At 39.6% G+C, this 57,977-nt stretch overlaps 3 protein-coding genes and 1 long non-coding RNA gene across 9 annotated transcripts; 2 read left to right on the top strand and 2 right to left on the bottom strand.

Annotated features, from left to right (window-relative positions):
- Positions 1–12,488: 12,488 nt before the first annotated feature.
- LOC113267499 (acyl-coenzyme A synthetase ACSM3, mitochondrial) lies at positions 12,489–33,935 on the top strand. Of its 2 annotated transcripts, XM_048221264.2 has the most exons (13): positions 12,489–12,758; positions 13,297–13,507; positions 18,124–18,328; positions 20,550–20,693; positions 20,809–20,965; positions 21,241–21,320; positions 22,585–22,708; positions 23,646–23,730; positions 28,447–28,547; positions 30,161–30,288; positions 30,393–30,492; positions 33,027–33,146; positions 33,536–33,935. In XM_048221264.2, exons 1-13 carry the CDS (start codon positions 12,540–12,542, stop codon positions 33,620–33,622), a joined length of 1,761 nt encoding a protein of 586 aa, XP_048077221.1. In that variant the 5' UTR covers positions 12,489–12,539; the 3' UTR covers positions 33,623–33,935. The 2 variants fall into 2 exon arrangements, with proteins under 2 accessions (XP_048077221.1, XP_048077220.1); XM_048221263.2 differs by lacking the exon at positions 28,447–28,547 and having other exon boundaries at positions 23,646–23,726.
- Positions 18,765–20,952, bottom strand: LOC130543921 (uncharacterized). The gene is made up of 2 exons (XR_008959685.1): positions 20,851–20,952; positions 18,765–20,570 (listed from the first exon to the last, which is right to left on the bottom strand). It is a non-coding gene; the product is annotated as an uncharacterized LOC130543921 (long non-coding RNA).
- LOC125282999 (ERI1 exoribonuclease 2-like) lies at positions 33,017–41,632 on the bottom strand. 2 transcript variants are annotated; one of them, XM_048221260.2, is made up of 9 exons: positions 41,405–41,632; positions 40,061–40,128; positions 39,891–39,974; positions 39,256–39,383; positions 38,503–38,659; positions 37,461–37,561; positions 37,120–37,201; positions 36,247–36,335; positions 33,017–36,041 (listed from the first exon to the last, which is right to left on the bottom strand). In XM_048221260.2, exons 1-9 carry the CDS (start codon positions 41,425–41,427, stop codon positions 34,722–34,724), a joined length of 2,052 nt encoding a protein of 683 aa, XP_048077217.1. In that variant the 5' UTR covers positions 41,428–41,632; the 3' UTR covers positions 33,017–34,721. The 2 variants fall into 2 exon arrangements, with proteins under 2 accessions (XP_048077217.1, XP_057169033.1); XM_057313050.1 differs by lacking the exon at positions 41,405–41,632 and having other exon boundaries at positions 39,891–39,969.
- On the top strand, positions 41,064–57,680 carry LOC130543920 (RNA exonuclease 5-like). Of its 4 annotated transcripts, none has more exons than XM_057313051.1 (7): positions 41,077–41,737; positions 41,918–42,100; positions 46,855–46,967; positions 48,574–48,700; positions 49,807–49,903; positions 53,554–53,697; positions 54,267–57,680. In XM_057313051.1, exons 1-7 carry the CDS (start codon positions 41,309–41,311, stop codon positions 54,305–54,307), a joined length of 1,134 nt encoding a protein of 377 aa, XP_057169034.1. In that variant the 5' UTR covers positions 41,077–41,308; the 3' UTR covers positions 54,308–57,680. The 4 variants fall into 4 exon arrangements, with proteins under 4 accessions (XP_057169037.1, XP_057169034.1, XP_057169035.1 ...); XM_057313052.1 differs by having other exon boundaries at positions 54,202–57,680; XM_057313053.1 differs by having other exon boundaries at positions 41,080–41,737; positions 41,957–42,100.
- Positions 57,681–57,977: the final 297 nt, after the last annotated feature.

Raw genomic sequence — 57,977 nt, 5'->3', positions numbered from 1 at the left:
ATTCTAAACAGGGTCGTGTGCCTGAGCTAAAAACGCTCAGTCACAGGCTGAGTGAACCCAGAGTTCAGACAGAAATCAGGGAGACTAGAGTGATTCACTGTTTTCTGTGAGGGCCCACTAAAGGGGGGTGCACAAACTTTCAGCTCTGGGGCTTGAGATCCAGGCACCGCTATTTTCATCCCCGATATTGGCTCCGGAGCTACTTGCACTGAGCCCACCCCCCTGGCAAGGTTGTTGCAATTCCGCACAGGCAAAGACACCTAAGAATCAGTGCAACAGGCCCCTTCCCCAGAATACCAGCAGGAACTTCCAGCTAATACCAAGTTTACCGATCAAATAGAACTGCAAAACTCTAGCTCTTGCAGAAAGCAGTATTAGCATTCATGCTTTTTTCTTATTATTCTTTAGTTTCTCAGTTTTATATTTTTTTTCCTTCTCAGCTATTTTCTTATTTTATCAATTCTTTTTTTAATTCTCATTTTTACATTTATGTTTTATATATGTATTTTTCATTTGTGGTTTCCAACATTGTATTCAATTTTATTTTTGTATATATATAAGTTTATCTTTCTTTCCTATTTTGGGATCTAGTTTCTTCTAACAAACACACCAAAATACACCTAGGATCTAGTTTATTGTTCTATTCTGTTCAACTTCTGTTTGATTTTTTAAAAATTTGGGGGGGGGGTTCTGTTCTCTTTTGATTTGTTTAGTGTATATTTTTCTGGTGTTGTTGCTATTTTTGTATTTTCTCTCTCTTCTATTCTTTTCTGGAAACAATGACAAGATGGAAAAACTCACCCCAAAAGAGAAAACAAGAGGCAGTACTCACTGCCATGGATTTAATCAATATGGCTATAAGTAAGATATCAGAACTAGAATTCAAATGATTATAAAGATACTAACTGGGCTTGGAAAAAGCATAAAAGACACTAGAGAATCCCTTACTGGAGAAATAAAACAACTCAAATCTAATCAGGTCAAAATCAAAAAGGTTATTACTGAGATGCAATCAAAAACAGAAGCTCTGGGTGCCTGAGTGGCTCAGTTGGTTAAGCTTCTGCCTTCAGCTCAAGTTGTGATCCCAGGGTCCTGGGATTGAGTCCCATATCAGGCTCCCTGCTACATGGGAAGCCTGTTTCTCCCTCTGTCTCTGCCTCCCTTTCTCTCTCTCTCTCTCTCTCTGTCTCTCATGAATAAATAAATAAAATCTTTAAAACAAAACAAAACAAAACAAAAAAAAAACAAAAAACAGAGGCTCTAACTGCTAGGATAAACAAGGCAGAAGACAGAGTCAGTGATACAGAAGACAAATGATGGAGAATAAGGAAGTTGAGAAAAAGAGAGATAAACAACCACTGGATTATGAAGGGAGGATCTGAGAGATCAGTGATTCCATAAATCAAAACAATATTAGAATAATAGGGGTCCAGAGGAAGAGGAAAGAGAGAGAAGGAGAAGGTTTATTTGAACAAATGATAGGTGAGATCTTCCATAATCTGGGGAAGGAAACAGGCATTCAAACCCAGGAGGCATAGATAACCCCCTTCAAAGTCAATAAAAATAGTGCAACACACCTCAACATATAATAGTGAAGCTTGCAAATTTCAGAAATAAAGAAAAATCTCGAAAGCAGCTCAGGACAAGAGGTCCTTAATCTACAAAGGTAGAAACATAAGGCTGGCAGCAGACCTGTCCACAGAGACCTAGCCGGCCAGAAAGGACTGGCATGATATATTCAAAGTCCTAAATGAGAAAAATGAGCAGCCAAGAATATTTTATCCAGCAAGGATGTCAGTCAGAATAGGAGAGATGAAGCACTTGCAGGACAAACAGAAACTAAAAGAACAGAAAGGAAGGAAGGAAGGAAGGAAGGAAGGAAGCAAACAAACTAGAAGAATTTGTGATCATTAAACCAGCCCTGCAAGAAATATTAAAGGGGATACTTTAAGCAAAGAGACAGCCCAAAAGTAACAAAGACCAGAAAGAAACAGAAACAATAAACAGAAGCAGTGACTTTACAGGTAGTACAGTGGCACTAAATTCATATCTTTCAATAATTACTCTGAATGTAAATGGGCTAAAACTCCACTCAAAAGACACAGGGTATCAGGTTGGATACAAAAACCAAGAGTCATCAATATGGTGCTTACAGGAGACTGATTTTAGACACAAAGACACCTCCAGATTGAAAGTGAGGGGATGGAGAACTATTTATCATGCTATTGGATATCAAAAGAAAGCTGGGGTAGCAATCCCTATATCAGATAAATTAGATTTCAAACCAAAGACTGTAATAAGAGATGAAGAAGGACACTATATCAAAATAAAAGTGTCTATCCAACAAGAAGATCTAACACTTGTAAAAATTTATACTCCTAACATGGGAGCAGCCAAATATATAAACCAAATAATAACAAAACTAAAGAAACATATTGATAATAATACAATAATAGTAGGGGACATTAACATTCCACTCACAGCAATGGACAGATCATCTAAGCAGAAGATCAACAAGGAAACAAGGGCTTTGAATGACACATTGGACCAAATGGACTTCACAGATATATTCAGAACATTTCATCCTACAGCAACAGAATACACATTCTTCTCAAATGCACATGGAACATTCTCCAAAACAGATCTCATACTGGGTCATAAATCAGGTTTCAACCAGTACCAAAAGACAGGGATCATTCCCTGCATATTTTTGGATCACAGTGCTTTGAAACTTGAACTCAATCACAAGAGAAAATTTGAAAGGAACACAGATACATGGAGGTTAAAGAGCATCCTAATAAAAAATGAATGGGCCAACCAGAAAATTAAAGAAGAATTTTAAAAATTCATGCAAACAAACGAAAATGGAAACACGACAGTTTAAGACCTCTGGGATGCAGCAAAGGCAGTCCTAAGAGAGAAGTATATAGCAATACAAGCCTTTCTCAAGAAACAAGAAAAGTCTCAAAACACAACCTAACCTTACACTTCAAGGAGCTGGACAAAGAACAGCAAATAGCAAATAAAGCCTGAATCCAGCAGGAGAAAAGAAATAATAAAGATTGAGCAGAAATCAATGAAATAGAAACCAGAAGATCAGTAGAATAGATCAATAAAACTAGGAGCTGATTCTTTGAAACAATTAATAAGATCAATAAACCCATAGCCAGACTTATCAGAAAGAAAAGAGAAAGGACCCAAATAAATAAAATCATAAGAAAGAGGAGCAATCACAATCAACATCAAAGAAATACAATTATAAGAACATATTATGAGCAACTATATGCCAACAAACTAGGCAATCTGGAAGAAATGGATGCATTCCTAGAGATGTCTAAATGACCAAAACTGAACCCGGAAGAAATAGAAAACCTGAACAGACCCATAACCAGCAAGGAAATTGAAGCAGTAATAAAAAATCTCCCCAAAAATAAGAATCCAGGGCCAGATGGCCTCCCAGTGCAATTCTACCAAACATTTAAAGAGGAAATAATACCTATTCTTCTGAAGGTGTTTCAAAAAATAGAAATGGAAGAAAAACTTCCAAACTCATTCTATGAAGCCAGCATTACCTTGATCCCAAAACCAGACAAAGACCCCAACAAAAAGGAGAATTACAGACCAATATCCCTGATGAACATGGATGCCAAAATTCTCACCAAGATACTAGCCAATAGGATCCAACAGCCATTAAAAGGATTATTCACCACGACCAAGTGGGATTTATCTCTGGACTACAAGGGTGGTTCAATATTCTCAAATCAATTAATGTAATACACCACATTAACAAAAGAAAGGACAAGAACCATATAATCCTCTCAATAGACGCAGTAAAAGCATTTACCAAAATACAGCATCCGTTCTTGATTAAAACTCTTCACAGTGTAGGGATAGAAAGAACATACTGCAAGATGTTAAAAGCCATATACTAAAAGCCCACAGCGAATATCATTCTGAATGGAGAAAAACTGAGAGCTTTTTCCCTAAGGTCAAAAACACGGCAGGGATGTCCACTCTCACCACTGTTGTTCACCATAGTACTAAAAGTCTTAGCCTCAGCAATCAGACAAGAAAAAGAAATAAAAGGCATCCAAATCAGCAAAGAAGTCAAACTTTCACTCTTCACAGATGACATGATACTCCATGTGGAAAACCCAAAAGACTCTACCCCAAAATTGCTAGAGCTCCTACAGGAATTCAGCAAAGTCACAGGATATAAAATCAATGCACAGAAATCAGCTGCATTTCTATGCACTAACAATGAGACAGAAGAAAGAGAAATCAATGAATCAATCCCATCTACAAATGCATCAAAAACCATAAAATACCCAGGAAAAAAACTAACCAAAATGGTAAGGATCTGTACTCCAAAAACTACAGAACACTTATGAAAGAAATTGAGGAAGACACAAAGGAATGGAAAAACAATCCATGCTCATGGATTAGGAGAACAAATATTGTTAAAATGTCTATCCTACCCAGAGCAATCTACACATCTAATGAAATCCCTATCAAAATATCATCAACATATTTCACAGGGCTGGAACAAATAATCCTAAAATTTGTATGGAACCAGAAAAGACCCTGAATAGCCAGAGGAATATTGAAGAAGAAAACCAAAGCTGGTGGCACCACAATTCTCGACTTCAAGCTGTATTGCAAAGCTGTAATCATCAAGACAGTATGGTACTGGCATAAAAACAGACACATAGATCAGTGGAACAGAATCCAGAATCCAGAAATGGACCCTCAACTCTATGGTCAACTATTCTTTGACAAAGCAGGAAAGAATATCCAATGGAAAAAAACACAGTCTCTTCAACAAATGGTTTTGGGAAAATTGGTCAGCCACATGCAGAAGAATTAAACTGGACCATTTTCTTACATCATACACAAAAATGAACTCAAAATGGATGAAAGACGATGTGACACAGGAACCCATCGAAATCCTAGAGGAGAACATAGGAAGCAATCTCTTTGACCTCAGCTGCAGCAACTCCTTGCTAGACACATCTCCAAAGGCAAGGGAAAGGAAAGCAAAAATTAACTATTGGGACTTCATCAAGATAAAATCTTTTGCACAGCAAAGGGAACAGTCGACAAATCCAAAAGACAACCAACAGAATGGGAAGCCATATTTGCAAATATCTTTTCAGATAAAGGGCTAGTATCCAAGATCTGTAAACTCAATCCAAAACTTACCAAACTCAACACCCAAAAGAACAGAAAATCCAGTCAGGAAATGAAATTTCTCCACAGAAGACATACAAATGGCCAATAAACACATGAAAAAATGCTCAACATCACTCAGCATCAGGGAAATACAAATCAAAACCACAATGAGATACCATCTCACCCCTGTCAGAATGGCTAAAATTAACAAGTCAGGAAACAACAGATGTTAGCGAGGATATGAAGAAAGGGAAACCATCTTACACTAATGGTGGGAATGCAAACTGGTACAGCAATTCTGGGAAATAGTATGGAGGTTCATCAGAAAGTAAAAAATAGAGCTACTCTATGACCCAGCAATTGCAGTACTTGATATTTACCCAAAGGATACAAACATAGTGATCTGAAGGGGCACCTGCACCCCAATGTTTATAGCAGCAATGTCCACAATAGCCAAACTATGGGAAGAGCCCAGATGTTCATTTACAGATGAATGGATAAAGAAGATGTGGTATATATACACAACGGAATATTTCTCAGCCATCAAAAAAAAAAAAAAAAATCTTACCATTTGCAATGACATGAATGGAACTAGAGGGTATTATGTTAAGCGAAATAAGTCAATTGGAGAAAGATATTTATCATATGATTTCACCCATATGTGGAATTAAAAAACAAAACAGAGTGGGAGGGAAAAATAGGACAAAATCAGAGAGAGAGACAAACCATAAGAGACTTTTAACTATGGGAAACAAACTGAGGGTTGCTGGAAGGGAGATGGATAGGGGAATGGGGTAAATGGGTGATGGGCATTAAGGAGGGCATGTGATGTAATGAGCACTGGGTGTTATATGCAACTGATGAATCACTGAGCTCTACCTCTGAAACTAATAATATGCTAGATGTTAATTAATTGAATTTAAATTAAAAAATTAAATTGTTAAAAAAAATGAAAGAAGTAAAACTGTCCCTATTTGCAGATTATGTGATTATCTACATAGAAAATCCCAAGTAATCAACAACAACCAAAAACTCACAGAACCAAAGAGACCAATATATTCCTCATTCTGTTTAAGTGACTCTAAATTGGGCTTCTGTCACATGTAATTGGAAGCGTCATTTATTTATTCATTAACCCATCAAATATTTATTGAATGCCTAAAATTTGCCAGTTACTGTTCTAGAAAGTAGTGATGCATCAGCAAACAAAACCAAGTTCTTACTCTTAAGGGTGGTGGTAAGAGATATAAAAAGTTAAAACAGATTAAAGAGAAAAATTGAGGGGTGCTATTTTAGAAAATGTAGAAAGAAAGACCTCTTTGATAGGCTGCCTCATAAAATGGGGATTTAGCCAAGGGGGTATCTAAGGTAAGTGCATTCCAGGCACTGGAAAAAATCCCAAGGCTGGAACATGCATGGTATGTTCAAGAAAAACCAAGGGTACTAATGTGGCTGCAGCAGAGTAAGGGAAGGAGGAGCAGGTGGTGGGTCAGAGAGGACCCTGTGCCAGATCACGCAGTTCCTTGTGGTCCATGTAAGGACTTGAGATTTTACCTGGAGTGAACTAGAAAGCATTGAAGGGTTTGAGCAAAGGAGCAACCTGAGTGCATTCATGTTTAGTCCTGACCAGTTCAACAGATAAACAAAGCAACTGGTTCTCTGAGACCTAGAGCAACCCAAACCTACCATTTAACTTCTTTCTTTTCCATTTCAAAACCCTTCTACGTTCTCTTCCATCCTTTTTTCTTTCTTCCTCTATCCCTTCACAGGACCAAACCCTCCTGCAGCTCCATGGGCACTTTCCTACTTTCCTTCCTGTGAATAAATCACTTTCCCAGCAACCCCCACCCCCCAGCAAAAGGTTGCAATGTATTTAAATCATTAACTATGATTGGAGGGTGGCAGGAGATTGTGTAAACTTTCAGCGTGAACTTAGCCCAGCATTCCTGCTCCTCCCTCAGAACGTCTCCACCAATCCAGGAAAGGCCCTCTGGCTATGTCTTGCTTCTTCCAATTGTCAGACTACTACTTCTCCCTCTTTTGGCTACTACCAGGACTAAGCAGAAGTGAGAGTTCAAGTTTCAGGGCTGCTCTTCTAGGACACCGGTCTACCATCACCTCCAGCTGTGTCGGAATCTGTCACTTCAGTGAGTACTTCCTTATCTGTCTTCTCTGAGAGGTTTGCTGGTTTGGCACGCAGGCTTTTGAGCAAAGATAACAAACGAGCAACCAAAACCAACAGATCAATAATGCTCTCATGGAAGTTTTAGGCAGCCCAAGTGTTTCTATCAGAACTTCTCAGCTGTTGTGTAATCCTATCTAGTTAGTGGCCAGGAGTATGTACACACAAAAAGCTACAAACATAGCAGCTAATTTTTTCATTTTAAGTCTTTTGGTACCATGTAATTTTTTAAAAACTATGTGCATGTGGTAACTTGGTAAAATGTCCTGGGAAAAAAATTGAATTCGGTCCAAGGAGCAGCTGAGTTTTGCACTGTATTGTCTACTTCGCTCTCCACCTTGCTCAGTGGCAGATTGGAATCCATCTTCTGCATCATCTGGGAAGTATGCATATATGTCTAGGGAAATTTCGGGGAATATATACATGAAAATCCAAGGAAATAATCCTGGGGTAGCCCCTCTCTCCATGAAATGGTCAAGAGAAGCTCCAAAAATCCTGTATAGAAGTTTAGGGTAGGATCTTGTTAGGGCTGGGGGGAATAGTAGGGGCTTCACCTTGCTTTGAGGCTATATATACCGAGCCAATGTTATTACTTGGATTATTTGGTGGGAGAGATGTTTATGGAGATGTAAGGAGGCTAAAACTTCCTGTGCACTGCTGTTTATATGCGTGTAGAGCTTGCATTTCAGATGAGACCTTAAATACTTTCAAGCCCCACTGACCAGCAGTGGTACTTTCTTTCTTAGAAGAGTTTTCTGTGGCTCGGTACAAACATCTGGACTCATATCTCAGCTCTTTCACCTACAAAGAATATTGGAAACCTGGGAAATAGATGTTGTGAAGTGCTAAGATTACTTAAAAAAAAAGTTTTGTTGAGGAGAAGGCAATCTTATTTTCTCTAATCAGGAGGATGCTGATATCTTCTTTTCGGTAGAACAGAATGGTTAGGCTCATTTTAAGCTCCAACTGACTGGTCAATTTTCTTTTCAATGTATATTTGAAGGATTCTAAATGTGGTAAAGGAAATAGTTTCAAAATTTCATCTTAACTGCACAATAATGGAAACAATTCAAATAACATCAATAGGGGACTGGCTTAAGAAATTATGGTGTAGTTGTTCTTTGGAATGCTGTGCGGCTCTTAAAAAAAAAAAAACATAAAATAAAAACAAAACCAAAACAAAATGATAAAGATCCTCATGTATTGACATGGAAGGACCTTCAAAAATATGTTGTAAAAAATTTTTTTTAATGGGAAGAATAGTGTGTATTCTAGGCTACCTGTTGTGTCAAAGTGGTGGAGAAATAAGAATTTATAGTCATTGGCTTAAATACATGGAAAGAAATCCTGAAAAGATCCATAGAAGTAATCATAGTTCGTGGAGGGAGTAGGTTGGGATAAAACTGGGCTGCTGTGAGATGGGGGTGGGAGGGGGCAGATGTTTTTTAGAGAGGGTGGAGGGGCAGATGGAGAGGGAGAGAGAGAACCTTAAGCAGGCTCCGTGCCCAGTGTGGAGCCCGATGTGGGGCTGGACCTCACAACCCTGAGATCATGACTTGAGCCAAAATCAAGAGTCAGGTGCTTAACAGACTGAGCCACCCAGGCAGGGGGCAATTTTTCACTGTAATTTTTATGTTTTTGGAACCATTTGAAGACACTCTCTAAAAAATTAAAAAGAAAGAGAAAAGTTACAACACTAAAAACATGTTTTAAGTACTACTTAACTTCTTCCTTCAGTTGAAGGAAACCTGATGCTAACTCCGTAATAAGGGAGATAACTGCCAAATGGGTGGGCTATAACTTGCTGGCAAACAGCAGAGAAGGGTGGTTCCCTCTCTACTCAACCCCACTGCCAAACAAGACAACAGTGAAGGCAGTGCTTTACTAATCCTGAACCCTTAAAAAAATCTTATCTGGGAAAACCTTCAGCTCAATTTTCCTGTATTTTAATGTTTCATATCGTCCAGTTCTGAGCTGTTATCAGTATAGATCAACACTGTCCACAAGAATGTTTTGCAATGATAGAAATGTTTTGTGTCTGCAGTTGCCTATATGCGGTAGCTACTAGTCACGCATGGCTGTTGAGCACCTGAAATGCAGCTAGTGTGACTAAGAACTTACTTTTAAATAGTATTTAAATTAATTTAAATTTAAATAGCCGTTTAGGAACAGTGCAGGTAGTCATATAAATCTGGTTAAGCAACAGAGGCACTTCTCAGGTCTACTATAACCCTGAGCTGTTGAAATAAACCATATACAAAGTTCTCCCTTCTGAAAACATCATTTATTCATTCAACAAATAAGCACATACTGTGGGCCAAACACTATGTTATTTCCCAGGGATAGTACCATGAACATAACAGACAAAACACCCACCCAAGTAAAACCTACACTCTAGCACCAAAGATCAGCAAAGTATAGCCCATGAGTTAAATCCAGCCCTCTATCTGTTTTTATACAGGCTGCAAACCAAGAATGGTTTTTATTTTACATTTTCAAATATTTCAAAAAGCCAAAAGAGGAATACTAATTCATGACATATGAAAATTACACATGGGGCACCTGGGTGGCACAGTCAGTTGAACGTCCAACTCTTGGTTTCGGCTCAGGTCATGATCTCAGGGTCAAGAGATAGAGCATGTGTGAGGCTCCACCCACAGTGGGGAGTATGCTTGAGATTCTCCCTCTCCCTCTCCTTTTGGCCCTCCCCCTGTGTGCTCTCTCTCTCTCTCTCTCAAATAAATCTTAAAAAAAAAAAATTACATGAAGTTCAAGTTTCAGTATCCATAAATAGGTTTTGTTTGGAACACAGCCATGCCCATTTAGTCATGTATTATCTGTCAGTGGCTGCTCTCTCAACCAGAGTTGAGGTAAGCAGTTGCCACAGAGACTATACGGCCCACAAAGCCATATTTACTATCTGGACCTTTACAGAAAAATTTTGCCAACGACACCATCATAAGCACTTTGCATGCATTATCTCATTTAATCTTCAGGACAATTCTCTGATAGAGGTTTTATTAGTCATTACATTGGTAAAATGGGAAACGAGGGTCTGAGAATGTGCATTTCTAACCAGCTTCCAGATGATGGTGATCTGCTGGCTCACAGATCCCCATCTCTGGATCAGTGATTCTCAACTTTCATTGACATTAGCATCCTCTGAGGAAATTTTTAAAAATATGATGCCCTGGCCTCCCACCCTCAGAGATTCTGATTTAATTGGTCTAAGCCCCGGGCATTGGTTTAAAAAAAAAAAAAAAAAAAACAAAAACAAAAACAAAAAACAACTTTCCTGGTAATTCAAAGGTACAGCCAGGGTTAAGAATCACTGCTCTACTGAATCGAGAACATTGAAATGGGAATCCAAAGATATGAGTTCTAGTTCTAACTCTGACATGACCTATTGAAGCGAGCTGCTTCCCTCTCTGGGGCCCTATTTTCTTTGCAGGTGAAAAATAAGGAGCTCAAACCAGATGATCTCAGAGGGCTCACACTCAGTGACTTGTCAGGTCCTCACATAAAGAGGTGGGCAGGTCAGAAGTACCGGGGTCTCCCAGTGTATTGGGTGCAGCAACACGATGCCCAAACACCAGGCCCATTTAGGATAAAACTCATGGGTGACATCCATTATTTGGCAACGCATCAATATCAATATAGAAACTCTTCCACACAGCCATGCTGCCTTACATACTACACAGAGTTGCAGTTAAAAATGATTTAATGATAGGGTGCCTGGGTGGCTCAGTCGGTTAAGTGTCCCACTCTTGATTTCGACTTAGGTCATGATCTTAGGGTTGTGAGATCGAGCCCTGCATTAGGCTCCATGTGTGGAGACTGCTTAAGATTCTCTCTCTCCCTTTCCCTCTGCCCCTTCCCCTCCCTCTATAAAAAAAAATGATTTAATGATTGTGAGAGTAGTATTTCATTGTAGGAAATTTGGAAAATTACAGAAAGTATGAAGAAGAGAACTCTATAATCTTTAGAACCATGTTTTTAACAACCTTGTTTATGAGACCTCAGCCAAGTAAATGACATCATGATCAAATGATTTCCCACAGAAGCAGGGAGGGCTTTGTGGCCTGGAGGATCCTCCCCCACAAAAGTCCCAAAGGTTAAAGCCCTATTTTGACATCTCTGGTAAATGCAGCTCCAAGTCCGGACTCGAAGGTTGTGTGGGCTCCTATTGGGAGCATGGGAACCACAGCCTATAAACTAAATGATTTTTGACAGTTCTTTCATGCCTAATTGGTACTCAGTTACTCTATTAATTCACTGTGGATTACCCACTGTGGAAATTTCTCCTTAACATGTCTGTATGACTTTTGAAATGCAGGTGAAAGAGATTAGATATCTTTGCTTTCACTGAGAGTAACTGGGTGACCCAGATCTTTACTTCTTTAGAAATGCATAGGGGAAACAACAGCATGTAGTACATAGTCAGGAAAATGGGCTGGGACCAGACAGTTCTAGGTTCAAATCCAACCAATGCCTTTGTTGTGGACTGAATGTTTGTGTCTCCCTCCAAATTTATATGTTGAAACCCTAATCCCCAAAATGTCATGGTATTTGGAGGTGGGGTCTTTGGGAGGTAATTAGGTTTAGATGAGGTCATAGTGTGAGGCCCCAATGATGAGATTAGTATTCTAATAGAAGGGGAAGAGAAACCAGGACTCCCACATGAGGACATAGAGTAGTCATCTGCAAGTCAGGAACAGAGCCCATATCGGGGAACTGAATTGGCTAGCACTTGGTCTTGGACTTCCCAGCCTCCGGAACAGTGAGAAATAAATGTCTGTTGTTGAAGCCATCCTGTCTATAGTATTTTGTTATGGTGGCTGGAGTTCACTAAGACAGTCTCTTATTAGTCATTTTCTCCTTCTGTAAACAGAGATGATAATATCCACTTCACAGAGTTACTCTGAAGATTTAGTGATAATTTGTATGTAAGTAAAGCACTGAATACAGTGTTCAAAACATATTGAGTGCTCAGAGAATGGCACTTGTATGATGATTATAAAGAATAATAATAATAATAATAATAATAATAATAATAATAATAAAACTTAGCTACTTTGGGGTCAGGCTACCTTTAGGACAGAGACAAATGTATGTCCTTTTGCTTGTCTTTTAGATGGATTGGTTTCTGTGGAAATCCTGAGTGCTAACACATCCAGCAAGACTGATGCTAGCTCTTGTCACCATGGAGACATTACTTCGTGCCAGGTGTTTTTGGCGCCTAGCAAGCCCTGGTTCTATGACAGTACTACATAAAGATTATAGAACAGTGCCCCCTCAGAACTTTTCCAACTACGAATCCATGAAACAGGAATTCAAACTGGAGATTCCAGAGTATTTTAACTTTGCTAAAGATGTCCTGGACCAATGGACCAATATGGAAAAGGTATGGAGCAAGGGCCAGTCCAACTGCAGTTTCTCAGATGGAAGTGATTTTTGCCCCCAGGGCAAATGTCTGCAAACAATTTTGGCCGGGGATGCTGCTATGTATCCTCTAATACACAGGACAGTCCCCCATAGCAAAGAATTATCTGGCTCAACATGTTAATGGTTCCATAGTTGAGAAAGCCTGGGTTATAAAAATGTATGATTATAGGTTAACTTCTTTAAAAACCCAAAAAGTAGTAGTATGAAAGTCAGAAATGGTCAAAAATGGTAGGGAATGAGGCATAGACATAGCATTGAGAGAATATAAAGGGATGCAAGAATTCTAACTCTTTGGAAAAACAATGAGGCTAAATGAGAAATGACATGGCTCCCAACAGCTAAAAAATAAAGACCCCGGAGTTATTTTCAAATATCCCATGCGTGTCCTAACTAATGACCTGTGAATTTTCTTCTGAAAAAATATTCCACTGAATTCCACTTAAAATAGAATTAAGCTGCATAATGACCTTTAAATCATCTGGTCTGTCTTTCCTCAGGCTGGAAAGAGACTTTCCAATCCAGCCTTCTGGTGGATAAATGGAAATGGAGAAGAAGTGAGATGGAGTTTTGAGGAACTGGGATCTTTGTCTAGGAAATTTGCCAATATACTTACAGAAGCCTGTTCCCTGCAAAGAGGAGATCGAGTAATTGTGATTCTGCCCAAGATCCCAGAGTGGTGGCTTGCAAATGTAGCCTGTCTGAGAACAGGTTAGTAGTATTTGCAATCTGATTACATTTAAAGTAGGCTGGATGGGAGATCTTCCAAAACATCTAAGTAATCATGAGACATTTATTTGGGTAAATTATTTGAGGAACTGCACACAATATAGTATTATTCTCAGGAACCTTAGAAATGTGTTGGAAACATGCCATATCTTTTGACCTAAACTATGAGTTGCGTTTTTCATAATGAAATAGGTTTATTAACCAAATGCCAATCAACAATTGAATACCCTCATACCTACCACTTTTCTCTTCCTATAGACCCATGGTCATCTGAAACTCAGTGCAGCCACAAACTCAAAGTTCTTATTTCACACCTTTATTTCTCTCGTGGTCAATTGCCATTCATCTGATGCCCAAAGCAAGCAGCTGCTACTCCTCCTTCCAAATCAGTTCCTCCATCCTGTAAATTTGACTTCCTACATGTCCCCAGAGTCCCTCTTCTTCTCCAATCCCATTGCCATTGCCTTACTTCACGTTTACCATCTCCTGAATGGATTTGCCCAAAAGTCTCCCTAATTCTGATCTTGTGTGGGCCCACAACTTATTCCAATCCAATTCATCCTCAATATCTAGTTTTATTTCTAGAATGCACATTTTATCCTGTCAATATGCTGCTTGACATTATTTAATAACTCTCCATTGCCTACCAGGTAAAATCTGAGCTTCTTTAGGTGTATCATGGAAGGTCTGAGCTATCCTCCCTTCCTTGTTTTCATACTCTCTGCTCCAGCTATATCAAATGGTTTCCTATAAGGTTCACGATCTTTCTCATTTCCTGGATTCTGTGCACACTGTTTCCTGTGCTTGGAAAGCATTTCCCTCACATGTAACCACCTGGACAACCTCTATTAGATTTTTAGGTCTCAACTCTAATGTCACTTCTCAGGCAACCCCACCCTGACATCCCAATTCAGGTGCTTTCTTTTTTGACCTCCTCTAGAAAACATGTATGTATTTCTATGTTAACCTGTACTATATTATCTGAGTATATTATTTTTTTAAAATTTGGCATTCCCCTAGGACTTCGTATGTTTCTAAAAGCCAATGACTATGAGATAGCCATGTCTGTACCTCCAATTATTGGCATATCGTAAATGCTCAGTAAAATATTTGTTGAATTAATATCCCTACTGTTATAATCAATCATTATGTTGAATAAACATTCTTAATTCACCATAATTACTTGCATTTGAGAGTTACATGTTCTCATATCATATGTACCTATAAATTGTATACTGGAGTAGCAGAGCCCACTTTTAGAGTTTTATTTTAACAAAACGATAGCTTTCATGAATGCTGCTTAAGCTCACTTTCTTAGTAAAGGGGCAACATGTTGGACTGCCAGGACCAGAAATCCATTCATATTAGTTCAATAAGGAAGGAGAATTATTGAACGTCTACTGAAGAATCTACAGGGGAAAAAAAAAGTGCAGACAGAGCAACTGGCTTCCTTCTCTATTTCTTTTGCTCTGAAGCCATAGGGCCTCTTGTCTCTGTCTCTCTTAAGCATCTGTTCCTTTGACTTTCTGCTGACACATGATTTCTTTGCTCCCCTTCATTTTGACTGACACATGGCTTGGTTTGCTACACAGATACCTTGGGCCCTAATTTTGTATGTCCCAATCCACTGAGTCTCTTAAATTAAATACTTGAGGCAGAATCTGACTGGCACGGCTTGGGTTAGGCTAGTCAGAAGTGGTCAGAGGCAGGTTCATTTGATAAAAAACATGGTCACTGGGGCTGCAGAAAGGAAGGCAGATTCTCTTAGATGGGAGAAAGAAAGGGAGAGAGTAAATGGTAAATCTAATATACTAACAATGCTGAAAATAAGCATTATCTACCACCTAGAGGGATGGGTGGATGGGCTAGGCTTTCAAATCCTGTTGCCAAATTGAATTATGAAAGTTACTTCTTTTGTCCACCAAACAAACTCCTGGAAAAACTTTGTCTTTTCATGTAGATCTGTTAACAGGGAGAGAAGGGGCTACTAGTGCCAGTCTTTTGACCCTTCATGCAAATGTATATGTTGGTAATATCATTTTGTACACCCTGTATTATCAACATGGTAATGAGAGGCCTCCCCCAAGATTTCAAGTAACATTTTAGAATGGAAAAAATTGACAAGGCAAGAAACAACAAATGTTGGAGAGGATGTGGAGAAAGGGGATCCCTCCTACATTGTTGGTGGGAATGCAAGTTGGTACAGCCACTCTGGAAAACAGTGTGGAGGTCCCTTAAGAAGTTAAAAATTGAGCTATCCTATGACCCAGCCATTGCACTACTGGGTATTTACCCCAAAGATACAGACGTAGTGAAGAGAAGGGCCATATGCACCCCAATGTTCATAGCAACATTGTCCACAATAGCCAAATCATGGGAGGAACCGAGATGCCCTTCAACAGATGACTGGATTAAGAAGTTGTGGTCCATATATACAATGGAATATTACTCAGCTATCAGAAAGAACGAGTTCTAAACATTTGCTGCAACATGGACGGCACTGGAGGAGATAATGCTAAGTGAAATAAGTCAAGCAGAGAAAGACAATTATCTTATGATTTCTCTCATCTATGGAACATAAGAACTAGGAAGATCGGTAGGGGAAGAAAGGGATAAAGAAAGGGGGATAATCAGAAGGGGGAATGAAGCATGAGAGACTATGGACTCTGAGAAACAAACTGAGGCCTTCAGAGGGGAGGGGGGTGGGGGAATGGGATAGACTGGTGATGGGTATTAAGGAGGGCACGTATTGCATGGAGCACTGGGAGTTATACGCAAACAATGAATCATGGAACACTACATCAAAAGCTAATGATGTACTGTATGGTGACTAACATATCATAATAATAAAAAAAAGTAACATTTTGCTACTTGGCAAGAAACTATGTAATGCTTCCCTAAATGATTAATTTGGACAGGAAGTAATTTTAATAGGTAAGACTGATCACTATTAATAGGTTCTTTTATTTTTTATTTTTATTTTTTTTTAAAGATTTTATTTATTTTTTTGACAGAGAAAGAGACAGCCAGAGAGAGAGGGAACACAGGCAGGGGGAGTGGGAGAGGAAGAAGCAGGCTCCCAGCAGAGAAGCCTGATGTGGGGCTCGATCCCAGGACTCTGGGATCACGCCCTGAGCTGAAGGCAGACGGTTAATGACTGAGCCACCCAGGCGCCTCTATTAATAGGTTCTTTTAAAGATAGGGTATGAATAATATATTAGCAGAAATTAATTATCTAAGGGTGATGTGTTTAAATAAAGTGCTTCTACTAGGCATGAAATGCTGGCAGTGGGCTTGTTCTTAGAGAGTGCCTCTAAATTATAGAAAACTGTTAAGCCATGGTAGGCTAATTACTTATTCCCAGATGGAACATCGCTAAGGAATAACCATTGGAATTAAGGACTATAAACATTGCTGCATTGCCTGATTAGAAAAGAAAGATATTCTGAAAACTTTGTGTTTTGGTCCTGGTTGTCTGTTTCTTGAAGAACTCCACTGGAGGGGGTTATCCTTCCCCAGATGGAAAGACAAGCCAGTGTCCAGGGATGACCAGGTATGTGTTCTTCAATCTTCTTTTCCTGAATTGTGAAGTGCATACCTTCCACCCTCTCTTTAGGGTCTGGACTTAACAATGGTAGAGCCCTAATGATGTACTGTATGGTGACTAATGTAACATAATAAAATTAAAAAAAAAAAAAAAAAGAGTGGTAGAGCCCGAGATATAGATATGGACACATATAACTATAGAGATACATATTCTTGAAAGTCCATTAATCCTTTGAGAAAATAATAGCTAAAATTTATTCAGCCTCTTTACACATTTTAACTCATTTACTCCTCATTAATCTTATAGAATCCCCAATATACAGATGCAGAACCTGAGACTCATGGAGATAAAGTGGCTTGTCCAAGGCCAAGCTATAAGACTGTTTGGCTCCAGGACAGACTCTTAACCATTATACTACACTTACAGTATAATTTATGGCAGGGAGAAGTAGAAGGACAGAAAAGATGCATGACTCAATTGTTCCCTTTGGAAAGAAATCATACAACATTTATGTATGTTTTAAAAGGTGCTGGACTGAAGTAGTTAAGTGTGCAGCTCTGGGGTCAGGCTACAGGGTTCAATCACTGGACTGCCACTTTCCACTCCAGTGATCTTTGGCAAATTATTCATAGATTTTATGGTTTTTTTTTTTTTGGTAGGGATTAAATAAGTTAAAACATGCAAAACACTTAAGATAGCATCTAGCATTTAGCCAATAAATATTGGCTAATATTACTCTTCAATAAAAACTCTCTTCCAAAGAAATGAAAGGAAAAAAATACCTGTCTTCAAGCTGAATGTTATGAATGGTCTCCAGATAGAAGAAAATTATCCAGCATTTAACATGCTTTCATATTTGGTCAAAAGGGCCACAGATATTGAGATGCCTTGAAAGGCAAAAGCAGAATAATGAAAGGAAGGCAAATAGACAACTAGAATAGTAAACTCATTCTGGGACATTGAGAGTACACCTGAGCTCTCTATTCTACTGTAACTAATATGATAAAGAAAATCCTTCCTTCTAGACATCGTTTCTTTTCTGCTCCTTTAGGGACAGTTTTAATTCCAGGAACCACTCAGCTGACCCAGAAAGACATTCTCTACAGACTACAATCTTCGAAAGCAAAGTGCATTATCACCAACGAAGTTTTAGCCCCAGCAGTAGATGCTGTTGCGCCTAAATGTGACAATCTGCGCTCCAAGCTAATTGTGTCTCAGAACCCCAAAGATGGGTGCGGGAACCTCAAGATGATGAAGTGAGTAGTCATAACTGTTGTAAACAGCTTTCCCAAAAGAAAGGCAACATTGAAAAGATATTCAACCCAGAAGTGATCAGAAAAATGAAAATTAAAACAAGGCAAAGGGAACAACTGGTGATTATTACTGCACTAATCACCTGCAAAGCTCTGAGGCAGGAAGGAGTTTGGAGTGGTTTTTGTATGTTAGGATTTTTTTTTTTTTTAAGATTTTATTTATTTATTCGACAGAGACAGAGACAGCCAGCGAGAGAGGGAACACAAGCAGGGGGAGTGGGAGAGGAAGAAGCAGGCTCATAGCAGAGGAGCCTGACGTGGGGCTCGATCCCATAACGCCGGGATCACGCCCTGAGCCGAAGGCAGAAGCTTAACCGCTGTGCCACCCAGGCGCCCCTGTATGTTAGGATCTTGAAGGAAGTAGGCCCTGAGATAGATATTAGTTGTGTAAGAAGTTTATTAAGGATTTGTCCTGGGGTCAACACCCGTGAAAAAAGGGGAAGGATGTGGCATTGGGCAAAAGAAGAAATTCATCTGCCATGCACTCCCAGAAAAACCTTCAGCTAATCCACTAGGACCTCTGGGGCTTGGATAGTCTTTCAAAGCTGTTCTCAGATAAAGCAAAAGGTCCTGGCCTTTATATATCCTTACTGATCCATAACTGAGTGTGGGCTTTCCCTAGAAGGAGGGGTGACCTTGAGCGAGGCAGCTCTCTTCAGCCAAAGCAATCTCCAAATACGGCTCCCAGCACCTGTGGGGAGTAAGTCCTTTGTTCCGGCAGCAGGATCTAAGAGGGGCATTCACAGCACCAACCACAGAACTGTTATCATCTCCCAGAGAAACTGATCATAATCAATTCTTATGTGTAGGCTACATCATTTCCTTGCAGATAGCAACACTTCAGGTTATAAATAAGAAGAACACTTAATGTTAATGGATGCAATTATAAAACTAAGTTACACTGATGTTCAGCCCCTGCTATGGAATGCTTCCAGGGGTCACTTAGCACTCTTGCCAGGTATTGGTTCTACCTTAGCTTTAGGTTGGCAGCCAGTTTCCTCTCTAGAATGAGCTTCCCACCTTTACTCAAGGATTTGGGAGCATATCTGCAACTACAGACTTATTCCTACCTCCTCCAAAAGAGCTAACATTTATTGAGCTCTTACCGAAAGCCAAGTACGTTCTAATTAAAAATGTTATAATTGCAACTTGGGTAACATTTATATGGCATTCGTTATGTGCCAAAAACTGTCCCAAGCATTTCACACATATTAACTCATTTACATGTCACAATAACCTAAGAAGCGGGTACTACAGTAATACAGATGAATAAGGTCAAATGCTAGGATCTGGCAGAGCTGGGTTTCAAACCCAGGGAGTCTGGCACCTGAGCTCACGCTCCTAACTGCTATGTTTACTGCCTCTGATGGTGAGAGATTGGTATGATAACCTCGCCTTAGGCTTCTATCTACAATAGAAGTGATAGGTACCCAGCTATAGGTACTATTTTTAAGGAAGAAAATTATGGAATCATACACTAAACACTTAGTCTAGCTTTATTAGACTTTTAAAACAGCTTTTCTATAATTCTTGTGGCCTGGATGTTTTGAATTCTAATGTTTCATTCTCAGCCCAATACTCCCAGATAAAATCTCTATGCTTCTTAGGCACTGTGTGTGCGGAATTCACTGCCTCTCAAGTGCCCTAATGTATGACCTATTAGCAGCCCAGTTATCCTTTGGAACTACAGCTGATTCTTAAACAATGTGGGAATTACCAACCTGCCTTATACCATTATCCATGACTTCTATTCACATATTTACTCTCTTAAAAAAAAAAATCACTTGAAAACATCCACAGTAACAGGGAAGGAGGAGTTCTCACATAGCCTTGATTCTAAGATCACAGACTCCTCATTCTGCTGACGGAATGATAAACCACTGGAGTTTTTAAAAATGCTTCAGCTCTTCTTCATCATACAATAAAAAGCTATGAAACCAACTATTATAAATGGGCTTTGATGATAAAATTTAGTGTAATTCCAGAAAGCACCTATGAAGATGGAGAAAGAGATGACTTTTACCTTGGAATTCAACCCAAGTCCCTGGGGCCTGAGCCATGAGGTGAAGATGTCCGAGTAGATGGTTTCTTGAATTCTCTTCTGGGGTAACAGTTTATGACGCCACATGCAATGGGCAGAATCATTGTAGTTCTTCCTTTGTAGACACGCCAGTGACAACCACACCTGTGTGAAGACAAAACATGATGAGATGATGGCCATTTACTTTACCAGTGGAACAAGCGGATCTCCTAAAATGACGGGACACACGCATAGCAGTTTTGGTTTAGGATTATCTGTAAATGGAAGGTAACTTCGCAGAACTCCAGCTTGACATGTCAAAACTACAAAGGGGATGATTCGTTTATTGGTCTTATAAATGTGTTTTCCTTGTACATATCATGACTATTCTTTGTTTTCCCAGGTACTGGCTGGATTTGACTCCTTCAGATGTGATGTGGAATACCTCAGACACAGGCTGGGCGAAGTCTGCATGGAGTAGCGTCTTTTCTCCATGGATCCAGGGAGCATGTGTATTTGCACATTATTTGCCACGTTTTGAGCCAACTTCCATCCTGCAAGTAAGGCAGATCACAAGAGGTCACCATTTAGGAATGCTTTAGCAGCATCCCTGATAGGACTGATGAACAAAGTAACCTGCAGAAATCAGAGTAGCCAAAGTGATTTAAGATATTTCACATCTGGAAAGTCAATTATCCTGAAAAGACATACAGAAGAAAGGTGTGAATGCATTTATGTTAGAATAAACAACGTTTAAGTTGTGCTGTGCCTACCATAAGCATTTAGGGACTTATTACAGTTGTAGGAAGACTAAGAGTTTACTTCTAAATTGCAGACCCTTTCCAAGTTTCCCATCACAGTCTTCTGTTCAGCACCAACTGCATACCGAATGCTTATACAGAATGATATGACCAGGTAAGAAAGGTTGGTAAAGAGGCACTTAGTGGGGGTAGGGGAAAGGAAGGGGAAGCCATAAAATAAAGGATCTTTCTGCCTAAAAACATAGTTCCACATTAGTAGGTATGGAATTTAACAATCTCTTGTCCCCCTTCTCCTTCTTGCTTTCATTCTTTAAGTCATAATTGTTACGTCCAGGGCAGGCTTCCCCAAGCAAGGAGAGGAAAGAGAAAGTTCAGCCATGGGTATACCCTTGAGCCCAGTGGTTATGGATAAAAAGGTGTTTAATCTTTTGGATGATGAATGTTACCTGAACTGAGGAACTACAGAAATGACCCCCTATTTGGAATCCTATCCCAGCAAATAGGAAAAAGGATATAAGTCTTTTGCTCTATTACTGATTCCATTTGAAAGAGTGCATTGGTAAATATTTTTAAATTGCTAAAACTGAAATTTTTTTGAATAGGAAATACTTCATATGACATAAAATTCAATAGGCATATAAGAATATAGAGTGAAAGGTCTTCCTCCAAGCCTTATTCTCAGTCTCTGTTCTCCTTTTCCATGAAATCTGTGCAAACACAAGCCAATATGCCAGTATTCTCACCCTTTTAAAAACATTAATGGAAACATAACATGTTCACGGTTCTGCACCTTCCTTTTTTTGCCTAACAATACATCCTGGAACTGTGTGCTATCCAATTCTATCCAATAGGGTAACCACTTGCCACATGTAATTACTTAAATTTAATTTTAATTAATTAAAAATTCAGTTCCAAAGTTGCACTAGCCATGTTTCAAGCACTCAATAGCCACACAGGGCTAGAAGATACTGCAGTGGATAGTGCAGATAATAGAACACTTTGTGGCAAAAATTTCTATTGGACAGCACTGTCTAGGAGCTCCCTTATTCTTTTTTTTTTTTTTTTTACAGCTCTATAGTATACCATTGCATAAAATTCCACAGTCAATTTAACCATATAATTGATAAATTTTTAATCACTGATTTAAAATGTTATCATGCAGCACCTTCCCTGAGGATGACATGGCTTTTTTTTTTTTTTTTGCAACAGATCACACACTCCCAAAAAATAAAAGTGGAAAAAAATGGATGTCTTGGGGGTCATTTTATGATGTTAGAATTGTTTGTTGATTTTGTATTGGAGAGGGGAGAAAGGAGGGAACTAAAACACACTCTATGTTGAATTTCATTAGAAATAACTCTGATTTTCATTCCTCCCCATTTTTTCTCCTAAATTTAACTTATCTGCTTTCTGAGAAGCTATAAGTTCAAAAGCTTAAAGCACTGTGTGAGTGCTGGCGAACCAATCAATCCTGAAGTGACTGAACAATGGAGAAAAAGGACGGGTCTGGATATCTATGAAGGATATGGACAGACTGAAACGGTATAGGACCTCATTGAAAAGACAGGGCTGGACTTGACTTAGCTGGATAAATAAAAACTGATAAATAAATGTAAATAACTGATAAATAAATTTTAAAATAAGTATTTATTATATCCTTATGATTATGTGAGGGATAGGGAAGTAGATGAGTGGTTAGAAGAATAGTCAGGAAAAAAAAAGTTGGGAGAGAAGCTAGTTGCAAAAAAGCTCTGTAACAGACAGTTATTTCACCATTCATTGAGAAAAGCCACTATAGAGCTGATCAGAGTGAGAGCATTAAAATATATTTTAAGTGAAAGAATCTATAGTGAAAGATTTCTCCTTACGTAAGAGGGAACTCTCTTAGTCAGGGCTGCCTCAAAAATGGAAAATGCTGAGTTACTTGAAATATTATAAGTTCACTAGATAACTCCTTGGCAAGAATACTCTAAAAAGGGTTATTTAAAGAGCTTGTAGAAATAAGAATAAGAAGAAATTCTAGAGGAAGTGAATAAACTACTAACAAAACTGGTTATTATGTAAGGAAAAGGAGGCATACAATAAAGCAGATAAGGGAAAGGCTGAAAGAAATTTTTCATAGTTTGCCTTTTTATAGTGCTTCTATTTATAAACCACGAGAATGTAGTACCTGGTTAAAATTAAAATTGACAGATGTATTAAATAGGAACAGCATAACAAGTATCATGCTAATATGGGTACAAATGTTTTCATAAATATGGATATTTTAGTAATTATCAATTTATTAAGTGTTATCACTTTACTATATGTATTTATTTAGTGTCTCTCTCTACATTTCACGAGAGCAGAAAATTTGTTTTATTTCGAGCCTCGGTCATCATCATAATGATGATCATCAATAAATATTTGTTTAATGAATGCATGGTAGATGAACAGAATTTTAAGCTACCTGTAATGTTACTTTCTCCTTCTGAACTAGGTGCTAATCTGTGGAAATTTTAAGGGAATGAAGATTAAGCCTGGCTCAATGGGAAAGCCGTCTCCTGCTTTTGATGTTAAGGTTTGCACATCTCCTTCTAGGAGAATATTTAACAACCCAATCTGTTTACCATTTACCCCACTGTGCCCTCCCCTACACTCCTACTTTTGGTGATGACTTCATGCTACTTCTATGATATTTTAATTTCCATGTAATGGAAATGGATTAGGGACATTAGTTTAATGGTCTCCATTTTTTTATTTTTTGCAAAGTAGTTTCTTGTGCCAAGCAGGTCTAGGCATTTTATAAATATCAATCTATTTGATTGCCAGAAAGAACCTGTGAGAGACATACCAATATAAGAACCATTTTACAATGGCTAAAGGGAAGTAGGAGACACAGGCTTCCAGTTATAGAATGAGTAAGTTGCAAAGATAAAAGATACAGCATAGGGATATAGTCAATGGTACTGTAATAGTATTGCATGGTGACAGAGGGTAGCTACACTTGTGGTGAGCATAATACATAAACTTGTTGAATCACTATGTCGTACACCTGAAACTAATATAACATTGTATGTCAACTGTACTTCAATAAAAAATTAAAGAACCATTTTATAGATGAGGCACAGAGAGGGAAAGAATTCACCAGAGGTCACACAGCTAGGAGCTACTAGTGCTGGGATTCAATCCCAAGCAATCTGGTTCCAATATCTGTACTTTTTTTTTTTTTTTTTTTAAGATTTTATTTATTTATGTGACAGAGAGACAGCCAGCGAGAGAGGGAACACAGCAGGGGGAGTGGGAGAGGAAGAAGCAGGCTCATAGCGGAAGAGCCTGATGTGGGACTCGATCCCGGATCGCCAGGATCACGCCCTGAGCCGAAGGCAGTCGCTTTAACGACTGCGCTACCCAGGCGCCCCCAATATCTGTACTCTTAACCACAACACCACATTGCCCTCTCTGATAAGGGAGGTCAAGACCTTCTAAGGGGTTCAAGTAGGCCAAAGGAAGGTACAGTTTACAGTAGCTGAAGTATTTTTTTCCTTCCCCAGCCCTTCCTGGCCATTTCCTGGCTCTCTGTAACCATGGCTGTTATTACCACCTGATCCCTAGGGAGCATCCTATTATCCCATCTGCACACTTAGTACAGGGTTAGAATTGTTCTCAGATCAGCAGACCCAAAGCTAGGTATAGTCAAAGGAACTTACACTAATACATAAGAGAAAACCACAGCATAGCAACAAAAACACAAAATGGATGAATTTACAGAATGGAGCGCTCAAAATCAAACCTAAATGAAGGGTAATTATAGATGAAATCAATGTTCCCAAGGTTTTCTGATCATAAGGATTACATGGACACTTGTTAAAAAATACTAATTTTCAGGACCCTTCTAGGTGGGACCCTGAAATCTGTGTTTTAAACAAGCATCCCAGTTCTTATGATCAGGTAAGTTTGAGAAAGTTAGAGTAAGTTTGAAATGGATTGCTGATATCAGTGTATAGAATAAGCCAGATCTGAGTTCTTTCCCTCACTTTAACTTTGCTGAGAACCTTGTCTAAAGATGGGCTGGCCTGGTGGTTCAGGTCTGGCTCTGAGCTTCATGAGCTGAGTGTCTTTGGCTGAGTGTCTTTGGGGAAGTTATTAAAGTCTCAGTTTCCTGATTTGTAAAATAGGGAATAGGGTGACCAACTTGTCTCAGTTTGCCGGGGACTTACTTGGTTTTAGCATGGAAAGTCATACATCCCAGGGACACTCTCCTGCCTCAGTCCTGGGCAAACTGATGGTTGGTTGCCCTAATAATAATGGAACTGATACCATAGGTTTCTTGTGAGGATTAAATAAGATAATATCTCTAAAGAGCATAACAAAGTGCTCAGCACATAATAAAGGTCTAAAAGACAGGTGTCATTATTATCATTCATTTCTCCCTTGCATTCCCTTCCTTTGAAAAGCTTTTCTAAGAAGAGATGGTAGGGGAGCCCTGGTTACATTCTGTAAAGAGGCTTAACAATAGTTCATTGGTTTATAGGCTGCCTTAGGTTGGAGAAAGAAAAATTAGTAATTAAGCATTATCATGTCTGCATTATAAGTAATCAAGCTGGCATTTCACAAAGCTGTGTTCCTTTCTTCCCTCTTAATGACAATTCCCAATATGCATTGCTGTGAAGGTCTCACAGGTGCAGCTGTACTCAGAGCGATCCAACAGCAGTATCTCACCACCACCCCACTAATTCAAGCCCAGTGGTTTTCTGGGGCAATTATATTTGAATGCAGAAAGGGTGTGGCCAAGAGGAGAACTGCTCTGTCATGCATTCCCAGTTAGCATTACTACCTTCATTTTTCCCCAATCTTAAATTATAATAAAATACACATAAAATGTACCATCCTGACCATGTTTACGTGCATAGTTCGGTGGTATTAAATACATTCATAATATTGTGCAACTATTACCATGATTTATCTCCATAACTCTTTTCATCTTATAAAACTGAGACTCTGTATTTATTAAATAATAACTTCCCATTCCCCAATGCCCCTAACCCTGGCAACCACCATTCTACTTTCTACCTCTGCAACTACTATTTATAAGTACCTCATATTAAGTGGAATCAGTGTGTGTTTGTCTTTTTGTGACTGGCTAATCACACCTTAGCATAATGTCCTCAAGTTTCATCCATGCAGCATGTGTCAGAATTTCCTTTCTTTTTTAAGGCCGAATAATATCCCATTGTATGGCTATAACAAATTTTGCTTTTCCATTCATTTGTCGATGGGTGCTTGGGTTCTTTCCACATTTTAGCTATTGTGAATAGTGCTGTGATCAACATGGGTACACAAATATCTCCTCAAGACCATGCTTCTAATTCTTTTGGGTATATGCTCAGAAGTAGAAATGCTGGGGCGCCTGGGTGGCACAGCGGTTAAGCGTCTGCCTTCGGCTCAGGGCGTGATCCCGGCGTTATGGGATCGAGCCCCACATCAGGCTCCTCCGCTATGAGCCTGCTTCTTCCTCTCCCACTCCCCCTGCTTGTGTTCCCTCTCTCGCTGGCTGTCTGTCAAATAAATAAATAAAATCTTTAAAAAAAAAGAAGTAGAAATGCTGGCTCATATGGTAATACTATTTTTAATTTTTTGAGGAATTGCCATACTGTTTTCCACAAAGTGGCTGTACCATTTTACATCCCACAACAGTGCACAGTGCCCAATTTCTCCACATCCTCACCAACACTTATTTTCTGTGTTTCTGATAGCAGCTATCCTAATGGGGGTGAAGTGGTATCTTCTTTTGGTTTTGATGTGCATTTCCCTAAGGTAGCTACTTTCATTTTTATCTTTTCCCCCAAGGGCTCTTATTACTGCTCTTGTTTATGTAGCTAAGAGCATCTGCAATGACAGCATGGCATCTGGGGATGTGCTCCAACCAGCTGGATATCAGATTCTTGCAACTTCAAAGCCCAAAGCCCATAATTTTCATGTTTAAAGATTTTTAAGGCCACTTGAACAATAAAGAATGAGAATCTCTCCAGAAATAGAACATTTTGCCTCTTCCCATCTATTAAAGAGTAGTCTAAGTATCTGGAACTCTGAAAACATCTCCTTTCCATCAGTAATTTCTTGATTCTGGAGCCAAATGTTCTTTAGATGACTGGGCGGGAATTTATATTTTTTTATTTACAAGAACTTTAAAGTAAGATTTTGCATTTAGAATTCCTCAGCCTTTCAAGTTTCCCTTTGGGGACACAGCCCATTTCCATTTGGAAAGTGCCAAATAAGTATTACACCCTATTTTCCACACAAGCCACATCTCAGGTTTGAAGGCTCTTGGTGGATGTATATAAAGGCAAAGTAGAGAGTTCATATGTAAAGACAGCTAAAAGTTATTTAAGGCAAAATCTGGTACATGAGTTAAGTAACCAATCTGAAAAATGTTAATCTGGGTTTTTAAAAATTGGATTGAACTCCCTGGAAAGATTCTATAGAGAAGTTTAGTGATAAAAAGGGCAGGATCTGGAGTGTGATTGCTTGAGATTTGAATTCCAGCTCAGTCATATACTGTGTTGCTTAAACTCTGCACCTCGGTTTCCTCATATGTAAAATGAGTGTAGTAATAGTGCTAACCAGATAGGGCTGTTGTAAGGACTAAAGAAAACAATACATGTGAAGTACTTAGAGCTGTAGCATTTATTACTTGGAATGCAGTCAGGGCCTATGAAATGCTAGCTGCTGGAAGGTACTTCACTGTTAGGTACTTCGGGGAACCAGGAAGACTGGGGAAAAGGTAAGAAAGCAAGGCTTCTGGCATACTCACCAGTGTCTCAACCAGAGAACATTCCCCTTTCTCTGCTTACTTATATTGGGCTCCTGAAGTAAGGTTTTATTTGTTCTACAGTTAAACAAAGTTTGAAAACCACTAATGAAATATTTACTTGAGAGTAAAAGATAACCAAGACATATTGCAAATTGTAAAAGAAGGTTGTAAAACAGTATATTATAAAGTGATCCTATTTTTTCCTATGTCTATCTATATTGTCTCAAAAGATATCACCAAAAATGCGATTATTGCTAGATAGACTTAAAGACAATTTTTATTCTTCACATTTTGCTAACTTGCATTTTATAATATATTTTACACTAAGAATTTAAATAAACACATTTTCTTGGGAATTTAAAGTATACTTAATTTTTTTTGAAGTCTGCATTCTTAAATGGCAAAATTCAAAACAAAACAAAGTAAAATTTTAACATGTACCTTTACATAAAAATCTCCTTAAATAAATTGTTCTATTTTATCCTAGATTTAGATGTAAATGGCAATGTTCTACCTCCTGGACAAGAAGGAGATATTGGCATTCAAGTTCTACCTAACCGACCGTTTGGCCTTTTTGCTCATTATATAGTAAGAGACTTATTAAATAACCTCTTATTTCCTATTTATTTCTCAAAAGTGCTTGGTAACTATCCCTATTTGCCACAAAACACACCTAGGATAGGTGCTTGGACTTTTCTTGAGAGATTCATTGTCCTGAATAGTAATGCCTCAGAGAGGAAACTGCAGAAACACCTAAATGCTTGTTCTCCCTGGGCTAGATCATTGCTCCAGGCTCATGAAGGTAAGAGAAGTGAGCCCTAGAAAGACAGCCCTTTTTGTATACACTGATCCTCTACATGATAAAACAGCACCTAATCATTTTCCTGAAATCTGATTAGTGGTCTTCCTTCTTGAGTGAAAGGTATAGAAAATGTGCAGTGAGATTAAGAAATGTTTTTCACTAGAGGCCTTCCAAATTCCCTACTGTTTGCAAACCCATTTTCACCTCTAATGGAAGTATACAAATTGTAACAAAGTTTACATTGATATAATCAAAGGTCCAGGTTCTACTCGTCAGTGAATTTTTTAAGTTTTTATTTTATTTTTTTTAAGATTTTATTTATTTGGCAGAGATAGAAAGAGTACAAGCAGGGGGAGTGGCAGGCAGAGGCAGAGGGAGAAACATGCTCCCTCCTGAGCAAGGCACCCCATGCAGGACTCAATCCCAGGACCCTAGGATCAGGACCTAAGCCAAAGGCAGACACGTAACTGACTGAGCCACCCAGGTGTCCCAACTTGTCACTGAATTTTACATAATGTAACAATACTTCCTTTTTCCTCCTGCCAAAGTTACAGAACCAGTTCTCTGTTTTTGTGTAAAACAACAAAATACAAAAACAAAGTTTATTCTTTGGTTTATTAGGTGCTGGTGCTTTCATTTAACTCTTGAGTATTCACCTCTCTCTTTCCCTACCTGTATTAAACACCTAAAAGACTTAATTAGCCCACACTCTGGATCTCTGAACTCCTGCAGTGTTTAGTGATCCATCAAAGAAAATTCTCAGGGGGTGCCTGGTGGCTTAGTTGGTTAAGCATCCAACTCTTGGTTTCCTCTTAAGTTGTGATCTCAGGATCCTGAGATTGAGCCCCGTATTGGGCTTTGCACTCCACATGGGGTCTGCTTGAGATTCTTTCCCTCTCCCTCCCTCTGCCCCTTCCCCACTCCCATTCTCCCTCAAATAAATTTTAAACATCTTTAAAAAAGAAAAGAAGGGCACCTGGGTGGCTCAGTCAGTTAAGCATCTGCCTTCAGCTCAGCTCGTGATCCCAGGGTCCTGGGATGGAGCCCCATGTCGGGCTCTCTGCTCAGTGGGGAGTCTCCTTCTCCCTCTCTGTCTGCCCCCCCCCCACCATTTGTGTTCTCCCCCTTGCTCTCTCTCAAAATGAATAAATAAAATCTTTAAAAAAGAAAAGAAAATTCTCACGATGGCAGCATGCCTAGTCTTTGTAACTGTAGTTTACCTTTCTTTGCTTGGGCTAGCTCAATGCTGGAATTTCATCCTTATTTCATTTGCTGGCTCCTCTTCATTCCAAGGTTTCTCAAAAAAACCACTTTTTTTCCCCCTTGAACATCTAAAAATCCAACCAAACAGAAGAATCACATTCACAGTAATACAAACAAAATGCTATTTGTTTCACAGGATAATCCTACAAAAACAGCTTCAACCCTACGAGGCAATTTCTACATCACTGGGGACAGGGGCTATATGGATGAAGATGGCTATTTCTGGTTTGTTGCAAGATCAGATGATATCATATTATCTTCTGGGTAATTTTTCATCTGCGTATATGTCTACATTAATTGATCGTCGTGTTCTGGAGTGGACCTGCTGCTCACTTTTATAAATTCCTGTCATATGTTTTATTTCCCAGTTACAGAATTGGACCATTTGAGGTAGAAAGTGCCCTGATTGAGCATCCTGCAGTTGTAGAGGCAGCAGTTGTCAGCAGCCCAGACCCCATCAGGGGAGAGGTAAAAAAAAAAAAAAAAAAAAAAAAGATTCATTTCCATTTTATAATTTGTTGGCAGTCTAACGCATACTTTTCAACAATTCATCGAAACAGAATTACCCAAATGATTCACTCACTAACTGCAAGCCAGAGTCATTAGTAACTATGCTAGTCAGAAAGAACTGCTAAAAATAAGACTGAAAATACGTATAAGGAATTTGAATCCTTTCCATAGAGGGATGGTGTGAATGCCAACAACCCAGGCTCACAACAGGATAGGATGCCAGATGTCAGCTAGATAGGATTAAGTTATTACCCAAGTCTGGAAACCAACATGGTCTCTACTGTAGCTGAGGAGGATAGGCTGGCATCAGATATCAGGGGTGGAAGGAAGGTCAGAGATAGGAACTGAGGTGACCAGAAGTAGGCTGGGTACGTAGACAAGTGGAAGATTCAGGAAATAAGCTGTGAATAAGACAGTCCTTAATAGCTCATTCCTTTTTTTTTTTTTTTTTTTTAAAGTAAGCTCTATCTATGCCCAATGAGGGGCTTGAACTCATGACCCCGAGATCAAGAGTCACATGCACCCTTGAAAGTTCATTCTTATTGGGGCTGATCAGAGGGTAGTTTGAGTTTAAAGTTTCCACGCTACTCTTCGGGTCCCCTTTGCCAAGCAGGGCCTCCAATATTCCAGATAGATGAGAGAGAGAATTGATTCTGTGATTACTGAAGTTTATCCTTTCACTCTGAACTCCACCGGTAGTATCACAATGTTCTTTGGAATTTGAAGACCATAAGTCACTATTGGACTTACGCAATGATGGAAATGTTCTATATCCACACCACTCGATACAATACACACGGCTATAAGGCACTTGAGATGTGGTTGGTGTGACGGAGAAAATGTTTATTTCATTTTAATTAAATTTAAATAGTTACATGTGGCTAGTGGCTACCATATTAAGTGGCACAACTGTAGACTTATAAAAATGCAGAGTTTTGCAGAGAATTTTACAGAAACTTTGAAGCCGATTTAAGGATTTTAGTTAAAAGAAAAATCTTGTACTTCTAATACTACTACTACTAATACATAATATTTCTGATGACTTATTCTGATGTTCCGGGTATTATAAGCCCTACACAGGGCCTGTATAGGCCCTATTTAATCCTTACAACCTCTCTTTTTGGAGAAGGAAACAGGCACAGAGAGGTATCCTAACATTCTACACAACGAAGTGTGATTTGAACCCAGGCCATCTGACTCTAGAGTTCATGCCCTTAATCATGTTAGCGTGCTCCATATTAATTTATGACCTTCTGTAATGGTGTATAAACATTTTTATAGGGGCACCGGGGTGGCTCAGACAGTTGAGCATCTAACTCTTGATTTCAGGTCAGGGTCATGAGATCAAGTTCTGAGTTGGGCTCTGCACTCAGTGTGGGGTCTGCTTCAGATTCTCTCCCTCTGCCCTTCCCCCGACTCCTGCGCACACATGCACTTGCGGTCTCTCTCTAAAATAAATAAATCATAAAAAAAAACTTTTATAAAGATACAGTAGACGTTATCCAAGGTGTAGAAGTCATCAATATGCAAACCAGTAAGTATAAACATTAGTTCTTAAAATAATCTGCCTCTGAATGATTCACTTATAGCAAGGTTACATTTTTTTAATTCATAAAAATGTTGATAAAGCAGAAGAGCCAGTATAAACACAAAAACATTTTATGAAATATTAAAAAATGGCTTTGATAAAATTATAGAAAGATAGTCCAAAAACTGGGCAGGGCAGGATTTCCCAAAACATTTCAAGGAATGAAAACAGGATTTGTGAGCATAAAGTAATGAAGTCCTCCCTGTCTCCTGCCAATTAGAGAGCAAGGACCACCACCATTTTCTACTCTTGCTTCTCAGGTTCAGGTAAATTGGTCAGAATAATAGCAAAGGGGCTGTTGGAATCTTCACAGCCTTATATCAACATAAGTATCTCTGAAATGAGGAGTGCACAGCATCAATGAACTGTTCCTTTCAATAAGAATATAGCAAACTCAGTGTGAATACTCTTTACAAGGGCCACACTGAGAGGTGGGGACCAAGAAACTAGGCTAGATCAGGCTAAGATGTTACCCAAGAGGCTGTGCTTAGTGCATTGTTGAATTTCTAAAAGGAATTTTTTTTTTTCTAAAAGGAAATTTTCTTGAAGGAGATGAGGCAAGAAGTCAAGAAAGTCAAAGAAAGATGAGGCAAGAAGTCAAGAGCAAAGACAGCTCAGAAACAGAAGGTCAGAAAGCAGAGTTCAAGATGTAGTTAGATGAGAAAGTTCTAGTTCATTAAGATCATTAACAAAGCAGGGTTCCCAGAAACCCTCTTGTATTACAGAACAGGAGTTATGGGACTCAACTGGCTGACTTAAGAGCACAGAGCTGGGATCAAACCCTATGAAGCCTTCTGGCCCACCCCAGCAGGCACTTAGATTCCCAGTTAGAGAAAGTAAAGAAACACACTAAAACATAAAAATATACAACTCATCTTCCTGGTGTTTCAAATATTTTTTTCAGGTGGTAAAGGCTTTTATTGTTCTGACCCCTGATTACAAGTCACATGATCAAGAACAACTAAAAAAGGAGATTCAAGAGCATGTAAAAAAAACTACAGCACCTTACAAATATCCCAGGAAGGTAGGTATTCTAATTATGATGACAATTTGCTTAGTGTTCTGACAAATTTCAGCTGTTTTTTTTTTTTAATTTTAATGAACACTCTCCTCAAACATGCTACACAAAATATTCCAAACTGAACTAATGACATGGATAAGAAGCAGAATCTTTGAGATTAAAATGGAACTCTTGACATAATTTGCTGGGTCATTTGGCTTACTGGACTTGTAGTAAATACTAAATATCAAGCAACATCTCCTCAACAATACCCCTCTCCCTTTTTGGTTGCTACCAAAACCCACCAGATGGGTGTCCTAATTCTTTCACCTAGAGATAATAAAACTGCTATATAACTGACTTTGTCTCAAGATGAAAACTTCTGGGCTAATTTTTTCCCTTGATACCAACAGGTGGAATTTGTTCAAGAGCTGCCAAAGACTATCAGTGGGAAGATAAAAAGAAATGAACTGAGGAAGAAAGAATGGGAAACAATTTAAATCCATTCTATTATTTATCACAGTATCTATAAAACTAAGACTCTGTCCAAACCACAAGAGTATAGGGAGGTGATTAAAACTGTGATAATATACTTACAAATTGTTGATTTAAAATATCTTGTGGTTGGGGCACCTGGCTGGCTCAGTCAGTAGAGCATGCACCTCTTGATCTCAGAGTTCTAAGTTTGAGCCCCATGTTGGATGTAAAGATTACGTAAAAAAATAAAATCTTTTAAAAAAGTAAAATAAAATATCTCATGGTTATAACATCAGAGGCTGAATTGTGAAATAAAATATTTAGTAAATTCCTCTGCATTAGTGTCAATATTCTTATGATTTTGGTAATATAAAAAGAATGCCATCAATTGCTGAGAAATTTTTAAACATAAAGTATCTGAACCAAATTTCTGACTTGTTGGTTTTCAAATTCTAGTTGAATAATTCTTCTGATATGTTGATATACAAATTAGAACGAATCTTCAAGTTTTGAAATAAAACTAAACAAATTATTAAAGTTTTTAGAAAAACAAAAAGTTAGAAAATGATCATAATTCTCAAAGTTAAGTATCTACCTGAAAACAGGCCAGGGATTTTTATTAGTCACATTTTTATTCAAGTAACTTAAAAATAGCTTAAATTCATTTCGAGGTCTAACTAAAAGAAGAACATCATACTACTGTTGCTTGTATCTAATCAAATGCAGTATACAAAATATTTAATTTGTGGTTCTTCAAGAAAGTTATGATAAATTTGGCAAGTGTTCATATATGAAATAAAAATAAAACAGTGTACAAGTATTATCAGAATACTCATGATGTTTGGAAATTCAAGGAACAATCAGAATTCATACATGAACAGAAGACAAATGTTGGATAACTGATGAATGAAATTAGAAGCCTGTGAAATTGATTTTTTCTCTATCTTCAGTGTGTGTGTGTGTGTGTGTGTGTGTGTGTGTGTGTTTTTAATAGCCCAATACAGTCTACAGAACTCAGATATACTAAGTCCCCATAACTTGTAGCCCTATACACTTTTTCCTGTTTATCACACAAAAAGTCATATTACAGTAAAACCACAGTTTGGATGTACAGAAAGTTTATCAATTCCTCATTGAAGGTCTGAGTCTCAATGAATTTTTAGTAGAAAAATTTACATTTCTGTCACAAATATGGCTTATTTCTGGGGAACTAAAAGTGAGTCCCCCTGGGGAATGAGACAGAACTCTGCTGTTGGCTCTCTCCTTTTGAAGTGTTTGTTCCCATTTGAAATAACCACAACATTTTCTGTTTTCTTGGTATTTCCCAACTGGGCAACAATAGAAGACTTTTCCATGGTTTGGGCCATTATTAGAAACAACAAGTCTCTTAGATCTTCGGCCACACTTGCATAAAGGCGGTGTCATTTTCCCACTCTTCCAAGGCTCTTGCGGGTTAACTGTAGAAGCTAAGATAGAGGGGAGGACCTTCTGGGAACAACTTCTCACTGGGGAGCCATCAGATGATGTAGGCTTTTCTTCATGAACAGTGAGGATCTGTTTTTTTGCTGATGGGAAAGATAGAGGACTGGACAGACTCCTTTTAGTACTCCTTTTAGTACTATCTAAAAGGAGGGGATATTTCCCCAATACTGAAGGATGGGACATAGTGGCATTAACACTGTTGAAGCTACTTGGTTTGCATTCAGGTAATTTAAAGTCAGAAACATCCGAATCTGGATCTTTGGCTTCTTTCACGTGATAAATAGTAGTATGTGGACTCTTATATACAACAGACTTAGAGGTCCCATATTTTTGAGGAGTTTCTTCTGTGCCTTCTTTTAAAACCATTAATCTTTCTATAGAATTAAATGAAGTGTCTAAGTTTGAGTCACTAATGGAAGGTACATAATCTATACTCTGCTCAGGCTGAGATGCTGGCAGTAAAGCTACATCCTCCCAATCAGCCAACATAGGTAAACAATCAAGAGCATAACTCATTTCTGTATCAGAAACATGATTAACAGATGAAATGGTAGTTGATACAAGTACCAATTCTGAACCAACTGCTGAAGACTTAGATTTGGCATTAAACGCAAGGTGTTCGTTTCTTACGTGCTTCTGCACAGGTGTACTCAAGCTGGCAGATGGCAACTGCTCCAGAGAAGTAGAGGATTTTGTATTAAAAAAAGATAAATAGCTTTTGCCATTGTGAAGACCTGCTTTTACACTGCTCTTTAGTTGGAACTGATCTTGCTGTACCTTTATAGGAGAATTCACACCAACTGACCTCATTTGAACTTTTCCATGAGAATTTTCTGTATTTTTAGGCTCCCTATCATATGTGCTCAGACCCTGAATGCTACTCTTGCAGGCTGATCTTTCTTCAACTTGATTCGTATTCAAATTTCTGGCCAAAACGCTGGAATTCTTCTTAGTGGGCACCTATGATTCCACAGACAAATCCAATAGCTTTAGAAACTATGCATTTGTAATCTTTTTAGTACACAGTATATGATTTGACAAAAAAGAAAAATGTCATCATTCATTGATTTATCAATTATTCCACACATGATATCTATATTTCAATGAACCTATGATTACTTCTGGAGTTTGAGGTGACAGAATAAAGAGGCAAGACACCACTAACCTTGTTCAAGAACCTTGTAATTTTCATTAAGCAACCATCCCTGATCATTTTCCAAGCAAGTAGGGCAGTATTCCGAGAATCATCCAACCCTGAGGAAACAGATATCAAACACGGAATTTAGTAGTACCAGTGTAAAGAAATATAGCAAAAATAAGAAATCACAATTTATATTGGAACATACTATTAGTTTTATGATCATCTACTAATTTTAATCGTGATAAATTGGATTAGCACATGCTGTTGCAACCTTACCAATGAGAGACAAGATCTCCCACATTTACAGAAGAGATAAAAATTTGTTACAGTTCTCAAAAAGGTAAGCAACATTCTGTAGGGACCATGCTTTGTGAGTAATCCAATGGCCTTGTTCAGTTTTTTCACGAATTCGCTGTGTTGTTTGGGCATTTGTTTAATCTCCATTTGATTTAGCTCATTTTTATTCTTTTTTACAACTAGAAAGCCACTAGATGGCAGTCTTTATCTTATACTACTTTACAGTAGTATAATTTGAAAGTCAGAAATCTTTGAATTGTATAGATTAGGAACTTTTTTTTTTTAAAGATTTTATTTATTTATTTGACAGAGATAGAGACAGCCAGCGAGAGAGGGAACACAAGCAGGGGGAGTGGGAGAGGAAGAAGCAGGCTCATAGCGGAGGAGCCTGATGTGGGGCTCGATCCCATAACACCGGGATCATGCCCTGAGCCAAAGGCAGATGCTTAACCGCTGTGCCACCCAGGCGCCCCAGGAATTTTTCTTAGCTTGAAAGGATAGTCCTTATTAATGACATCACCAAAACCATGAGATTCATATGAAAGACTTTATAGAAATAAGATGACTTACATAGTAAAATTATTTTCAATTTATACTAACCAGAATGTTCTCGTCCTAAGAATTGTATTCCCACTTCCTGCAGGGCACCACTAAGTCCTTTTGGTTTTCTTCCATAGAAAATCTAACCAAACGAAAGAAACATATCCAAAAAAAGGTTACTATTAGAAAGGTTATGTATTAACCATTTACTTTTCATAATTTTTTGTTCTATTAGATTTGGAATGTACTTATTTTATTGTCATTTTTCATAGTTTAAGAAATGTATTTATGTGAAAATTTAAAATAACATTCTATTTATGTAACCTATACCATGTATGGGATGAAGTTTAATCATTTTTCAACAGAAGGAAAGTGACCATGCCCCCATCTTTGACCCTTACCTTGTAAGTGACTCTGAGATCAATCCAAGAATTTAAGAACACGGGTTTTAACAGTTGTTTTCTCTTACACTCATACTCCAGGCAAACCCCCAAGTCCCAGTCTGCATTAAGGATATTAAAATAGAACAAATTCAGTGATGCCAGCAGTTTTTACTCATGCTATCGTTTATAAATAAAAGGTCGAAATATTATATAAAATAAGATTCAGAAAGACGTAATATATATAATACTATATAGTATACTATCATCACGTGCTATATACTGAAGTGTAATATGTACTATATATAGAATGTAAGCTATACTGTATTGTATATACTATAACAATATACTATATAAAACAAGACAGTAGGATTTAATTGCTGTTAATATCTAACAATTATCCACTTTACATAACTTACCATTAAGAAATTATGTTGGTAACTAAGTTTCTAAATGATTTCTTAAACACCCAATTAAACATACTGAGTATTTCAGAAAGAAGAGTACGGTCAAGTTACAAGGCCACAAGGAGAAGGTTATCTGCTTTTAACATTCTAGAAAATACTAATGTAATTGGAAACCAGACATCTTATAGAAACCTGAAACCAAAAATACGACTATCGATGGCACAGCATTGCTATCAACGACTATTAATGGCAATGCTATAACACAGGCATACAAAAGATCTACTTTAATGGCCTATTTTTCCTAGTGTGAAAGTTTAAAGCAAAGGATGTGAGTTGAATGAAGACTCTTTTTATTCAAGGTTGTAGAAAGTAGCATAAGAGTTTTCACTAAATCATCTTTGCTTGGAGTCAGAAGAACAGGGAGGAACAATCCAGAAAGATTCTTAAAGTTAAGTCTTAAAAAATTTTTAAGTATCCCAGAATGGTAAAATTTGAAAAATATGAATAAATTTACTTTCCTTGGTTAACATCTGTCAGGCACTGAGATTTCTCTTCGGGGCGTAAGAGGTTAACAAGTACAATTCTTCCTACAGATAAAGAATTACATAGTGGTAACTCTACTCATTTATGATTGATAGATATGACTTATTTTTTACCTGACCAAGTAACAAATGCACATAATTTTACTTCGGAATTAGGCAGATCTGGAATCCCAGTAGCAAAAATAATTTTCTTCTCTTGCTGAATCTTCTGAATCCATTTACAGAACTGAGATAAGCAAATCCTCAGAGGGACTCCTTCATCAACCTGAGCCTGAGTAAAGTCACAAAATCTGAATTCAACAATCGAATTCCATAATTATTGAACACATCATTAGCACATAATTAGGCACTATAGGGGGATATAAAAAAGAAGAGGTTCTGGGTGCCTGCGTGGCTCAGTTGGTTAAGCATCTGCCTTTGGCACAGATCATGAGCCCAGAGTCCTGGGATCACGTCCCGCATCCAGCTCCCCACTCAGTGGGGAGTCTGCTTCTCCCTCTGCCCCTCCCCCCACTCGTACACACGCTTTTTCTCTCGCAAAAATAAATAAAACCTTTTTTAAAAATTTACAAAAAAAATATACTAATTAAATCCTGACTGACAGAAATTTGATGTCACTTAATTTCCATGAAGTAAGTTTGACATTCATTTTTACAACACTATTTTATCTAATTTTTAAAGATTCCAACAGAGTGCTGGAGGGAACATTATTTCTAGCAGTACACAAATCTAATTCCAAATGGTATATACTTTTTATTTTCTTTTAAAAACTGATTTCTGAATTTTAATATTTGCATCATACTTTCTTGGGTTTTGTTTGGGGGGGGGCAGGGTGAGAAGAGAGGTAGGGAAAAGAGAAGGGCATACCTGTTTTATGCCTGTGAGTTCCATGCAAAATTCAGAAAGAATTGGATGTTCTTGAGGCTGAACGTAAGCATGGAACTCAGATTCAATCTCTCCAGTTGATGTGTTCAGCAATACTGCTGGAAATTCAACTACATGAAAGAATTATCAATTGACACTTAAATACAAAATTGTTAAATTAATGCTGTAATCACTCTAAACATATTTCGCCATCAGATAGCATTATTAAACAATCATTATTTCAGTAAAAGCTTATTAAAATGACCAAAGCAGTGTGATATAAGTTATAATAAAATTATGCCAAAGAATAAGCCAGAATATTAAAGTTATCAGTATTTCTACTTAAAACTCTTGAATATATTTCCATAATTAAATATGAAGACCATATGGAAGTTAAAATATACTCCTTTTTGCAAAGGTATTTTTTCAGTTCCTATGCAATCGAGATTTTGTATGGAATTCTAAGATAATTATTTTATATGATACTTTTAGATATTAGGTTTTTGTTCTTTTTTTGTCGAGTCAGGTTTTACAGTAAACTACCAATTCACAGGGCATCTTGTTTTCTTTAAACTAATTGTTGACTATTAAAGTGACTCCTCCAGGGCTGGCTTTGGCCACTAGAAGTCCAGACTTACTTATTTCTTGGCTCTGGTGGCGTTTCCCATCATTCCAACATGTGGACTCAAAATCAATGACAATTAAGTAGTCAAAGAACTGCTCTGCAAAAACAAAGGGTATCCTTATGCTTTATCAATGTTAAAAGTGCAAGGATACAAAATGTAAAGAAATGAAGCACACTACTTACTGGATTTGCTTCTTCCTAGATTTCCATTTGCTGGTGCAACTGACTTTCTTCTAATTAATCCAAGCTGCCTAAAAATGTAAAACAACCCAATATGTTCAACAAACTCAGTCACACTCCTGTTGGAATATGCTAACAAACTAATGGTATAACCCTCATTATTAATGTATTAATGTGAGTGACAGGAAATTGAACTAGGCTTTGAGAGCTGAAGACCTTGGTTCTTATATGGACTGCCACCCTCTCTTAATAGTCATTTCACCTGCCTCAAAGTTCATATTTGCAAACTTAGACTAATTCCTTCTGCTTTCCTTATTTTACAGTAAATACTGAGGAACTTGAGTGATTGCAGAGGTAAAGATGTATTGAAAAGCTTATTTTCTGCCTTTGCATTTTTCAAGCCCTTGCTACGTGCACAGCCCAGTTCTGAGGAGATACGGCTGATCCAGTCTTCCAGGAGCTCAAAATACGGCTGGGTAAAGAAACTAGACATCCATGGCAAACCACTGTAAAGTAATATATGACAAAGGATCCGCAAAGGCAATAGTTGAGTTCATAGAAAGGGATGAGCCTAATGAGGTGTTAAGTAAGACAACTATGAGGTACAGGTCCTAGAGGAACAGGTGGAGTTTAAGCAGACACTTCCTGTTGTCGTTTTTTGTTTAAAACGTGATGGGAAGTGCAAGGAGTTGGGAATAATTGCGAATATTTATTTGATTTCTTACTAAATAGCAGGCACTGAACTCTGGTGATCTCACTTAATCCTCAACACTGTACGAGATAATCACTTTTGCTACTTCTATATTATGGATGAGATAACGAATTCAGTAATTTGCGAAAGAACACAGATTTGGTATGTGAAACCCAACTCTGAAGCCAATGCTATTTACGAATACATTACAACAGTGCTTCTAGAAATCAGAAATGTGCACAGCGTGACCAGGAATCAGGGAGAAGGACACAATAAATAACATTACTAATTAAACGGATCACTAGGAAGTGGTGGCGTGTACAGCTTGACGGGTGAGGTGGGGGCTGCCTGAAACCTCGGAACGGCCTACGAGGTGCTGTCATGCCCAGTTCGTTTCCCGAGGCCTAGAACTGGCTGACAGTGGCTCAAGGCCACACAGCCCGAACCCCGGTTCTGCCACCCTCGCGCAGAAAACTGCCTGAGGCTCGAGATCGAGATCCAAGCAGAGACCTTTCAGTCCGGCCACACAGTGCACGTCGGAGACGCCGGGGCCGCAGAGAATGAAGGCTGACACCGTGGATGCCCACTGCCCAGACTTATCGGGGGCGCCAGCACCCGACCAGGAGCCACCCCCAGCCCAGAAACCCCTCGCGTACCGCGCAAGCTTCTTGGTCGCCATTCCCGGGACTCCTTACTCCTCCCAGCCCAACTGCCGGAAGTCGTTGAACTCGCACTTCCGGTCTGTTCAAACGCCTGGCGCGTCTGGGGAGACGGCTGCGGCGGCGGCTCTGGCTGTGATTGAGGCGGCGGCGGCTGCGGCCTCTGCTGCCTGCCCGGCTTCTCTTCGGTGTTTTCGGGGATCGGGGGGCGCGGGGAGTGTTTTTTGGCAGGGAAGTCGCTTGGCAGCAACTTTTCCCCTCTTTTTCAACGGGCGGAGGCGCGTGTGCGCCGTTGGGAAACCGTTTCGAATCCGGCCTCCGGCGCGGACGGTAAAACCGTTGGTCTCGTTGCGGTTTTCTCCGCCGCGGAACAGGGAGGATCGTTGGCGCCCTCGCTTTTCCGGGAGGGTCGGGAGGGTTGGGAGAGTTGGGAGGGCTCCATACACTGAATTGAGGCGAGGATCTGAGGGAGGCTGTAGGCTATTGAAGCCCCACCTTCTCCCCCGTCAGGAGGCGGCGTTTCCTCAACTCACGCCGGTCTTTCTCCAGAGGCTCATGGATCCTGAGAGGGAGAGGACAGGGAGGCACCTCAAGAAGGGCAGGAAGAGGAGGAGGGCCCCGAACGCGCTGGTCGGAGCGGCTGAGGCGATGAGAGCGCGTTGGGATCTGGAGGAAAGGCAGCCCGAGGCCAAGGTGAGTAACGGGGAGCTGGAGTGGGCAGCCCGAGGAGGTTAGAAGCTGCCAAGCCCGCGCCCCAGCCGTCTTCGGGGCCCTGCCTGCCCTGGACGCTGCAGATCAGCCTCATCCACCCATTGGCCTTTCGGAATTCTCCTTTCCAGTGTGTAAAATGGGAACGATAATGTTAATATCACCTAGCTCAGGGCTGATAATGGCTCTTTAAAACTGGTGTGGTGCGTGGGACCCAAAAAGAATGTTCACTCAACAAATACTTTATTGAGTCTTCTGTGTGCCAGGAATTGTTCTAGGTTCCGGGGATATCCCAGTGCACGAACCCACGGCCTTCATGCAGTTTACATACCACCCCGGTAGGGGAATAATAAGGCAGATGAACATCCCTGCTGTGTATTGAGAACTAAATATACGTGGTCCATCTATTCAATCATCAGATTTCTGTTGTCACGTGCTGGGCACTGCCCTAGGCACTTGGGGAACATCGGTGAGGTTTACTACTTCGTTCTAGTGGAAAGAGACCGAAAACAAACAATAGAAATTATATACAGGTTTCCCCCACTGTCTGAAAGTAGAGCGGTCCCGTGAAATCTTTCCAAGCTGAAATGGTGTAAAGCAAAGAAGCAATTATTAATTTATGGGGGGGGGGGGGATATTGGAGCGTTTCCATACTCCCAAAATAATCTCTGTTAGGTTTTCTCATGTCTCAAGACAGATCTTGCTAACTGATGCACAAAATCAAGATAAAGCGCAGATGCTCACAGACACAATTCAAAGCTATGGGGGCTTCGTGCTAAGTGTAGTTCTTGGGAAAGGAGCTTCGCTGTACCACTCTGCTTGGGGTGTGCTGCCTTTATAACTGGCTTGTTGTGAAACAAATGCTGAAGATAAAAGTGAAAACAGGTACAGTGCTAATAGGTCCGTCCTAAAAGGGAAGTGGCAGAACACAAGCTTTCAGGAAGCAGGGGATACCTGTAGGGTGTAAAATGGAAAATAGTGCTATGAAAACATTTTTTATTTAAAAGGGATTCTTTTTTTGCCTATCAAATTGGCAAAACAACTTTTTAAAGGTTAATATGGTGAAAAGTATAAGGAAATAGATAATCTCTCTTTTATTTTGAAACAATCTCAAACTTACAGAAAAGTTGCAAGAACAGTACCCAAAACGACCCCAGACAGCATTTGAAAGTGATTGCTAACAATGCTCCATGACCACCCACCCATATTACTAAAATATGTATTTCCTGTAAACAGTCCTACATAACCTACATATGCAACCATCAAAATTAAAAAATAACATGGATATATTGCTGCCATCTTATCTTCACCCCATTCAAGTTCTTCAGTTGTTCCAGTAATATCCTTTTTAGCAGTAAGAGCCAGTCTAGAACTATGTGTTACATTTAGTTGTCGTATCTCCTTCAATCCATACAATTCTTTGGTTTTTTCCTTAACATCTTTGGCCTTACTACTCTTAAAGAATCCCAAATCAGTTATTTTGTACAATGTCTCTCAAGTTAGGTTTGTCTGTTTCCTCATTGATTAGTTTTGGGCTATACATGTTTGGCAGGACTATCACAGAAGTGACACTCTTTTCTCTTGTATTTTGTTAGGTTGTACATGATTTTGATTTGTCCCATTCTTGTTTTCTTTTTCTCTAATTTTGTGGAGAGATGCTTCCTTGTTAAACTTGTAATTCATTTTTTTATTAGTATGAACTCATTGCCTATTTCATTCAATGGGTTATAATCCATTACTATATTTATTTTGATGCTCAAAACATCCTATATTTGAACATTAAGCTAGCTTCTGTGTTCTTTCAACATGACCTCATAATTCTTTGAGCATTTCCTTACTTTTTTGGCACAAAAAGATGTTCCAGGCTCATCTGTGCTTTTCCTGCCCTAGCCCTGGAATCAGTAATTTTTTCTGGGTTGCTTGGTTCTTTTAGTAGAGAATGACATTTAGAAACTCAAGGTTCTGGGTACTAGAAGTACTCAGTGCTATTGGGATGTCAGTACTCCCAAAAAAGAGCTAGGAAATATGTGTTTATCTGTACACCCATATACACACACATACATATTTACATTTAAATATTTTTCTATCCATACATTCTAAAATCTCTGCTTGCAGTCTATTTCCACAAGGTTCATTCTGGTTTTCTCTCTTCATGGTTATAATTTCCTTCTCTCTCCAGTGAGAAACCTGATTTGTCATTATCTTCGGTATATTTGACCAGTTCCCCATGCTGCCACCGCCCCACACTCCCACACTGTCTTCACCTTGCTTGGGCTCTGTCACCCTGCACCATGTACCAGGCCACCCTCCTGTGTGACAGTCTACTATCCTCATCCTTCATACATGGACACACTTACCCTGCTCAGACTCTGAATCTTGTGACAGGCCACTGTTGTCCCTCAGTATTGATGCTGTCCTTAAAACCTTGAATACTTTCTGATATCTGATACCAGCCCTCACTGCTCTCCACTTCCCGCTGCATGGATGCCTTCTACCACTCAGGCTTTGACACCCCACAGTGAGCCATCCTTCTGCATGTGTGCCCTGGGTTCCTACCCTTAATCCTAGCTCTCTCCCCTATACCAATCCCTACTCCCCCTACTCAAGTTCTCCCCCCCCGCCAATTACCATGCCCTCCTTCCCCTACTGAAGCTCTGACCTCCCATGCTTGGCAACCATTACTCACTGCCACATAGACCCTACCTACCTCACTCAGTCTCACCTTATCAATCTCTTTTTTTTTTTTTTTTTTTTGAGATTTTATCTATTTGACAGAGCAGAAGCAGGGGGAGCGTCAGGGAGAAGGAGAGGGAGAAGCAGGCTCCCTGCTGAGTAGGGACCCCCAACATGGGGCTCGATCCCAGGACCCTGAGATCATGACCCAAGGTGAAGGCAGTCACTTAACTGACTGAGCCATCCAGGCGCCCCATCAATCTCATATTTTTGATTGGTAAATATAAATTGGTGTATTCTTTCAGGAATTAATAGTACTTGTCAGAATTAAATAATTGACCTTTGAACAACATGGGGGATTGGGGTGCCAAACCACCATCTGCATGCCCTGTGTGGTCCAAAATCCATGTATAACTTTTCACTCCCCAAAAACTTAACTACTTAGAGCCTAGAAACCTTACCAGTAATATTGGTAACCAGTTGACCAGAGACATTATTGATAACATAGATGGTTAATGCATACTTTGTAAATTACATGTATTATATATCGTATTCTTAGAATAAAGTAAGCCAGAGAAAATGTTACTAAGAAAAGCATAAAGAAGAGAATACATTCATGATACTATACTATATTTAACAGAAATGAACCACATATAAGTGGATCTGCACAGTTTAAACCTGTGTTGTTCAAGGGTCAACTGTAGGTGCTTATTTTGACCAGGACCTTATCTGGAGAATTTATTCTGGTACACAGGGATGTTTGAAAGGATGCTCATGATATTATTTATATATTTTTTTAAAGTGTCATCAATAGGGACTTTTTTTCATATACATAGTAAGTGTTGAGATAAATTTAGAGAATGGACTATTAAAATTGGTGTTTGTTACATTTAACTGATGTGAAAAGATACTGATTTGGGCGGCGGTGGGGGGAGTGAGGGTTGCAGAGTTGGTTACCAAACAGAATGTATACTCTAATCCTTTGGGGCAGTCTCATATAGAGATGAAGAATTAGAGCTTTTTTAGGAGGGAGAAACTTTTCTGAGCTCCCTGTTTCCCCAGAATAATGTCAGACTCCTTAGCTTAGACCACATTGATCTATGACCTGACTCACTCTTTTCTCTACTCTCAAATCTCCACTACTCTGCAACATGTCAACTTGGTTCCAGCCAAACAAAACTAAGTGTTTAGACACGATGTTTCCCCCCATCTGACTGACAAATTATTCTCAGGACAGCCCCAGTATTTTCAGTATCAGTGAAGCTATCCCCCAAACTCTCTAACCCCCAAGGCAGTTAGCCCCTTTGTTCCTACACCTTTATAATAGCACTTACCCACGTTGTATTGGAATGACCTATTTCTGCATTTGTTTTCTCTTAGTACTTAGTACTTAGAACTTTCTCTTAGTACTTAGAACTTGAGAGCATGAATCATGTTTAATTCATTCCATTATCCCTAGCAAGTAACCAAGTATCTGTAGTAAGGTTCTGTATCAACGTTTATTAAATATTGAATTAATAATGTCGTATCACAGGTTGTTTTATCATTTCCAATTAATTAGATTCCTCCTTATATTTGCATATAATTTGTTTTGCTTTATTACTGTTCTCAATGGTCCTAATTTTTTTTTTTTTAGATTTTATTTATCTGTCTGAGAGAGAGAGAGAATGAGCGGTGGGAAGGGCAGAGGAAGAGAGAGAGAAGCAAACTCCCTGCTGAGCAGGAAGCCTGACCTGGGTCTTGATCCCAAGACCCAGAGATCATGACCTGAGCTGAAGGCAGATGCTTAGCTGACTGAGCACCCAGGCACCCCCAGTTCTATTTTTTTTTTTTTTTAAGATTTATTTATTGGAGAGAGAGAGAGAGAGAGAGCGCACGGGAGAGGGAGAGAGGAGGAGGGAGAGGAGCAGACTCCCTGCTGAGTAGGGATCCTTACTCAGGGGCTCAATCCCAAGGCCCTGAGATCATGACCTGAGTTAAAATCAAGAGTTGGCTGCTTAACCAACTGAGCCACCCTGGTGCCCCAGTAGTCTTAATTTTTAATGCCTTTATTTATATCTTTGCAGAAAGCCCGCTTATCTGCCATTTTATTTGCTGAAAACTGTGAAGTAACCCATGACCAGTTATGTGAATTGCTGAAGTATGCAGTTCTGGGCAAATCCAGTGTTCCTAAACCCAGGTATAAGATGAACTTAAATAGTGGGTATAGACCAGAGTTTTCAAATTGGTGTCTAGAGAGCCATATATTCCTTAATTGACATTATTTGTTTGCCGTAGAGAGTGTCCTAAATTTTTTCTTTCTCTTTTTTTAATGGTGGGGGAGGGGCAGAGGGGGAGGGAGAGAGAAAATCCCAAGCAGGCTCCAAGTGGGACCTGTCTCACGACTCTGAGATCATGACCTGAGCCGAAAGCAAGAGTCAGACGAGAGTCAGACGCCTAACCATCCTAGCCACCCCAGTGCCCCCTAAATTTTTTTCTTTACAGGAGTTGCCAACATTTAATTTAGGAATTCCTTTATTAAAATCCAGATACTTTATTTCTTTGAAAAACTCTAAGATCTGGCACTTGTCCCTGTGGCAACATTTTGTCAAAGCTGAATAGGAGCCTGCCTCTTATCGATGTGGCAGATACACTCTAGTGTAGCACCTACTGGTAAATAAGGCCTGCTTCCCTTATTTACATTATCTCTCTGGCTGCTCTATGGTTTGCAACCCTCTTGGGAGCTTCCTGGGTATAAAGTGAAACCTGCCCCACTTACTTGGAGGTCAGGGAGAGACTGAAGAAAGAGGTAGGCTGCTCCAGGTTGGTACGTGGCAGCAAAGGGAACTTGCCTACAAGGCTTGTCTCGGGCAGGAGGAAGACAAATGGATCCCTACACATGCCTGCCAAATCTTAAAAAAGTTTATATAGAGGCCTTAACTGGGTTCAGTCATATGAACCATGCAGGTGTTTTCAACACCGCATCACCGTCTCAAGGCTTTGTCTTTGGAGCAGCCTCTGGGATCAGGAAAGACAAGCAGAACCCACATTCCAAGGACAGAGGAGAAGGGGGTGAGGAGCCTGCAGGTGCCAGGGTCCAGCTGACAGGTTAGCTGGCAGTCATGTCTTTTCAATGACCTTTCCCAACACCACTTAAAGGTATTTTGGTTTGTAACCCCTAGTGGAGACCCAACTGAAATAACATGATCGTGTGTTAAGAATCCCAGTTAATCTTTTTTGTTCCTTTTACGTTAAGGGACAAAGAGAATTTTACTGTTCTGATATCTTCAATGCCATTGTTAAATGTCTAATGAAAATTGCTTTTGTATATGGACCAACAAAAAAATTTTCAAAACTTTTCAGTTTTTCAGACGTATCTGAGGGAGATTGGCTAGATACCTCAAAAGCCATCTTCCACATTAACAAATATTGCTAGTAGTCTGTCAATTTATCCCAAACTGGCTTTCTTAAAGCCAGTCACATGATTACTAGCTTAGGAAGGACTCAGCAGCTTGGGATCTTGAGGATATGCCTTTGTAAAATGGGTTTATTTCCAATTTAAAACAAATCATAATAGGATTGTGGATTTGAATACATTGTGTTTCCCTTGGTATCCTACTTGATTTGAATGCAATAAACAATTATCTCAAGAGATCTTTATTTGAATTCTGTACGGTAATAGCCATTCTTTGCCAGGTTTTCATTGAGTAATGGTAAACTGCTTTTCTCCCCACACTTCCCTTTTGTATGTCTATAACTGACTTGATGGTATCACTTTTAGCTGTATTGGTTTGATTTTTCAACAGCTGGTGCCAGCTTTTTCACCAAAATCACCTGAACAACGTGGTGGTTTTTGTACTGCAGGGAATGAGCCAGCTACACTTTTACAGGTTCTATTTGGAGTTTGGATTTCTCCGAAAAGCATTTAGACACGTAAGTTAAGAAAACTTTGTTTTAGGGCCTGAGTTGAGTCCTCTCATCCAGAGACTAGTGCTTGTCTCAAACTATGCTCTTTGGCACCCTGACTGAACAAGCAGTAGAGGTTGTAGAAAGCAAGAAAGATTAAGATTCAGAGATCTCTTGTTGAGATTAGGTTTGCCTCTGATTTTCTTTGATATTTGGGCAAAATATTTATTACCAGATTACAATCTGTATGTAGTTCCCAGGCTGATATTTCCTATTTTATTCGGGTTATGATGTTTTCAGAAATTATACACTTTATGTAAGTCTGTGTTTTTTGGTCTCTTGACAACATCACAAGATTGGACATTCTTAGAACAGTATCTGGAGCTGAATAGCAGTTGTCATCTTTAGAAGAGGCATGTGCTCCCCATTTTCCTTCCCATAGCCACTTCCAGTCTATTGGACTGTTTCATCCATTTACCACGGAGGGATTTGAGTTGGTGAGTCCTAATTTCCTTGGGTCTCCATTTTCTTTTTTGCTTTCATTTATCAAAGGCTACATATGTGCTAGGACCTACATCAATCATTATGCATGCATCATCCTTAATTCTCACAGTTCTGTGAGAGATATAAATATCTTCTGTACATAAGGAAACTGTGAGTAACTTGTCCAAGTTACAGCTAGTAAGTGGTGGAGCTGGAATTTCAGCACAGGTGAGCCTAAGGCTGGAGCTCTCAACATTTCAGCTTTGCTGTGTCATCTAGCCTAACTACCTGGCAAGCTGTCCACTAAAGTAATAGATACAGAAGTGCTTTGAAAAATATAAAGAACTTTCCTTTTCTGAGTTACACATTTTTGTAATGTTTGTCTTTGTTTCCAAAGTGTAATCAGAGCCAAAGAAAATATCTGGGGTGGGATAAAGGTGGCTTCACTTACTTAGTCACTTTTTTTTTTTTAATTACCTAGTCACTTTTACACATTAAGGAAACAGTCCTCATTTTGCAATACAAACAATTAAGGTCCAGACCTTTCATAGCTGACAGCTCATAGCTGAGCTGACAATAAAAGTGCAAGTCTTTTACAATATTTTAATTGCTTTCAAACATTTTTATAAAAACTTGGTATGTATTTTCAGAAATTCCGCTTGCCACCTCCATCATCTAATTTTCTAGCTGATATTATTGGACTGCAAAAGAAACAAACAACAGGGGATCTATCCAAGATGGTGGAAGGTATGGCTGTGACTCTAGTTTGATGATTTGCTCATTCTAAAAGACATGGATATGTTTATAAGTGGGTTTATCGGTCAAGTTTATTCTTTCAAACAACTAAGGTCAATTCTACAGCCTTAAACAGAAAAGCAATATGTTTTTAAAGAAAAAATGGGTAAGTACCTAGGGAGAATAGATAGCAGGAGCCCATATTCATGCCCCAGAAACCATCTTGCTAGGTGAAATAGCAAAGGCTGTCCCTGCGTATCACTCAACATTGGACTCTTACAAATTACTGTGAATAATTTTGAAACTGTCAGTAGGTCTTCGTACCCACGAGTGTACAGATGGGAAGGAAGATCTTGCCTTTGACTAATGTAAAGGACACCCTTAATAATACTCACAGTGGGGAATAGGTAGGAGGTTTAGATGCTGGCCATCTAAAAGAGAAATACCCACGATGGCAGTGTTTTTCAAATGTTGGGTTGTGTCCAGGAGTAAGTTGTACTGAACCTTCTGTTTTTGTAGGAGGAAGCAGGTAAGTGATGGAATAGAAAAGAACTTACTAGAGTTCATTGGACATAGTAAGCTAAGTACTGTTCAGTGATGCTTTTTTGTGTGTGTTCAGAAATAATTGAATAGTTAAACTGAGGAGACATGAAAAAGTGGTGAGGAATAGCCAGTGATTCCTTCCTATCTCCTCTAGGACTGTGCTTCCTATTTTCCTGTCTCAAAGACACCTGACTTCCTTCCTTTCCATTGTTCCCCTCTCCTAATAGATACCTGTATCTGACCTGCCTCTGTGTTTGATTTGACCTCCACTGTATTTTAAACATCTTTAAGTAAATAACAGAGTAGTCATTACTAGATTCAGAGCTCATGTAAGACATAGCTTTGCAAAAGAAATCATCAGAAAAAAGAAATTTGATATGGCTAAAGAATATCGATTGTTGGGGATAATTGGGGGAGGATGGTAGTGGTGAGAGACGAGGCCAAGAGGTAGGGTAAAGCTTTGTCCTGTAGGCTGTAAATGTCATGCTAAGAACCTTGGATTTTATTCTGTAGACTTTGAGGAGTCAGAAGATTATGGCTAGTTCTCTATCCTCTTAGGATTTCCTTTGTTTCCCATCCTAAATATCAGAGTCCCAAAGCAAACTTTAGAAATATTTATCTGTCTCTCCAAGTTGACTTATCGCTCTTCTTTGGTTAACTCCTGTATCTTTATTTCTAGGTCTGATGTCCCAGATTCCAGGCTTGCATTTTCAGCTGCCTGCTGGATGGTGCCACTTGGATATTCCCCTGTCCCCTCAATCATAACATAGCTAAAAGCATTTTTCTCATCCTTAAATAATGTACAGGCTCCCATCTTCAAATCGCCTTTTCTGTTGGTATCATTTTTCTTTAAGACAACAATCTTTAATTTTAGAATTACTTTCCTTTTGGCTCCCTGTACCCAATCTGGATAGCTCCTTCCCTTTGCTCCTATGAGTAACTATTCATATGTCACTTCATCAGAGAGATCTTCCCTGATTGTAAAATAGATGACAGTAACCCTTCTCTTTCCCCAGTACACCCTCTCCTCTTTTCCCTCCTTTGATTTTCTCCACGGTCCTTATCCTTACCTGGCATATATTTGTTTATTGTTCATCTTCCCAACTAGAATTTCATTCTCCCAATGGAGAATTTTGTTGACTTTGTTCATTGAGGAATCTCTAGTGGCTAGAACAATGCCAGGCATATAATAAGTACTTAGTAAATATTTGTTGTCTGAATTGAATTATTCCATCACTGTGTTCTATCAGTTTTTCTTACAGACTGTTTAATATATTCCTTTTCCTCCATTCTTTCCACCATCTTGATTCAGACTCTAATCTTTTTTTTTCTTTCTTTCTTTTTTTTTTTTTTTGTTATCTTTTTTGGTCCAGAATTTCTGCAAAACCTTTTCTCATTTCTCTCCTCCATTTTCCACATTATCTCTGAGGTTGATCTTTCTTAAATACTGTTTGGTTATGCCATTTCCCATCTTAGGAACTTTCTGTTGCTCTCCATTATTTATTGAATAATGTACTAAAGTCCAAACTCTTGAGTCTAGCATTTGTAGTGGTCTATAATTCATTTTTATACTCCTCAACCTTGTTTCCTACACTGCTCTCCTACACAGACCTTTTTTTTTTTTTTTCTCAGTTGGTCTAGTCACTACCATACCAAGTTTGCTTTGTACATTTCTGTCTTACCTGGAATCCCCTCTTTTCTACTTACAGTATTTTGACTTCTTTAGTTGCAAGGACCAGATACTCATTCAGGCCATCTTAAGCGAGAGGGATATTATTTAAAGGATGCATGTAGACTAGAAAGCCATCAGGAGTCTAAGTACCCTTTCATGGCATCTTCTCTGCTTTCTGTTCTCTTCTAACTTGTCAGTCCTCTGTATTTCCTAGTTTGATTTTGGAAGCAAGCAATCTGATCAGCTTAACTAATTGCCATTGTCCCTTTTGAGCATGTCTTGGCTAGGAATATCAACTTATTTGTCTACTTATAGATGGGTCTCTTTTTTTTCTCAAAGATTTTATTTATTTAGAGAAAAGAAAGAGCATGAGTCGGGGGTAGAAGCAGAGGGAGAGGGACAAAGAGACTCCATGCTGAGCACAGAGCCCAACACAGGGCTCGATCCCAGGACCCTGAGATCATGACCTGAGCCAAAATAAGAGTCGGATGCTCAACCGACAACCACCCAGGCACCTGTAGATGTGTCTCTCTTAAGCCACTTCCCACTCTCAAACCAATTGGTGACCACTCCTGCTTAAAGAATAGGCTGATGGTTGAGCAAGTGGCTAGGGGTGGAATAGACTGAGCTAGAATGGGCTGTTAGGAGTGGCAGGCACTGTGATGGGCAGGTCTAAGACACAAACTTTCTAATTTCTGCTTTTTAGACTCAGCTAATCTTTTCCTCTGTTGAACCATCTCTTACCACCCCAGCCAGTGTATTCTTCTTCCTTTCTTTTATAGCTTTTATTATTATAACCCATTTGAGACTTAAATTCTCTTTGTGTTCCTCTAATTATATTACAATACAGGCTTCTTAAAGTTGGGGCTGGGGCTTATACATCTTTTGATCTTCACTGTGTTTACCTGACACAAGGTTTAGAAACATGTCCTTTGAGGTTTAGGTTAAACACAAATATTTTCTTTTTTTTTTTTTTTTAAGATTTTATTTTAAGAGGTAGAGACAGAGAGCACAACTTGGTGGTGGGCAAGGGGAGTGTGGAGGAGCAGAGGGAGAGGGATAAGCAGGCTCTGTGCTGAGTGCAGAACCCAATGTGGGGCTAGATCCCATGACTCTGAGATAACGAATTGAGCCAAAATCAAGTCAGATACTTAACCGACTGAGCCACCCAGGTGTCCTTTCTTTTTTTTTTTTTTTTTAAGATTTTATTTATTTATTTGACAGAGATAGAGACAGCCAGCGAGAGAGGGAACACAAGCAGGGGGAGTGGGAGAGGAAGAAGCAGGCTCCTAGTGGAGGAGCCTGATGTGGGGCTCGATCCCATAACGCCGGGATCACGCCCTGAGCCGAAGGCAGACGCTTAACCGCTGTGCCACCCAGGCACCCCCCAGGTGTCCTTTCTTAAACACACATTCTGACATACGTTTAATTGTTCTTTTTGTTTCAGGGTCTTTACCTTCTGCCAGTTCAAAAGTCAGCATTAACCTGCAGAATGACCCTATCATTCAAAAGTATGGCTCTAAGAAAGTGGGCTTAACCAGATGCCTTCTCACAAGGGAGGAAATGAAAACATTTCACTTTCCATTACAAGGTTGGTTTATATTTAATCTGAGGTTGGTAACAATGTAAGAATATTTAACAGTTTTTTCAAAACTATTACTGTTGAAAGTTCATTTTTTTGGCTGCTTTCCAAATGACTTAGTCCATCTTCTATTAATAAGGAAACACTGTAAGAGTAGATGTGTACCGTGATTGGTAAAGTGATGATTTCAGGTAGTGCATAAACATGACCTTAAATATCATTGAAATATTCTGTGAGAAAGTTATTCCTTTTTCAGTTTTCTTTCTTTCCTCCTTACTCTATTAGAAGGAAGTCAGTATGTCTTTAACACTTCTCTAGTACTTCCAGTCTTCCTCTTACCCTGCCATACCCCATCTTCTTTTTCTTCAATGAATAGATCAAGTCTAGGCTCAGAGCCTTGGTCAGTTATGTAACAAGAATTTAATAGAAATGCTGTAATTTCAGCTTATTTTCTTTATTACCTCTTAATCATAGCAATAATGTTAAATTTCTTTAAAAAAAAAACCACTCTAGATTTATGCTAAAGGGGATGCTGGAGAGAGTTAAGATGGCAGAGGAGTAGGGGACCTCTTTTTCAGCCGGTCCCGAGTCGAGCTGGATAGGTACCAGACCAGCCTAAATAACCACGGAATCAGCCTGAGACGCAAGATGATGCATCTGGATCTCTACAAATGAACATCTCCAGCGCTGAGTATTGAGGTACGAAGAGGGGAGCTGTAAACCGTGCACAGATATCGGAAGATAAACGGAAGGGGGAGGGAGCCGCCGCGTTTGGGCTCCGGGAAGCGGCAGCCACCTGCACTGGGGAGCGGGCGGACTCACAGAGGGCACCCGCGAGAGAGCGGACTGAGAGCGGTGAGCCGTGAACGCGAGCCACCAGGCATGTCCCGGAACACCGGAATCCCGGTGTGCTCACGGGATCCAGACTGAGACCAAGAGCTCCTGGAGCGCGCGTGGGGCGGTGGCGGGCCACCTGCACGGGGGAGCAGGCGGACTCGCGGTCGGCACCCGCGAAACAGCAGACTGAGACCCTGAACCGGGTGCGCGCGCCACCAGGCTTCTCCGGAAACTCCGGAATCGGGGTGTGCTCACCGGGCATAGACTGAGACCGGGAGACCCGGGAGCGTGCGGGGCAGCCGGTGGCTGGCGGCATTAGAAACACAAAGGACAGAGACACGCCGGCCCTGGAAGTGAGGGCAGGGACGCCGAGTTGGTGCGCACATCCCGGGACGCTGCAGGGTTGAGCAGCACCAACAGTAATAGAGTTAAAGTGGCCAGAACATCAGTGGAGAACGGGCCGCAATCCCTCTGTCCTGTGACAATGCAGCCTCTGCTGCTCTGACCCTCAGAAGAGGCATAGGCGGCCGCCAGGGAAAGCCGCCAGAGAACAAAAGCCTGGAAATACCGGCTCAGAGAGTGCCCATCCCCATCCTCCCTCGCAGGGGACACGGAGACTCTAACCAAACAGGGTTGCCTGAGTATCCGCGCGGCAGGCCCCTCCCCCAGAAGGCAGGCTGAAAAATCAAGAAGCCCACAACCCAAGGCGCCTGGGTGGCGCAGTCATTGAGCGCCTGTCTCCGGCTTAGGGCGTGATCCCAGCGTTCCGGAAAGGAGTCCCTCATCAGGCTCCTCCGCTGGGAGCCTGCTTCTTCCTCTCTCACTCCCCTGCTTCTGTTCCGTTCTTGCTGTCTGTCTCCCTCTCTCAGATAAGTAAATAAATAAAATCTTTAAAGAAGAAGCCCACATCTCTAAGATCCCTATAAAACAAGGGGCACGGCCTGGGACCCAGTCAATAATTTTGGGCTCTGGACAACCCCGCAACCTCCCCTCATTAGAATGACAAGAAGGAGAAGCCCCCCCCCCCCCAGCAAAGAAAAGACAGTGAGTCAGTGGCCTCTGCCACAGAAGTAACGGATATGGATGTAACCAAATTATCAGAAATGGAATTCAGAGTAACAATGGTCAAGATAATGAGTAGACTTGAAAAAAGTATTCAGGAAAATGTTACTGAGAATATAGAATCCCTAAGGGCGGAAATGAGAGCGAATTTGACAGAAATTAAAAATTCTATGAGCCAAATGCAGGCAAAACTAGAGGCTCTGACGGCCAGGGTCATGGAAGCAGAGGAAAGGGTTAGTGAATTGGAGGATGGGTTAATAGAGGAAAAAATAAAAATAGAAGATGGTCTTAAAAAAATCCACGCCCACGAATGTTGACTACGGGAGATTACTGACTCAACGAAACGATCCAATGTTAGAATCGTCGGCATACCCGAGGGGGTGGAGAAAAACAGAGGTCTAGAAGAGATATTTGAACAAATTGTAGCTGAAAACTTCCCTAATCTAGCAAGGGAAACAAAAATTCGTGTCCAAGAGGCAGAAAGGACCCCTCCCAAGCTCAACCATGACAGACCTACACCACGTCACGTCATAGTGCAATTCACAAATATGAGATCCAAGGATACAGTATTGAAAGCGGCCAGGGCAAAGAAATTTCTCACGTACCAAGGCAAAGGCATCAGAATTACGTCAGACCTGTCTACACAGACCTGGAATGAGAGAAAGGGTTGGGGGAGCATTTTTAAAGCTCTTTCAGAGAAAAACATGCAGCCAAGGATCCTTTATCCAGCAAGGCTGTCATTCAGAATTGATGGAGAAATAAAGACATTTCAGAATCGACAGTCACTAGCCAATTTTGTAACCACGAAACCAGCCCTACAGGAGGTATTACGGGGGTTCTATAAAAGTAAAAAGGCCCCAAGAGTGATACAAAACAGAAAGTCACAGCCAATACAAACAAAGACTTTACTGACAACATGGCAGAATTAAAAGCATATTTCTCAGTACTCAGTCTTAACATTAATGGTTTAAATTCTGGCTTCAAACGCCACAGGGTTGCAGATTGGATAAAAAGAAATGACCCATCCATTTGCTGTCTACAAGAGACTCATTTCGAACCCAAAGATGCATTCAGACTGAGAGTAAGGGGATGGAGTACCATCTTTCACGCAAATGGACCTCAAAAGAAAGCTGGGGTAGCAATTCTCATATCAGATGAACTGGATTTTAAACTACAGACTATAGTTAGAGATGCAGAAGGGCACTATATTATTCTTAAAGGAAGTATTCAACAAGTGGATATGACAATTATAAATATATATGCCCCCAACAGGGGAGCAGCAAGATACACAAGCCAGCTCTTAACCAGAATAAAGAGACATATAGATAAAAATACATTAATAGTAGGGGACCTCAACACTCCACTATCAGAAATAGACAGAACACCCTGGCAAAAACTAAGCAAAGAATCAAAGGCTTTGAATGCCATACTCGACGAGTTGGACCTCTTAGATATATATAGAACACCACACCCCAGAACCAAAGAATACTCATTCTATTCTAATGCCCATGGAACATTTTCAAGAATAGACCATGTCCTGGGACACAAAACAGGTCTCAGCCGATACCAAAAGATTGAAATTATCCCCTGCATATTCTCAGACCACAACGCTCTGAAATTGGAACTCAACCACAAGGAAAAATTTGGAAGAAACTCAAACACTTGGAGACTAAGAACCATCCTGCTCAGGAATGACTCGATAAACCAGGAAATCAAAAATCAAATTAAACAATTTATGGAGACCAATGAGAATGAAAATACAACAGTCCAAAACCTATGGGATACTGCAAAGGCGGTCCTAAGGGGGAAATACATAGCCATCCAAGCCTCACTCAAAAGAATAGAAAAATCTAAAATGCAGTTTTTATATTCTCACCTCAAGAAGCTGGAACAGCAACAGAGGGACAGGCCTAATCCACGCACGAGGAAGCAGTTGACCAAAATTAAAGCTGAAATCAATCAAGCAGAAACCAGAAGTACAGTAGAGCAGATCAACAGGACTAGAAGCTGGTTCTTGGAGAGAATCAATAAAATTGACAGACCACTGGCAAGACTTATCCAAAAGAAAAGAGAAAGGACCCAGATTATTAAAATTATGAATGAAAAAGGAGAGGTCACGACGAACACCATTGAAATTGGAAGGATTATTAGAAATTTTTATCAACAGCTATATGCCAATAAACTAAGCAATCTGGAAGAGATGGAATCCTTCCTGGAAACCTATAAACTACCAAGATTGAAACAGGAAGAAATTGATTTCTTGAACAGGCCAATTAATTATGAAGAAATTGAGTCAGTGATAAACAACCTTCCAAATAACAAAACTCCAGGCCCGGACGGTTTTCCTGGGGAATTCTACCAAACATTCAAAGAAGAAATAATACCTATTC

This window comes from Ursus arctos, unplaced genomic scaffold (genome assembly GCF_023065955.2).
Source record: "Ursus arctos isolate Adak ecotype North America unplaced genomic scaffold, UrsArc2.0 scaffold_169, whole genome shotgun sequence".
NCBI lineage: Eukaryota > Metazoa > Chordata > Mammalia > Carnivora > Ursidae > Ursus > Ursus arctos.
Note: the sequence above shows the minus strand (reverse complement) of the source record. Positions and strands in the feature narration are given on the sequence as shown.

What these genes read in the sequence shown, in the direction of transcription:
- LOC113267499 (XM_048221264.2), top strand. Translation starts at nt 12,540, where the DNA reads ATGCTAGCTCTTGTCACCATGGAGACATTACTTCGTGCCAGGTGTTTT. An exon ending in GATATCATATTATCTTCTGG is followed by an intron (nt 30,289 to 30,392) that starts GTAATTTTTCAT and finishes TTTATTTCCCAG; the next exon opens with TTACAGAATTGGACCATTTG. An exon ending in CAGACCCCATCAGGGGAGAG is followed by an intron (nt 30,493 to 33,026) that starts GTAAAAAAAAAA and finishes TATTTTTTTCAG; the next exon opens with GTGGTAAAGGCTTTTATTGT.
- LOC130543920 (XM_057313051.1), top strand. Translation starts at nt 41,309, where the DNA reads ATGAAGGCTGACACCGTGGATGCCCACTGCCCAGACTTATCGGGGGCG. An exon ending in AAAGGCAGCCCGAGGCCAAG is followed by an intron (nt 42,101 to 46,854) that starts GTGAGTAACGGG and finishes ATATCTTTGCAG; the next exon opens with AAAGCCCGCTTATCTGCCAT. An exon ending in TCCAGTGTTCCTAAACCCAG is followed by an intron (nt 46,968 to 48,573) that starts GTATAAGATGAA and finishes ATTTTTCAACAG; the next exon opens with CTGGTGCCAGCTTTTTCACC.
- LOC125282999 (XM_048221260.2), bottom strand. Translation starts at nt 41,427, where the DNA reads ATGGCGACCAAGAAGCTTGCGCG. An exon ending in AACTCACAGGCATAAAACAG is followed by an intron (nt 38,660 to 39,255) that starts GTATGCCCTTCT and finishes GACTTTACTCAG; the next exon opens with GCTCAGGTTGATGAAGGAGT. An exon ending in CTTAGGACGAGAACATTCTG is followed by an intron (nt 36,336 to 37,119) that starts GTTAGTATAAAT and finishes CTGTTTCCTCAG; the next exon opens with GGTTGGATGATTCTCGGAAT.